This window comes from Perognathus longimembris, chromosome 14 (assembly GCF_023159225.1).
Source record: "Perognathus longimembris pacificus isolate PPM17 chromosome 14, ASM2315922v1, whole genome shotgun sequence".
Classification (NCBI taxonomy): domain Eukaryota; kingdom Metazoa; phylum Chordata; class Mammalia; order Rodentia; family Heteromyidae; genus Perognathus; species Perognathus longimembris.
Genome location: NC_063174.1, coordinates 48,629,757 through 48,701,845, shown reverse-complemented (window position 1 = coordinate 48,701,845; position 72,089 = coordinate 48,629,757). Strand labels below are relative to the sequence as shown.

Here is a 72,089-nt window from a genome sequence, read left to right as displayed (position 1 = left end):
CTCACAGTCACCCAGTAAGATAAGTAATTGAGAAATATGTTGTCAAAGTCACAAAAGTTGGTTGTTTCAATTGTGTGGAAAGTTTCAACGAATTTTGAGTTTTATCTGGGACAAACACCCTACATGAGAATATGGGAGAAGTTTTGAATAGCTTTCACTATTTAGAACATGAAGGAAGAACAATGAAGACTGGCATGGTGATCTGAAAGAATAACCTTGTGCTCTCTCTTCTTGTCTTGCTCTTTGTCCTTTGTCATCTGGCTTTTTGATTGTTCTTGCCCAGCTTGCTTGTTGTAAAGAGCCTAGAGCTCAAAGTAACTCATGTAAACTCCTAAAGATAAATGTACACTTTGCAGGAAAAACAGGAAAATGATTTGTGACTCTGGCTTTCTTTAGATATTTCTTTTTTACTGAGGTTGGGGGTATAATGATGAATTGAATGTCATTTGTACCAAAATGCACACCTAAGAAATCAGGTCAACGGTATTTAAATGTTAAAAGCATTCCCACGATTACTGCTCATCTGGCCTAAATTTAAGTGCCTGGAGCAAGGGAACATTTACACAGCAAGATCCCTGGCTATAGCTCTGAATTTGTCAGTTTATTTCTATTTGTACTAAAGAGTTTCGATAAACAGAATCTGAAAATTGAAACTAATGCAAATGTAGTTTTTAAAGAAATAGTAATATAGCCAATGAACATACTTGAAAAGATGCATGCAAGGTAATTTCACATAGAATCCTTCACATTGTATTAGTAATAAGCACCAATAAAAATATGAAAACCTCTTTGAATGGATACTGTGTATATCGGTTCTAACCTGCAATCCTAGCTACTAAATATGCAAAGATAAGGGGATGACAGAGCAAGTCAGCCCTGGAAAAGTTAGCATAAGATCATTTATGGTAAACAAACTAAAAGCAAAAGGCATGAGTATACTACTTAAATGGTAGAGAAAATGTCTAGCAAATGTGAAGCTTTGAATTTAATGCCCAGTACTACAAACTAAGAAATGAAAAGTTACATAATTCCTAACTTTAAAAGATTATTATATTTTTAATCTTTCATATAGGTAATCTTCATTCTGCAATAAATGTGTTTAGTGTCCATGTACGATCAACCTTGCATGCACACACACACACACACACACATACACACACACACACACAGCCATGATATCAACAAATTATCATTATCATTCCATTTAGTAAAATGTCTGAAATGGAAATATCACATCATTTTCTTATTCTGAGTTTCTTCACAGGCTACTATTAGGCCTTCCAGTAAATGTGCATGCCAGACCAAAATAGAGACGTGCAAAGCCAGTTCATGACTTATTTCCAGTAAGGAGAAATCTTACCTTTTAATTTCCCAAATTACTAAGCACAAAGCTCAGTGAAGCTGGACTGAGGTTTTTGAGTTGTCTCACAAACTACAGCTCACACATGTTTTGAATTTTGCAGATAAATAATTCAAAGTTTATCAGGGCACTTTCAAAGCTAACTTACAACCTCTGACATATTCATGTTTTCATAGCACTGCAGGAGTTTCTCAAGGAAGGACATATTATTTCCCCCCATTTTATCATGAACTATCATACTTCAGAATAAAATGTAAGTAACTTGAGGCATTTCTATTATTGTTTGAGAGATCCAGTAGGATTGGGTTGACTTTACACTCTCCAGATAACTACACATGTTAAAATAATATGTAAGATAATTCTTCAACTGTCTTCCTAAAATATTATTACATTTGGACAGACTCTGCAATATCATCACCAAAGAGGGAATGATACCCCATAGGTTATATTGCAGGAAGCTAACATTCATTTAATTATTATTGATCAGTCTAAACCAGCTAAAAATAAAAAGCCAAAGGCCTAAGTAAGTTTCCAAAAGATTCTCTGAGTTTTTGAATATAGATCTCAATATCATTGTACTAATGGCTTACTGATTGTGTCCAAATTAAACAATAACTTCTGATATCACACAATTCCTTTTGACAAATAAAATGTTTAATACAATGACAAAATCATCTATTTCTGTCAATACCCTCCACTTTTATTCTTATTACATGAGGCCTGAACAGTTGCATTTAGACATCACTAACACAGAGATAACATAACCCAACCGAGAATTTGGCTTTAGAAAATAGCATGAAGCCAGATGATTTGCTAAATTTTCATTGTCCTCAATTTTATGCTTCTTGTTAGATTTTTTTTTTTTTTTTTTTTTTTTTTTTGGCCAGTCCTGGGCCTTGGACTCCGGGCCTGAGCACTGTCCCTGGCTTCTTCCCGCTCAAGGCTAGCACTCCGCCACTTGAGCCACAGCGCCGCTTCTGACCGTTTTCTGTATATGTGGTGCTGGGGAATCGAACCTAGGGCCTCGTGTATCCGAGGCAGGCACTCTTGCCACTAGGCTATATCCCCAGCCCCTCTTGTTAGATTTTTGCAAAATAGCAGAAGAAAAATAGTTTCGATTCTAGAAAGAACAAAGCTTGGATTCAGGTAATGTCAAGAAATTCAGAAATTAGTACCCTAATGTATAGGTGGAATTGGTACCTCCTTGGGAGAATGTTAATTATTTGGTAAAAATGTTCAGTGTAATACAACATATGGAAAATTTGTGGTCAATAGAGTTCTCAGAGATTTTACAGTGTCTATCTTTCATTAGTGTTTCCACTCTCCTCTCACAGTTTGAAAAGACTATCGATTAATAAAATGCTCTTTAAAAAAGTATCTTCATCATTTCAACCTTCACCTATTGATTGTTTCTTACAAGTCCTACCCTTCACTTAGGAAAGCTGAGTTTGGAGTACTAGGTTTTTGTGTCTTATGGCTCTGTCACATCTACTTTAGTGTTTTCCACCTTTTTTCTTCTGTTAAAGCGTCAATCGATGACCTGCTGAGAGCATCCTGTAAATATGATATTTCTGGAGGTATGTTACATTGTACCCAGAAACATTATTTTACCTTGAATACTTCATTTGGGTTAATTGGTGGGTACAGCACTGAAATCATTTGCCTTGCACATTTTGAGAACTTGATATTTGCTTTAGGGTGTTGAGATTAACTAAGGAAAAAAGAAATATCATTTCACTGATTTTAAGAAATTTAAGTACCTAACTCCTATGTACTCAATTTTTAATATTGTTGAAAAACTTTATCATCAAGAGCAAATATACACTGAGGTAAAATATATTATGGGGTATGAGCTGATGCATGCTAGTATTCATAATTTTATTTATTTATTTTCAATTTTTGTTTGTCTTGGGCTTGAACTTTAGGACTGGGCATTGTCCTTAAGCTTCTGTGCTCAATACGTGTGCTCTACCAGTTAAGCCACACAGTTCCATTTCGTTTTTTGTTGTTGTTGCTGTTGTTTGTTTTGTTTTTGTTTGTGTGTGTGCATGTAGTGTGTTTGTGTAATTAAGATGTACTCATTACCTTATGAATGTAACTCTATCCCCTCTGTACATAACCTTGACAACAAAATTGAATAAAAACATTTTTTTAAAGTGCCCCATGGAATTTCCTGGCCAGTTGGCTTCCAATAAGTATTGTCAGATCTCAGTTTCTTGAGTAGTTAGGATTACAGGCAGGAGCCACCAGTACTCAGCTCTTGCTTATAATTTTAACACAGTATTACCCTATGTGTGAGTTATACTCTTATTTCTAGACATATATGTTTCATAGAAAATATACTTTAAAACTTTTTGTGGGAAGATTAATTTCAGGCATGATATTCAAACTTTTCTTGTTTATATTTTCTCTGTAGAGTTTCTTCAGAGTTTCTCTGTACATGTTTATTTAGAGTTTTCTGGTTCCTTTTCTGTAGATGATGTTCTAAAATTAATTGCTGTATGATTGTGGTATGCAAGGTACAACAGCAAACACATTCCTTTCCCAACAGGTCAAATCCTATGTCACCTCTTCACCAGGTTCCATACAACATATTTTTGGGAATTAAAATCCATGGGTTTGGATGAGGAAAGTAAAAACTGCTCTAAATACCCAAGCATCTGGATCACTCCTGCAGTTCATAAGAAAACAATGTAAAGAGTGTGTAACTGAAAGGACATCCGATCTTCTGTTGCTATTGCAAACAACACAAGCTGACTGCAATGTGTTAGCATGGTCATATTCCTCAGCCTAGAAGATGAAGTACTATGATAACCTTCTCTCAATTATTTATATTTGTGGCAATTTAACCTGTATTTTTCCCACTATTAACCACAGGATCTCGACAGGTAGAAAGGAAAAAGTATTAACTTAAAACACAGACATATATTAACTTCTAAATAGGTGGTCAAATGTGGTCACCCATTGTTAGCTTCATTTTTTTAGTATTAGAAACCTCATTTATGAAATTTAACAAATCAGTTTATAAGCATAATGTCAAAATATTTATCTGTTTATCTGTTTTAATAATATGCATGCAAATACACAGCAATGTGTTATATATACAATGTTACACATATGTGTGTAAGAATACACATAGTAGTGAATATAATATATATAAATGTGTATATGCAGTTATTGCCAATATATCTCTATAAGTAACTAGAGTTGAAAACAATACTGACTAATTTCTCAGTCCGATTGGGCTCCCAAATTCAGAAATACCAGTGATTAATCAGAAAACTAGTTTTTCTTTTTCTTTCCATGAGCACCCAAAAATTTCCTCCTGCATGTTAAAATGGATTAACATGTTTAACACATTAGAAATTGTTCTAATTATAGATAATATGCCTACTCTTTACAATTAATTTGACATGAACACTTTAGGAATTATGGAAAATGTGTGGCTGTGGGTGTGTGTGTGTGTGTGTGTGTGTGTGTGTGTGTGTTTATTTTGTTTCCTAGAAGTTTATAGCAGAATGGGGAGGGAATGGAAGAATGAGAAAAATATAAATAGGTAGACAGTACAGTTAGGAAAAAGTAGCTCTACTGCCCTATTGCACAGTGATATGACAATATATACTGATAATATATTATGCATTTTGCACAGACCAAGAGTAAATAATATTTAACATCGATCCTGAAGAACTGCTAAAATGTTAAGGAGATAAACAGGTTTAACTTGACTCAGCATTATATATCATATGCATGTGCAAAATATCATATTTTACTCCACTTATATGTACAGTTTTTATGTATCAGTTAAAAAGCTAAAAGAATAAAAAATTTCATATGATATTTTTAACCAGAGATCACGACAGTTAACTATTAGTTTGAGGGCCAAATCTGTCTGTAGTTATGCGAATACAAAACTTCTCAAATTCCATAAAAATACAGAAAAGATCTTATAAATTATTCCTAATCATGCCATTATTTTTCAAACATGACTAACGCAATAGAGTAAAATGTCAAGATGAACACACCTTTCATTTTCTTAATAGAACTGAGTAGAATAAATTTTAAACAGAACAGCGACTTTTGTTCAATGGAACAAAGCAGCTTTCTTTTAACTGCTGAAGAGGCAGTTAGAAGATAGGTCTACACTCAATGAGAGTTCCATGGAAATCTGCTCCTCAAAGGCTTACATGGCCTATTCAACATGGATTTCTACCATATTCTCTACTATATCATCATATTACCCAGGAATTCTGCAGAGATTAATAAGATGTTATGGATATCTTATTATGCTGCATCAAATTCTTGGCCTAGACACTGTCCTTGAGACACTTGAGTCACGTTGCCACTTCTGTTTTTTTTTTTTTTTTTTTTTTGTTTTGTTTTCTGAGTAGTTTTTTGGAGATAAGTTTCATGGACTTCCCTGCCCAGGTTGGCTTCAAATCATTATCCTCAGATCATAGCCTCTTGAATAACGAGGCATGAGCCACTGGCATCCAAGTCACAAGGACATCTGCATAGATAATTTGCTGAAAATGTTAGACAATCAGATAGGTATTAGGTATTAGGTAGATTAATAGATGATGGATCAATGAATAGACAGATTGACATAGTCAATTTTAAGTCAGTGTAGTCATTATTAAGGACACATATTATTATTCTATTATTCAGTCTTTTGAGAATCAGATATTAGGCAGTCCTATATGTGCCATGATGAGAAATGTCTGTGGGGGAAAAATGTGAAGAGAAAAAACACTGGGAAATCCTTTAGCCCACAATTCAGGTCTGATCCTGAATATAGGAGCGAAGAATGGAAGGAAGAAGTGTTAGGACCTTAAAAGACTATACAATCTAATCAAAGCCCATCAAAATGACAAGAAGTTGCCCATCATGTCTCTTGGAAGAATTTCTCATCTCTCAACAATGTGTCTGCTGCACTCCACACACTGTCCTTGGTGGAGCAAAGCCTGACTCCTCCAAATGCAATGGTTTCAGAGTATAGCAGTCAATTCTTTACCATCCTTGGATATCTGAGAAGGGATTTTCATGGTTACTTCTGGTAGGCTAATTATAGAGTAAGGAGAAAGCTCCTGGCATTAGCCCTGTATACCTGACAATAATTATTTGCCCATGATTTTTCTGAAATTCTTCTCACATTTCTTCGCCAGTCATGAAAGGGAAGCAAGTACGTGACCCAGGAAGGAAAGTTTATAAGGTACCATCACTGGTCTATTTGTAATAAGATATATTTTAGTGAATAAACTATTTTTTATGAAGGAAGTAAAATACTGTTGTTGGAGGAGAAGAGAGCTCCTTTTATCTCTTCTTAGTGTGTTTGGCAGCACAAGCACAATTTCAGTGTAGCACTCCTGTTTGTTCTGGCTGCTTTTGGGAACCCCAATCAGTGCTGAAAATAGATTTTTCCAGACTTGATAATGCCATTCTTTCCATATTTCCTTTTCTTCTTAAACTTTTATTTTTCTGGGCAGGCTTTCCCATGCTTAAAATTGCAGTGTTCGTATTGAGTTCCTTGACATCCCACAGGTGTCAAATTTTAGATCAGCAAACAGTTCCTAAGGACCTGAGAGGCAAGATATACTGAGCTACTACATGATTTCACAAAGATTGTCTTGAATCTTATTTTTAAAAAGCTCACAAATAAAGAGGAAATGATGAAACAGTAGTTTTTAATACAAGGTGATAAGTATCAATTCAAAAGTAGTGCTTAGTAGGTTTGGACACTAAAACAGGTAATAATCCTCAGTTGAAGGAATCTCAGGCTGGCTATGACAAAACCTATTTGCATTGGGCTTTGCAAAACATAGGGTTCTTGCATAATGGCCTTAACCTGATCAGTTCTTTTCCTGCACTTCTTTGCTTCCTATCCTCAGCAAGTACCTTGAGTATTTGAATTACGTCTAGTAATCACTGTTATGAACCATTCAGGTAGAAATAAGACTAGAGGCTCAATATGATACTAAAGTAGGCCAGAGTATTTAAAAGTTTACAAAACTCCATCCACAGTCAAGCAATATATAAAAGTGACTCAAGTTGTGAGTATACTTAATTGTAGAGAAAGCACACAATTACCATATGGATTATGCTCCAAAATTTGCTCTTTATATAAATTGTTTGGGATGAATAATATTATTCTCTCACAGAAAACAAAACTATATATTACTAGGCAAGTCCATGAAAGTCTAATTAGATTATAATGTAGCTAGTATATTATATATTTATCATGAAAATCATTAAAATCATATTATTCACCAAAAATTAGAGAGATTAAATATCCAATAATGGTGGCTTAATAAAATAAATTTTGTTTGGGCTAATTAGCTGCATAATGGAATGCTAGGGAGCCATCAATGATTATTCTGCACAAGAATGTGCTCAAACCTTATGAGTTTTCTGTTTTAAAATATTAGATTAAACACAAATACAAGAAAAGGACAATATAAAAGTTACTCATTAGCATTAATATTTGAGGTTACATTGCATACCTTTTGAAAAATCTTTTTTCCTGAATACTTATTTATTGTCAAAGTGAGGTACAGAGGGTATACAGTTTCATACGTAAGGCAGTGAATACATTTCTTGAACAATTTGCTACCTCCTCCCTCATTTCCCACCCCACCCCCACTCGCCCTTTCCCTATCCTCCCATGAGTTGTTCAGTTGGTTTACACCAAACGGTTTTGTAAGTATTGCTTTTGGAGACCTTTGCTTTTTTATCCTTTGTCTCTCGATTTTTATATTCCCTTTCCTGTCCCTATTTCTAATATCAGTATATAAAGTATCCAGGATACTTAGATGGTATACAGTGATAGTGCAGGGAAAACCATAGGAAGGGGATACAAGAGGATCATCAACAAAAAAAAGCTACCGTATCACATGGCATGTTGAAAGTACAATAGTGATTTAACACTCGTTTCCATAGCATGGAGTTCTAGTGCTATATTTTAATTTAAATATCAGATATGACTTTACTTTTTAAACTTTTGATTGTGTGATAAAGCATGTTCAGATAGTAGTTTGAGAAAGGATCATCTGAAACTTAATTTGTAATTTTTTTTTTTTTTTATTTTTTGGCCGGTCCTGGGGCTTGGACTCAGGGCCTGAGCACTGTCCCTGGCTTCTTTTTGCTCAAGGTTAGCACTCTGCCACTTGAGCCACAGCGCCACTTCTGGCCATTTTCTGTATATGTGGTGCTGGGGAATTGAACCCAGGGCCTCATGTATATGAGGCAAGCACTCTTGCCACTAGGCCATATCCCCAGCCCCTTAATTTGTAATTTTTTAAAAATTCTTTTCTGAATATGAACTAATTTTGCTTGCTTATTTGATCTTTTCCTAAAATTTCAGAAGTTCTAACTTCTGTTCATTCGTGATATGGTTTCCTTGCTACTTTTCCAAGTTAGTTTATATAATAGCTTTGCCACAATTGTTTTAACATGGCTGTTCACAAACATCCTTAAAATACTTTGAATTACTTATAACACTTGGCAGCCCTTTATAATCTATAGAATTATTTATTTTATGTCCTTCAGTGTGCACTCATGAGGGTGTGAAATGTGTAGTTTGATTACTGCTCTATTCCTAGTAACCTACACAAGTGTCAGGAATGTAGATGATACACAATAAAAACTATCTTATGTAAACAAATTACTATATAATTCGAAGAACAAGCTCATTTTAAGGTATCCATGTAAAAAAGCATGATATTTTAATCCTATTTATACACATTAAAATATATCTAGAGGGCTGGGAATATGGCTTAGTGGTACAGTGCTTGCCTTGTATGCATGAAGCCCTGGGTTCGATTCCTCAACACCAAATAAAAAGAAAAGCCAGAAGTAGCACTGTGGCTCAAGCGGTAGAGTGTTAGTCTTGAGCAAAAAGAAGCCAGAGACAGTGCTCAGGCCCTGAGTCCAAGCCCCAGTACTGGCAATATATATATTTAGAAAAGTAAAACCTTTGAGATATAAAACTTTACTGATTTAGAATATATTTGTATCTATGGGAAGATTTGTTCAAATTGTATTCTAATGTGATCAACTGAGTTTCTTCAATATCTTCTAGATAGTAATTTCTAATTCTATAATAGCTTTTTAAAATCCATAATTCAAACTCACTTGCCAGGTTGTTACTAGCACAGTCTGTATATTGTGTATACTGTGTAATTTAATAATACATTTGGCTCAAAAATTGATAGTATGGTGGTGTAACTGAAAGATTCCTGGGATTCTTTCTGAAAAAGATTTACATGATGTTGGGGTTTTTAGCCTCCTGTGCTCTCCGGACCTGTGGGAGAGAAGGGAAAACACGCCCCAACCAGAGGAGCCAAGAAGAGGAAAGGGCAGACAGACTGCCCACACCCAGCCCCCCTTTGGTCAGAGGACAAACAGACAGTCTGGGAGCCAAGTCAGTGCTAAGAATCACTTTAATGGGGGAAGGGAGCCACTCTTAAATGCGTCAGAGAGCAGGGGAAGGGGAGGGGTACGTGCACCTACGTAAGGGCTGTGAAGGGACACCTGAGGTGTCCGTCAAGGGCGGAGGGCCTAGGGACCAATCCTAGGAGGCGGCCTAATTCTAAGTCACAGCCCACAGTTCACTGCCAGGCACCATTTTGGCCACACGTGGTCCCAAGGCTGGGAGGCGGGACCAGCCAGGACTTCCTTCCAGGATGAGGTGTAATGGCCACATGTGACCCCAGGGCTGGGAAAACAGGCGGGGCCAACTAATTGCCTCTTAAAGCAAGGCATCCAGGTGGGCGTGCCCCAAAACATGACTTGACAGAATCAAGTCAATAATTTAGGATAAACCAACAATTGCTTCCATTTCAATTTTGCTACAAGAGTCAAAGATGGAAAACAGAGCTCTATATTTCTTTTACCCATTCAATACGACCTCGAAATAAGTGTCCTATTTTAATCTTGATAGAGATAAGGATCCTTTGCAGATGAGGTTTGCAATGGCTCTTTAAATCTTCTTAAGATTGTGTTACCCTTAATGAATTTATTAAGATTCCTTTTGAATTAAAATCATGTATTTAATACATGATCCAGAGTAAGCTTTATGAAGTCAGAACGGCAAATTTTACCCTTGCCCAGATGGAGAACAAAAAACAAATGTTGTCTACAGTGCAAGAAAGATTGACTTGGACACTGAGGAATACATGCTTTAAATGGAAACACATATAACATATTGTTATGAATTTACAAATATAATTGACTCTGTAATAGTAATACTATCATTGTTTCTAATCATGGATTAAAAGCATAAGTGGAACAATGCATCCTATTAATTTCAAGCAATTCATATCAATAAGGGAAGAAATCACTTGTATCAAAGCTCACAATGTACTATACTTAGTGGTAAATAACTTAAGCATACAAAAGATATTTAGATTAATTTGCTCTCACGATTTGGTTTTTCCTATATTTGTATCAGTTGATTATTGTTAGCTAAATCTAGTACTCATTAGTGTAGAAAGGATCATAGAAGGGATTTAGCTCAGATTGCTTTGATTCTTGCTTGTCAACATTAGCCCCTCTCATTCCAGTTTTCCATTTATTATAATTTTCTGACACATTAGTTTTCTCCCTCTGGGTATAGTACAATGCAGCTTTTAACTCTGCATATGGGCTACAGGAAAGTACATCTTGCCAAGGGATTTCCTATTGAGCTACAAATTACTATCACAAATCATGCTTTCCATTCTATTCTTCTCCTTGTGTATAAAAAATTAGTGTGAGGATACCATTAGCAAAAGTGCCATTATAAGCACGGTGTTTTTAAAAATAAGAAATCAACCAAACAAATTTTATAACACCCAGGCATAAGTGAATACTAAAACAGTGTAGGTTATTTTACCATAAAAATAAATGATATAGAAATACTGGAGTTTAGGGGTATGTATATTTTTCTTAACTTCAGTTAGCTAAAGATACATACACATATATGTGTATGTATATACACATATATCCATATATAAATATGCATATTTAATGTATACTTGGTATATTACATATTAAGATAATATATATACATATATAATCATACTCAAATATTGATAATAAATTTAAGGCATCCAGAAAAATGTAGAGGAATAGTTAATTTGCCTACTTTGGAAATTTAATTGTTTCTTTCTAAAAAGAATTATTTTTGTTGGTATGATCAATACTATTTTTTTCTTTTAAATTGAATTGTATTCTATTAAATATTAGCCCTAAATTTCATGGAAAAATATCATTAAGAAATAAGGGTTTGCAGCACTATATGTAAATATTCTTGAAAAATGTCTGGAGTTTGATTGAATCTAGGTTTAAAGGTTGTAGCCAAGATTCTCTGTTCTAGGGGGAAAAAAATCCCTAATAGGACATCTTGTTTAGCTAGTTCCATCAAATTTATTTCTAGCACCTAATATAACCTCAGCACGTTCAAAGCTATATCATGAAGTAAATCCTGCATTTGTAGAGCAGATACACCAGTGAGACAGACAGAAGATCTCCCTGGACTGTTTGTAGAATAGGCCACATGTCAGAAGGGAGATGGGCTGTTACTGACATGTGCAAGTGATAGAGTGACAATCTCAAAGGGAAGACATCGAAATGAATGACAGTTCAATAATGAGCTAAAAGCAGACAGGATATGTGGGAACAGACCAGGCAAGAGGGAGTCACATCTTAAATCACAAGCTTATTAGATGTGCTCTACTATAGCAGAGAATTTTGGTGGGGTGTGTCAGAGACAGAGACAAAGAGGCTACATAGGAGACAAACTGGATTCCTCCATGATTGCTTGTTTACTGTCATGTTTTAATGCACAATTTCAAAACCATGCACAAAACAATACTCATTGCTTCATTGTATAGCATGACTCATATCCAGCCAACAATATGGTCTCTATTATCAGAACTTCCATTCAGCATTCCAATGTTCCAATGAAATGCATCAAATTTATATTTATAGAGATGTATACAAGAAGAGAGAAGAAGGATAAGAGATGTTACTTATCATGCTTATTCCTTTTATGCCTGAGGTAATTTTTCCTAAAAGGATGCTTCACTAATGAGATGAAAGAAACTCAAAATTGTAAAAATTATTAATTTTTACTCAGAAACCCTGAGCTTGATAAGTTGGTCAAATCACTTCCATGTTCCAGTCTTACCTGGCACTTCCTAAATCATGGCAATAAGTCTGAAATCCAGTTCAGCACAGGAGTAATTTCGTGTAATGTGTGAAAATGAATTTTACAAAGTATGAATGATTAAAAAATAATCAAGTGACTTAGACAAGGTCAGAATGAAGAAAGAAATGAAAAAAATATATACCAAACTAAAGACAGGGGTTAGTTTAGAAATCATGAAGCCTGTGGTACTTATTAGAAGAACTGAGAGAGACTAAGAGAATCAATCACCTTGTTGATGCAGTGGCTAAAGCTGAGATGTTTGGGGAATCACTCCAAAAAGACACACAAAAATAAATGTAGCATTGTGTTCTAGGTCACAGAAGAGTCACCACAGAGAGCACAGCATGCACCAAAAGCTGGCTTGAACTTCTCAAATTTACATCATAATCGAAATGTTTATGTAGAACAGCCAGTGTGCATTGAATGCATATTAATATAATTTTGTTCAATGATTTATGTATTCACTACTGTTTTTAAAACTACAGGATGGTATGAGATGTTTGGAAAGTAATAAACAGTAAGGCACCGAATTACTATGCAGAAGAGATAGTTTAAAAATAGTAAAAGAAGGTTGGGTTTTATGGCTTAATTACCTTTGAATTTAAAATTTTGAGTTGTTTTGTTTTCAATTTGATTGGAGTTTATAAAACTCTCATTTATGGAAAAGAGCTGTTAAAAACTAAGATGATTTTTGCTGTGGAGTTGGGTTTCATTTCTATCTTAAATTGTGTGATTTGGGGAAAAGGGAAGAGAAAACATCGTTATATTGTACTTGTCTATGCATTGGCTTCCAAACTCAGTGGTAATAGTAGTTGGGGTTTCCTTTCAAATTTGAGTTGACTTATCCAGGGTAATTTGTGCCCCTAAAAATATTGTCATCTTGTGCTTGTCTGACAAATTTATTAGATATACTCAGAGAGTCCTTTGGGGTAAACTTTTCCAGGTTGGAAAAAGGTGAAGGAAATGAAAAAGAAGAGAGGAAGATAAAAAAGGGAAAGGACAAGAAAGGAAGAGGCAGGGAGGGAAGAAAAGAAGATGGAGAGGGAGGGAAGATGTAGGCATAATGCATTCTGATGCATTTCTAAATAAATGCCTTCTGACATATGAAAGAAAGAAAATGTCAAGCCAATTTAGAAACTAAAATTAGAGACAATAATGAAAATAAAGGGTAAGTCAATTGGCTCTGGAAATAATGGGAATTGGGGTTTAATATGAATTTCTGGTAGATGACATATTCATAGACTGTAACTGTAAATTGCTGTGGTTTTATGATTTTTTTCTATTTTTGATCATTCATGGGCTTGAACTTGGGACCTGAGTGCTGTTCCTGAACTCTTTTGCTATTGTGCTACCACTATTACTACTTTGAGCAATAGCACTACTTCTGGTATTTTTGGTGATTAATTGGAGATAAGAATTTCATGGTGACTTTCCTGCCTGGGATGGTCTTGAACTTAGTTCCTCAGAAATCAGACTCCCGAGTAGCTAGCATTACAGGTATAAGCCACCAGTGCCTACCCTATGTTTCTTTTATTGACTGCAGGTTGTTTCAGAATGGTTTTTGTTAGTATTACATATTACTATTATTGACTTAACAAATACCATATAATTGCCAGTCATGGAACTAGAAATACATTTACTTTTCTTTTGGACAGAAGGAAAGGGATACTAAAATCTTAATGTACTGCTTATGCCTATTCAAAATGAATTTTTTTTTTTTTTTGGCCAGTCCTGGGGCTAGGACTCAGGGCCTGAGCACTGTCCCTGGCTTCTTTTTGCTCAAGGCTAGCTAGCACTCTGCCACTTGAGTCACAGTGCCACTTCTGGCCATTTTCTGTATATGTGGTGCTGGGGAATGAAACCCAGGGCTTCATGTATATGAAGCAGGCACTCTTGCCACTAGGCCATATCCCCAGCCCCCAAAATGAATTATTTTAATGAACTTTTAAGGGAAGAATTATGGCTCTCCAGGGGTCTATATCAATATTGTTCTATGCTAACATGGTGGTTGCCACTTCTTTCATGTTAATATCAATTTAAATTCTTTCTAGTTACTTCTTCAATGATAATACTTTTTAATCTTTACTAAAAATGTGATGAAAAGGGGATTGCAGATACATGGAGAAGGTAATGAGTACACTTGCTTTTAAACACTGTTACCCCCATCCCAATATAATTATTCTTTAAACAAGGTAAACGAAAATACTTTCTTGTGATGCTGTGATTTCTTTGTCAAACATACCTTCATTTTCTTAAATATTTTCTAAATTATAAGGACATATCTCTGCAGTGAGACTAACGTGAAAATCTGAAGACGTTCAATAACAACTTCATGTAGAGCTCCTTCTTTAATGTGTCATTTATTTGTGTCTAGGTATCTTCTTTAAGAGTATTTCTCTGCTTTCTTTAAGTTGGGTCCCCCCAAAATATATTTGTGAGATGAATATGTTTAGTCTAAAGTTCAATATACTACATTTTCTATATATTAGATATAAAAAAAGAAAACCAAACCATTTTTACTGTGTGAATATAGCTGCAAAAATGTATTGATTATGATAAGTATGTACATTAACCATGGTTAAAAGTAACTGAAAAGATTGGCAAATATTTTTATACATAAAAATTCAAGGAGTACACCAAATTTTGGCCAAAAGATAGAATAGCTTTAAGTATGACTTTCATGTGGCCAACTTAATGCAAGATTTCTTTTTCTTTCAATAATCATTTGGAACTAAAAATATATAAGAAATCTACAAAAAATATTTCATTTGTGGCTTTGTGGTTTATGTATGTATGGGTTTGTGTATGTGTGTCCTTGAATTTACTGCAATTGAAAGTAATACTTATAAAAATTCAGAAATGCACAACCCAAGGGCAGCTATGCTCTGGCAATCAAAAGGATCATCAAGGATACCTCCATAAAAGGTATTCACTGCCTTACATTTGAAACCGTAATCCCTTTGTACATCACTTTGACAATAAATAAATTAATTAATTTTTAAAAGAATATCTTCATGTCTTTCCATCTCCTTACAAATAGGGCAATGTCTTTCTTTCTTATGGAGGCATTGAACTCCATATACCACATCATCAGATCCATTCATGTCCTGAGGGGCATCTGTGTTGGCTTCGTATCTTTGCTAAGGTCAATAATTCTGCAATGAACATGGTTATGCTGGTAGCTTTAGTATGGCACTGTTTGTGGTCATTTCCAAGGAAAAGTAGGTTGTATGGTTTCATTCATTTGTAAAACCTAGAATATGTCTATGATATTCTTAACAGACAATCTCAATAACCCAATTGCCTTAGTGCATAGGACCATATATAATAAAGCATATCAACCTGGATTCCAAGAATTGGAAACAAGAATTCCTCATTATGTACCGTGAATGGTTATTTTACTTGATTTTCTCTAAGCTTTCTATACCTTGTGTCATGTATATAAGTTTATTCAATCTGTGGAAGGGAAAGGAAATCACAGAAACAGCAGGACAAAGGGCTAACCAATGCAGCACTGACACTATGTTGGATATGAAACTTACAACTTGGGGGTACAGGGCCGTGGGTGAATAGGGAGTGGTAAGTGGGAGAAAATGAGAAATGAGGTAACAGTGTCTATAAAAATGTACTTATTATCTTATTTATGTAAGTGTTACCCCTGGCTCATCACCTTTTCAATGAAGATTAAAAAGAAAACGAAAAAGAAAATGAGAGAGAGAGAGAGAGAGAGAGAGAGAGAGAGAGAGAGAGAGAGAGAAAACATTCATTTCAACATATTTGTAAAACTTCTCTGGCTTAGGAGATTCAACTAACCCTTTCAATGTTGCCCTTTTTATAGCTTAAGGAGTTAAGATAGATATAGTGAAATGACTTTTGCCTCGTTAGATTAAAAAGTCATTTCTATGACTCAGAAACTCATTTCTTGCTGCAAGGAGATGCATATAATTAAAATGATAGAAATTATAATAGTTATCATAGTATTGACTCTGGGAATTATACAATGCTGCCTAGCCCCATGAACCTTTCAACTCTAGAAAAATAAGTGCAAACCATAGATAGAAACCACTCAAGCCCAAGATCACAGAATTGCAGTATAAAATGTGATATATCTCTTCATACCTCCAATCTTCCCCACAGTTGTTATTCAGAACAAAAGATTTTATAGAACATTTAAGAATTTATTAAGAACTTAAAGAGTTATGCTAAGGTTTGGGTAAAAAATATATAATAGCCAAAATAAACCCTGTCTTATAAGTAATTGTTTCGATATACACCCATGAGGACTATCCACTGATGAAATAGCCTATGATCTGCATGTGTCTCCCTAATTTTCTTTGCTAAAAAAGCTTTCCCCAGAATGGTAGTGCTGAGATTGTGCACTGCCCTTGAAAAAAATGAATGGGTTTATGAACCACCCAGATGGTTTACTTGAAACCAATTGTAAACGGGAGGACGTTTAATGCCCAAGTCTTTCTGACTTCTTCTATCATCATGAAATCTCATCTATATTATTTTGGTGCCATATACTGTGAGATTATCACTAGAACTGGTCATACTAGATTTGACACTAACCTTCTGATTCTCCAGAACTTTGAGCTAAATAAAATATTTCTTAAATTTTATTTATTTATTTATTTTTCATGTTAGTCTTCCCCAAGAAAGAATGAGTCTATCTGTGAAGCATCAATATCTAAGTGTATGTAAAATCTGAATCACCAGATTTTTGGAACTGAGAATGGTTCAAATGAAAACATAGTTACTTTTCATAAAGCAATATCCAAATAATTAGCACGCTCTTTGTATCCTTTTCTCACATTGGTTTACATAGAATTATAGCATTTTTTGAGGAAGAGGGCTAGTAAAGTGGATTCTGCTTACTTGTTAGTCACTGTGTGCTGTGATAAATCCAGGAGAAAATCAACTTAATGGGGCAGATGTTTATTTTGGCTCATGGCTTCAGAGGTTTTAGTGCACAGTTGGTTGGCTGCACATTGTAGCCTTGTGACAAGACAGACTGTCATAGTACAAGGCTGACATGGAGGAAGGCTGCTCATTTCTTGGGAGCCCAGGAATACAAAAAGAGATAGGGGTAGGATAAGGCCATATAATTATGAAGTGAGATCCCAGTAATCTAATCATTTCCCCAAAGCACTACTGCTGAACATAACATTGAAGGTCAAGACGTAAACTTGTGGTTTTGGGAGAGGCACATTTCATATGCAAACAGAAATAATATTAGGAATTATTTTAGAAAGCTATGATGAGACTATATCATAGCTTTCTAAAAATATACAAAACATAATTATACCTCCAATGAGTGGCTTATTTTTAAATAAATGGTTTAAAAATAGAAATTAACTTCCATTTATTAATGGAGTCTTAACCAATATTCAGTTCCTCTTGGAAAGATCTGCAGTAATAAAAATAATCTTTATTATTAATATTATTATTATTATTTGAAAATTCTAAAAACAGAGGGAGTTACAGTTACATAAGTCAGGCAGAGAGTACATTTTTTTTTTTTTTAGTGTCATTCCTTCCCTCTCTGTCTCTTGGATTTTTCTCTCCCAAACCACCCTTCAAATTGTATAGTTCATTTTCAACATACTGTTCAGTGAGTGCCATTGCTGATTTGTTTACCCTTATCCTTGACAATCCTGGAGGAGGCTGCTTTTCCAGGATTAAATAGTAAATGTGTTAGGTTTCTTAGCAACTTTTTCAGCAATATCAGCAGATGACGGTTTTCGATATTCCAAATTCACAAGTAAGGTTATTTCATGGTTAGAAATATTCTAACCATTGTTCTTAAATAGTTAAAGCCCATGTTTTCTAAAGAATTCATACTAGACAGTCAGTTATTATTGAATTAACTAAAAGGGAAGTAGCTACACCAGGCACTGGTGGCTCCTGTCTGTGATTCTAGTTATTTAGAGGTCTGAGATATGAGTATCACTGTTGGAAGCCAGCTCACACAAAGAAGTCTGTAAAATCTTATCTCCAATTAACCACCAAAACGTTGACCATGGACACATGGCTCAAGTGACAGAGCACTAACCTTGAGCAAAATAATTAAATGAGAGAGCATGTAGCCCTGTGTTCAAGCCTTAGTACTTGTGCATGCATAAATATTCACATACTAAAGAAAAGAAAAGTTAGCTAATTATTTAAAAATGTTATTATTTACTTATTTATTTATTTGCTATTGTTGTTTCAAAATATACTCTCTCTAGTTAGCTGAAGCTGGCTTAGAAGTGGTATGTTCCTGCTGCAGCGTCCTTTGTGCTGGAATTGTGGGTATGTGCCACCATATCACAAAGGGACACCATAGTCAACTATTTTTTTTTCTTTATACGGTTCCCAATTCTGGATATTTTGCAACACCAAGAGATAATGAACTAGGAAAATATGTCTGGCAGCTATGGCCTCCCTGATTGTGGGTATATAATTTCTACAAACCTTGATTAGGGAAACTGTACATCTTCTATATGCTTGATTCCTTACGAAAAAGGCTATATTTTTCAGAAGATGGTGGGAGAATAATCTTATTTCATTTTTATGTGCCTTCTGCTCTAGTAATTTCCAGACTCCTTTATTGTGAATGCAAGTGGAAAATTTCAAGCAGTAATTCCTGGTTGGCAACCACTATGAATGTTCTGCATTTATTTGACATACATTTTTCCCCTTTCTTTTAATGTTAATGAGTCTATAAATACATTAAATTAGCTCTGTCTTATTATTTTAATACTTGTATATGTAGCCATTGCTGGAGTTATTCATTTAGTGTACTTCGAGAATAATAAATATAAACTTCTAAACTTTGGCCAAAAACTCTCCACCCTCAAAAATTCTCCATAACCACAATCACACATTACACTACATGATGAAAGTTAAATCTTGATTTTCTTCTGCTCATGTCTACCTTTCCCGATAATAATTTCCTTTCCAGAATTCCATAACAAAAGCGCTGACTGTTTCTCAGAGAACTAAAAAGTTTATTTTCTATACCTGACACAGGATTGTAATCCTAACTACTTAAGAGAGGGAGGAAGATTGATCACAACTTGAGGACAAGACTGAACAAACAGATATATATATATACATATATATGTATATATGTGTGTGTATATATGTATATATATTATACACACACATATATACATGTATATATCCATTAGATCCTAGGTGCTGCATAAAAGTATACTATTACTTGTATCCCTGCTAAAAAGCTTTAAAATCTCCAAAGAGAATTGGATCCTGTCTTTTCATTGTCTCTACCATAGACAATATTTATTCAGCAAATGGAGTTAGCTTAAGAGTTCTATCCTATTCTACTACTTAAATCCAAGTCTAAAGTTTTACATCTTGTATAGACTACCTTTATTCGATGTAACTTATATTTAATTAAGGATTATATTTCCAGAAATAACGTTGGGAACAAGTGGCAACTATTCCAGAGGCCTATCCAAACAGCATAAATTTGAAATATAAGAGAAAGAAAGAACACCCCACTACCCTCTAAAAAGAGTCTGTCTATACTGAACTCCTTAATGTTCCTACCAGATAACTAAAAAATGTGGTGAATCTAACTAAAGAATTTTTGTGTGGCTATCTGAAATTTAAGAAATAATTGCTGTGCTAAGATTTATCTCTCCTTCAATTGACTTAATAGAAGGCTGCATTTTGGTATGCACAGTTTTTTAAGTAAAAAATAATATGTAGGCACATTGCCCTCTGATTTGACTAGGAAAGTAACCCTCACATATAATCCATCACAGCCAGACCATGTGTACCAACATGTTCTAATGGACAGTTGAATAAAACTACTATTTCCTGGACAAGATAGACCATTTCTTAATAGGCTTCCCAGAAACAAACAAACAAAAAAGTTTCAAAAAGTCCAACAATATACTGGTATCTCTTTAAGGGAAGATAACAAATGACTCAATAGCATGGAGTACTAGGATTTCTATTCATGAAGTCACTTATCAGTGTGCTTCGCCTACATATTTGTTCCAGGAGCAGAAAGTCTTCCTGGGTGGGTAGAATGAATGCCAATTAGGTTGGAGATTAGCAGATGCCCTAAAATCTATCCTAATGGGTTTGTGTTAAATGACAAGATCACGAAATGAAATACAAATTAGGTTTCACTAAGATAGATTGCATGAAAAAGTACTTGGCTATGCAGGGAGGTTCAACTAAAGTTCAGTGAGTTCATACTGGTGTGAAGGGAGGGGCTGCACAAAGTATCCTGTCTGCTGTAGGGGAGGCCTTGCTTAGACTCATTTTCTGGCTCCCAAACAAAGAAGGGTGTAACTTCAACAAATACAAACACAAACATGCAATGAGTAACTGACATCCTGCCTGACACAGTTCATCTGACCTGCCTACACATAGCTATATCAATGGGTTTTCTGATCAACAAGGTCAATCAATATAGGCTTACCGATTCTTTTTTTTTTAATTTTTATTTTTTTTTGTAAAGGTCATTACATAGGGGTTATGGTTACATAAGTCAAGCAGTGAGCACAGTTAGAATAGTGTCATCCCCCTTGCTCAGTCTCTCCCAGTTTTCCTCCTCTTCACTTCGGACCCCTGCAAGTTGTATAGTTCATTTCCAACAGAGTGTCTGGCTAGTTTCAGTGCTGAATTGGTTCACCCTTTGCCCCACAATATTTGTACTTCCCCTTCCCCTCCCCAAATCATATAATTTTATATACAAGACAAAGGTCACAGAAATAAAAAAAAGTAATAGTTGGGAATAAACCAAAGGAAAAAAAGAGAAGAAAGAAAAAAAGAAGGCAGGGAGGGAGGGAAGGAGGGAGGGAGGGAAGGAGGGAGGGAGGAAAGGAGGGAGGGAGGGAGGGAAGGAGGGAGGGAGGGAGGGAGGGAGGGGGAGGGAGGGAGGACGAAAGGAAGGAAGGAAGGAAGGAAGGAAGGAAGGAAGGAAGGAAGGAAGGAAGGAAGGAAGGAAGGAAGGAGAGAGACAAAGAAAGAAAGAAAGAAAGAAAGAAAGAAAGAAAGAAAGAAAGAAAGAAAGAAAGAAAGAAAGAAAGAAAGAAAGAAAGAAAGAAAGAAGCAGTGCAATAAAAAAGGCTTGCTTTCATTTCTTGGAAGTCATGTAGATAAATATAATTTTATATGATCATATATGTACATAGCCCTTGTGATCTTCTCTTAGGGATATCCTCCTTGGTTCTCACTGTGTGAATATTTAGACTGCTGTTTAATTGATGATATCCAGGTGTATTTATTTGTCTTTTATGATCTATTGGGTTAACTTGTGGATGTATAGGTACATTTTAATTATTATAAATGAAGTAAACATACAACCTATGTTTCTTTGTGTCTAGCTAACTTCTCTTAGTATACTTCTTTCTGAGTCTTTCCATTTCCTTATAAGTGAGGAAAGCCAATCTTTCTGGAGAAGACTTAGAGTTGCATTGCACGCATATGTGTGTGTATGTGTGTCTGTGTGTGTTTGTGTGTCTGTGTGTATGATATTTTCTAGATATATTTCTTGATTCCATATCTTAACTATGGTTAAAAAAAAAGCCTGGTTTTTTGTCAATTGGATAGATGCCCAGCAGTGAGATTATTGGATAATCTGGAAGCTCTATGTTTAGTCTTTAGTTTTTTCAAGAACCTCCATACTGATTTCCAAACTTGGAAATTACCTAGATAATGAATAGTTGCTTCTAATTTTAAAAGTTTTCATTCATATGCTTCTAAGCACCAAGGTAAATTGAATTGATGGCATCCTAAAGGTATATTTATGTTTTTATGTATCATACATTTGTAGCTTGGGTGACATAATGTAAAAAAGAAAGTTGAATCATCTCACATATCACACTAAAAATGTGTCATTTATATTACAATGCATATATTTAGAACATGTGACTTTTCCCTCAAGTTTTGGTGTTATTACTGAAATTAGAATGCAGTGACATTTATCAGGATGTAGACTAGTATCTGAAACTATCTGGATAAATGTGGATATCACAAAAAGTAGAAATTCTTCATATAGTCTACTTTTGTCATTCTTCTTTTAACTCTGTCACTGGTGTTATGTATATACCTTACCTTATGCATGGACCATTTACATTTCAAACAGGAAAGATGCAAGGTACAGGTAGCTTTGCTTACATGATAATTCAACTTATTGCTAATGTGATATCTCATCAATTGTGCGTCTTCAAAGAAAATATGCCAAAATATGCATGGGTATAACATTTTATTATCTTTAAGTAATTGTACAAAGAAGTTTCCCTTTAACAAAATAGATTATAAGTATCATGCATCTTTATCAACATCACTGCTTCAACATCTTGCCCATCCCTCTACTATCTATCCTTTCTCTCACTCTTTTTACTTTTGTAGGATATATATTGGATTCTTGACAGCTTTCTCTCCCTATTTGAATTGTGATAGGCACGACTATACAAGAACATTTAAATTCATTTTGTTGATTGAACCTATTAATACGTACAGCATTTCATTTGGGAGTAAATGAAATGATCAAAAATTAATTGTGAAAGTGGTTTCACAAACTCTGTAAATATTTACATAGCCATGGAATATGTCTGTATATAGGTTTCTTAAACACTGTATTTTAATGTATATTCTTTTACATATGTATATTTTGTTCTGCTTGAGTTTGAATGTGGGTCCTCATGCATACCAGTCAAGTAACTTAACCACTGAGCCATATCTTTGGCCTACTATTTTAATTAAATTCTGAGATAGTTATGGACAAGTTGTTAAGTCCAGAAAGTGGATTTTATTCCATGTAACCTTGCTGAAGGTCAGATTCACTCAGCTGTGTTATTCTCCCATGGCAGTGGCTATGTTATGAACAGAGCACTGTGATAAGACTGTGCCTTGTGACTAGTTTTACAAATATATACACATTTGATGAGTTCATTGTCTATGTATTTAGGAACTATTTAGCAAAAAGTCTGAGTTTCTTTTTAAATTTTTCTTTCAATTATAATTGAAAATACAGCAAAATGTTTTCTTTTTCATCAGCATGGAAATATTTTCAATGTGAACTATCAGAAGTTGATTTGGGGTGGGTCACTTCCTGAAGACACATATCTTTGAAAATAAATTGCATTTCTGCCACTTTAGTCCTTGCCTGAAAGTTGGCAGGGTAAGCTACCTTATCAAAGCAAACCATCCCATCCTATATTTGTGATATCAACATTCACATGCTAATTTTCTTCAGGTTTCATCCACTTATGTTCAATAAAATTTCTCATGGCCTATGGGAAAGAGTACACTATATTTAATCTATTATAAATTAGAATCTTTGCAAAGCATTATTATGGTTAAGTTTTATTTGATTGGAAAATAGATTTCATGGTAGGAATTCTGAGATGGAATAAGCCAAATGCACTTGTACTACATTTCATTTCTGTTTACAGGTTTTTATATCCTTTCTTATATATAAAGAGAAATCTTGTTGACCCCTAGCCTATATGCCAGATGTAAAAATATGCATTTAGTTTTTAATTATAAGCATGTGTTTGTTTACATTTTATCCAGTATTAGCACAATCATTTAAAGAAAATATTTATTTTTGAGAATGGATATTTTAATTGAAATAGCTAATTGCAAACTGTTTGTGGGGTTTTATCATAACCATGCAAAGGATGATTGGGGGGAGTTAAAATTCAAAAACTTTAAAATGCCTCATGCTTCATTTGATATGGGTGAGGTAAACAGACACAATCTATTTGAATCTCTTCATACTGAAGGAGAGGCATGACAATTTTCTTTCTCTGTGACTTTGCAGGAATGAATTAAAATGTATGAAATGGTTTGAGATACATAGTGAAAGGATGCTTTAGAGTGCTAATCTCCCATAAGTTTTCCTCTAAGATGGGGCTTAAATGGAAAGGAAACTTCTGGAATTGGATAGGCATTGTGGGTGGCCATGCTAAGGTTAACAGGAAGCAAAGGAAGAGTTCATATAAGGATGTGATTTAGCTCACACAAATACCATTATTTGTAGATTAGATGTGCTGTGTATGAGTATAGGCTTTCTGGATATAGCAAGCACTCAAAGAGAGATTGAAAATTAAATTTAATCATATGTCAGAGAAAATATTTTGGATAAGAGAGAAATATTCAAAACATTATTTTGTATCTCATTTAAAGTTATGTACATTAAAACAGCATTGAATTTATCTATATTCATAATTTTGGAAGTGCTCAAGTCAATTAAAAGCCAGAATGAAGTTTTGGTTTACAGTTGTAATGGCAGTTTAAAATGTTTTTCCATTTATGGTTTGTGTTCTAGAGTAATGAAGGAATGTGACACATATTATATCCTGTGTATTATAAGAAAAATTGTTCCTCACATTTTATGGCTATATAATTGAAATAATATGACTCCAAAGAGCTGGGTTAGAAATCTTTCAGATATTAATTTATGCATTATATTCTAAACTTCATCTTTACTCATTTTTAATTATACCATAATATTTTTATGTTGGGGTTTATTGGTTAAAGTAGTTTTGAAATCACTGAAGCCTTGGATATATTCAGGCAATAAGTTTCTTTTTTTTAATAATGAGCATCACTTTTTTTTTCTTATTTATTGTCAAAGTGATGTACAGAGAGGTTACAGTTTCATACATTAGGCATTGGATACATTTCTTGTACTGTTTGTTACCTCCTCCCTCATTCCCCCATCCCCCTTTCCCTCTCCCCCCATGAGTTGTTCAGTTGGTTTGCACCAAAGAATTTTGCAAGTATTGATTTGTAGTTGTTTGTCTTTTTATTCTGTGTCTCTTGATTTTGGTATTCCCTTTCACATTCCTAGTTTTAATACCAGAATATACAGTTTCCAATGTACTCAGATAAGATACAGTGATAGTGCAGGCAATAAGTTTCTTAAATGCCAAATTTGTAAAGGTTTCGTTTGGGAAAACTTCTAGAACCCTGTTAGGAATAGTTTGCTACCAGCCTTTCGATAATAGATTTCCACAGAAGCCAGCTCCTCATATTTGATATCTCAAACTCAAACTCTCCCACAGAGCATGACCCCCTCAAAAATATGAGAACTCTGAGGGGATAGGATAGTAAATTTTACCTGCTCAACAGAAATTTAAACTATGGCTTTCGTCATTTACTTAACAAATAGTTTCTCCATTCTCTTTCCTGTAAACTCCTTTCTATCAGACAATAGAGGAGGCAGATGAGATGTTACAGTTTTTCTGTGATTTCTTGCTGGTTGGCTGATGATAACATATTCTCTTTATGAAAAAATATAGTGTCACATCATTGACCTCTACATAAGTCAAAGAGCCAGTACTCACTTTGTATCTATTATGTAAGCATACCTATGCATATACCTATAATTCAGTACATGCTATTGAAGTTATATTTATTGTAAAGAAGATTTTTTCAATGTCCAAAAAATCAATTATTTAAACATTTACCATGTCTAATTTAGTAGTAGGGAAAATCTGATAATGTAAATAACCTAATGTCACAACAAATTTCAGCTACAATTATAATGATAGATAAAAAGGTGGTGAGCAAGAGAAGGTATTAAACACTCGAGGGCCTGGAAAATAAGCAAATGTATGTATGATTTGGCTTTTAAAATAGTTGTTGTTATCATTATAAAGGTGATATATGGAGGGGTTACAACAGTTATTTAAGCCTGGTAAAGAGTAAATTGTTTTTGAACGTCACTCCTTCCCTTGCTCTCTTCCCTCTCAAAAATTGTATAGTTCAGTTTCCACATAGTGTCCTGGAAATACTCTGACTGCATTTGCTTACCCTATCATATACTTTTTAATGCAAATGCCATTTACATGAGGTTTGATTGGAAATTTGTTGACTTGGTGTCTTTTCAATACCTTATAAATACAATTGGAATGAAGGGCCCCCAATGGAGAACCTGCTTCGAGTCTCAGGGTGCTGGAAGATTCTTCAAGCAATCACAATGTCAACCAACACAGACATGTCTCTCTCTTCATATGATGAAGGCCAGGACGCTAAGCTTGTGGGGAAGGCTAAAGCAGCATCATTTGTCTCTATTGGAATGGTAGGGTTTGCAGCAATTGTGGCATATGGCTTATACTAGCTAAAGATTAGAGGAAGTAAAAAATGTCCATCCAGCTCATCCACATGCAAGTGGCAGCCCAGGGATTCATCGTGGGAGCCATGACCCTTGGTATAGGCTATTCCATTTATCAGGAGTTCTGGCCAAAACCTAAACCTGAGAAGAAGAGATGCTGTGTGATTCCTGTTTGAAGAGCTTCTTCATATTGAGGTTTCTTGTTGCTGTTAGAAATAAAGGATTTGAGTGTATTCAGGAGATAACACGATATTTTTAATAATGGAATTTAAATTTTATTTTTTCATGCTTGATTTTTCTAGTGACCAATTTATTAGGTTACCCAAATGCACTCGGTAGTGTTCAAATGTCCTCCTATTCTTGTTTTTGTTTTTGTTTTGGTGAAGGTTCTGGGACTTGAACTCAGAGCTTCTTCTTATCCCTTAGCTTTTTTGTTTTTGTTTGTTTGTTTGTTCAAGGTTGGCATTCTTAAGCCACACCTCCATTTCCAGCTTTTTTGCTAGTGAATTGGGAGATTAAACCTCTCTTGGATTTTCCTGCCCTGGCTGGCTACAAATGGTAACCTTCAGGTCTCAGCCTCCTGAGTAGCTGGGGAAAAAAAATGGCTTAATGTTGACAGCTTCTGTCTGTAAGTGCTGCATCATTCTGTAGAATATGCTGCGTGCCTATGTGTGTATTAGGTATTAATCCTGGTTAGTCCAATTCATTTTACTTTAGTTCTATTGGACCAAAGCAGAAGTCCAGTTTTTAGGGTTTGCTGACTCCTGAAAAACTCTTCTTCAACTAAGTTCATGAAATATAAACTTAAAATCTTCCCAAGTGAAAATAAAACAATTGTAATGAAGGCACTTAATCCTACCATTTGTCAGTCTCCAGGTAAACAAAAATGGATGAAGCAACTGAAGATGCCAGGAGTTGCTGATACCCACTTGTCTTCTGGAGCACACCACATTCTTGGGGCTGAGTGACTTTTTTCATCTTTTCTTATGAATGATGAACATGGACTGGCAGCTGCAGGAGTGGCAGTGTGACACCTCACTTCCCACTTCTAGAGAAGACATCAGAACTGATGTAATTAATATACAACAACTGACTTCAACAGAAAACCCCGGAGGAAGTCACTTTATACAGGAAAGGACAGTATGATAATATCTTTATCTCCAGGCTGCCACTTTTTTCTCTTCTGATATGCTTAGCAGGCAGTGTCCTTTTATTAATATTATCATCATCATCATTATCGTTATCTTTATCATTATTATTATTATTCACTCTGCTTTTTCGTTTTAGTGCTGAGGATTAAGCCAATGCTTTACCACCGACTACATTTTCTACTTTTTCTACTTTTGCATAACACATGCATTATTTCAGAAACAATGCTCTGTCAAAGGGATTTGACCTGGATGGACCCAGACTGTGTCATGGAAGGGACTATCAGTGTGTGCCCCTGGCTCATGCTTTTGACACATTTGAAAGTTAAGATAGATTCATGACAATGGGTTGACACCTCAGCAGCTGCCACTCTAAATTCCACTTGGTAGCAATTTGCTCATATCAAGTGTTATTAGAGAGGTTGTAGGTAAGTCAAGGAATTCACAAAAGGAAGGGAGATCTGAGTGTTGGTTGACTCTTCCTATTTGGAATTGCTATCTACTCATCACACTGACTTTCATGGATAGTTCCAGCTGACTCATACTTTGTTGATAAGGCAAAAGAAGGTATTATCAAGTTATCTGCCATTGTAAGCCTGGGTCTAATGGGAAAGAGAAATGTCTGGAATATTTGAAATGTTAACATGTATAAAATATTTTCAATTATCTAACGTGTACAACAATTATAATGGAGACTTTGATTCTCAATGTTGTCCACTCAGAAGAGAAATTACTTCCTGTTAGAAGCTGCACACAGGAGACTCACCAACTGTAATCATAACTATTTAGGATGCTGTGATATGAGAATTGTGGCTCAAAGCTAGCCTGGGCAAGCAAGTCTAAGAGACTCTTTCACCCAGGAAGAAATATTTTGATTCATTTCATTAGAATTAGAGATAAACGTTGGTTCCTTTCACTGGACTTTTATGTTGTGCACCTACTTTTAGCATCTTTTTTTATTTAAAAATTGGAACAAAACCAGGTAAACTGAAGGGAATATGAAGTGCAAGCCAATATTATGAATATTGAAACTTAAAGGCATTTCAATGTGATATTGAGAGGAAACTGTAACAAAACATTTTAGGTTGTAGCAAAAGCCATAATTTATTATGAGAAAGAGATGAATTTCAAATAGAAGAAATAAATAGGACTTTTTTAATGTTGAGTATCTACTTAAAAAGAGAAAATTAACACATGAAATGTGAAGCTGATACAAACTTGTCTACATGATTAATTATAATAAAAAAATTCAATCATGGTACCACAGGAGAAACTGAATTATTGCTGTTCTCATTGCAGAAAGCATATCAAAACTCCTATCAAAACACGAGGCTATGAAATAGGAGGAGAGCTAAAATAGATACACAAAAGGAAATATTAAAAATCAAAATTACTGTGAAAAATCACTGTTACTAGATTTTCTGGTATTTATTAAATGTTAGCTTTGCAAGATTTATAGCTGAAAGATATGATTTCTAACTTTGTAATTTATTCATCTGTGCATGTGTATTGTGGACAGCCTTCTACTTAACTTTGTATTTATAACGTATTCTTTTACTAACAATGAGACTTCAAAATTATGAAAGTTTCAGATTTCTCTAAGGTGAATCTATCTTGGTTATAGAATCTTTCCTGGATATCCTGGCTATATATTTTCTTGCATGTAGACAACATATTTGATGTGTTCAAAATAAGGAAAAACTATTCATGTTAGTAGAATAAAAAATATTTGAATGACTGAAAACAAAGAAGTGAAAATGAGAATTGTGGGCAGAGCTTGAAAGTTAAAAGCAATCGCTTAAGTGATGGACAAATAACAGGCTTTGTAGAGCCTCCTGTCTTCATAGTTACAAACTTATTTCAAGTTCAAATGACCTGGAGGAAGAACTGAAATGATATAGGGTCAAATGAGTAGAGGAAAGAAGCAAGTCACCCAGCCAGATACTGTAAAAGACAGGTCCAAGCTTTACAAGAACTTACACTTTAGGGTTAGAGATAGCTCTCTAAGTATTTAATTGGAAGATTTTAACAGAAATATGCCTAGGGAAATTTGGAAACACAAGAGAAAAACAGAATCCCAGATTAGGATTCCTTAGAGATAAAACTTTCTGAACTGAATTTTAATACTTGGTATCATTTTCTTTAAGGTAAAATTATAACAAAATTGTAATTTATGACTTTCAAGAAAAAAATGCAATGGGAGTAAAGGGTTGAAGATCACCCTCACTAAATATAATAATATCATGTACTCAAAACTTAAATGAAATGAGAAGAAAAATAAAAGGAGCTTCTGAGTGGCAAAGCTTTTCTAAGACCTTGATCTTCTGATTCTGATACATTGTCCCTACATGGTCCATCATTTTATACAACAGAAGAAAGGAATTAAGAGAACTTGAGAAACATCAGTGTAGATTCAACAGGAATTTTTTGAAGTTCTCAAGGGAAGCAAGTAAAAAGATCTGGTGCTTATAATTTTGAATCAAAACATAGTAAGCAGAGGTTAAAGAGAGCATACTATAGCAAGGCAAGAGGCAGGGCATTTGATAACAGAAAACTATAAGCTCAAATCCATGGGATTTTAATTGACAGCATGTTTAGTTATGAGAGCAATGACATATGTCAAATATGATTTAACAGACTTTAAATCTGCACTTAATGGCAAACACATAAGCCACTTAGACCCACATTTCTGCCTTTGATTTCTCAAGAACATACAGACAAGCGTATGTTATAACATGCATAAAGATTTACGATTTACAACAGAGACAAAATGATATTACTCAGAACTCAGGTCAGATTGCAAACACAAGAGTTATGCTACGCATAAGGTAAAATGATTAGGCAGAAACAAAGTAGGATGGGCCGTGTGGTGGCTGGTCAGGCTTTTGGCCTCTGAGGTCTGCCTTCGACCTCATCAGCCTTTCTTATACATGGTCCAAAATCTCATATTGTTTCTGTTTCATCTTTTGTCACAATTTTCAACTATTCCTCTTTGATTCCTGTTTTTGCTGGTGTTGTTTATTTGGTTTTGTTTCAATTCATTCTATTTTACTCTTTGCATTGACCATGTGTTAGTTTCCACTGAGTTATATTTAAGTTTACAAAACCCATGTTGAGTCTAAACACAATGCTCTTCAATGACACTTGACATTTCATCTGCAGTGCCTTTGATTTGTAAATTTTTTATATATCTTTAGAGGTAATTTTTTTCTTCAGCTTGGGCAGCATTGTTCATCCAAAGATTAGAACTTTGTTGTAAGAAGTTTCTAGATGTATTCTACAATGATTACTACCACTATCTCTCTTTTTCAAGCAAAAACTTTGAGGAAAGACTATTGCATTCTCCGAATAAGAAGCTATTGACGTTTTCAATGTAAAATTCAACAACATGTTTCCACTCAGAAAGACTGAAATTACTACCAATTTGTGACCTAGCTTTGCCACCTTTAACTCATCAGCATTATTATGTAAATGTCCCTACAGATTGTGGCCCTGGAGTTTTCTCTTCCATGAAAACTGATTCTGGCTGTCTGGCCTCACCTGCTTCTCCAGCTATCAGTCTGGTTGTTCACCCTTTGCCTCTATTTTCTGATGGGTCCTAGACAAACGGTAACTTCTCCATGTGTTTATATTATTTTTTCTTTTTTTGGCCAGTCCTGGGCCTTGGACTCAGGGCCTGAGCACTGTCCCTGGCTTCTTCCCGCTCAAGGCTAGCACTCTGCCACTTGAGCCACAGCGCCGCTTCTGGCCGTTTTCTGTATATGTGGTGCTGGGGAATCGAACCTAGGGCCTCGTGTATCCGAGGCAGGCACTCTTGCCACTAGGCTATATCCCCAGCCCTATATTATTTTTTCTTATAAAAATATTTTATGACGATTTGCAAATGCTTTGCAAAGAAAAGCCAAATTTTGTTTTTGGTACACTTTGGAATATTTTCCTATTATTTTCTATGCAAGTCAACAAAAAAAAAAATACTGTTTTTCCCAAAATGAAAGCAAATTTTCACTCTTTGCTCCAGTTACTTTTTTTTTTAATTAAAAAAATTTTTTTTGCCAGTCCTGGGGCCTGGGCACTGGCCCTGGCTTTTTTTTGCTCAAGGCTAGCACCCTACCTCTTGATCCACAGCACCACTTCTGGCTTTTTCTGTTTATGTGGTGCTGAGGAATCAAACCCAGGCCTTCCTGCTTGCTAGGCAAGCACTCTACTTCTAAGCCACATTCCCAGCCCCCTAGGTACTTTTAAATGAGAATTTACCATTCTCAATACCACTTTCTGACACAATAATGGACTCTCTAACCACTGTTCTTTTGCTAGCTGGCAATATGTTAGCTTTTGTTGTAGAATTGTCATGAAGGAACAATAAAGGAAGAAATGATTTCTCTTCCGAAATTGGATTTATTTCTTCTTTCCTCTATGACATGGGGACCAGTGAGCACTTATATACCAATGGTAAGAATGACAGCAAAATATAGACTCCCCTGTAGCAACCTTTATTATCATTTAGACATCTCCCTACCAAATTCTACCAACGAAGCTTATCCAACCTCAGAGGCATATTTCCAAGAATTTGGGCTATATACCATCAAATATACTATATACCATACACTATAAATCATCAAATAATGCCTTAGTCAGTAATCCTTACCAGTGACCATTCAGAAAGATTCTTTCACAGAACTGCAACCATGCCTCCTATATGGTGGAATATTCAACTTTTAGGTGTGCTTCTTCCAGGTTTGTATTATCCATGGGCCAATTTTCTTCAGATCTGCTTATAGGGCCTTGGTACCTGCTGCTCTGTATTTCTTATGTCTTCTCCTACATAACTTAGTTTTTATCTCATTTAAAATACATTTATAGATGTTCCAATTATTAGGGAAGTTTCTATTAATTGACCCAATCCTGATTGATAAGAAATTCTTGCATCATTTCTTAAGCAAAGCTTTGAAATCATACAGTTTCAAATGTTCATCAATAGCATGAAATATATGAACAGCTACTTAATATATTATTATTTTAATGAGTGTTATGCCTTCAAAAATATTTTATCTACTATTTGCCAGAGTCCTCTATGGTGTTTTTTCTCATTCTGAGAATCTTACTTAATGTCTTAGAATATGAAAAGCAAGGCAAAACTCAAAATCTTTTATTTTTCAGGCTGAGATTTTTCTAGGACATAGAGAAGCCCTTCCCTTCCTTCCTTCCTTCCTAACTTCCTTCCTAACTTCCTCCCTTCCTTCCTCCCTTCCTTCCTTGATTTCTTCCTTCCTTCCTTCCTTCCTTCCTTCCTTGATTTCTTCCTTCCTTCCTTCCTTCCTTGATTCCTTCCTTCCTTCCTTTCTTTGTTTCTTTTCTTCTTTTTTGTTTGTTTCTTTCTTTATTTCTTTCTCTTTCTTTCTTTTTCTTTCTTTCTTTCTTTCTTTCTTTCTTTCTTTCTTTCTTTCTTTCTTTCTTTCTTTCTTTCTTTCTTTCTTTTCCTCTCTCTCCCCCTCTATCTAGCTCTCTCTCCTTCCTTCCTTCTTTCTGTCTGTCTTTCCTTCTGTCTTTCTTTCATTTCCCCCCCCTTTTTATCAGGCTTGAACTCAGGGCCTGGACACTGTCACTGTCCCTGAGCTTTCTTTGCTGAAGGCTAGCATCCTACCCCTTCTGAGTTTCCAGTGGTAAATTAGAGTTAAGAATCCCAAGGGGAACTTTCCTGCCCAGACTGGCTCCTAACCACATCTCAGCATCCTGAGTTGCTAGGATTACAGTACATGAACCACCAGCACCACCTAAGGAGCCACTTTTACTTTCCAAAATCTACCAAAATTTTATGACTCTATTTTTTGTTTTCTCATGCAATTTTCTGTGCTGTATCATTAGAATTAATTGAGCCAGACCCAAAGAAACATGGACTACATGGTCTCCCTTATAGGGAATAATTAGTACAGGTTTAGGCAAGTCACAGCAGAGATCACAGGAGCCCAATAGCTATACCCTTATGAACACTTAAGATGATGCTAAGTGAAATGAACTCCATGTTATGGAAACTATTGTTATATAACAGTTGTAACTACTTTCAACGTGCCATATGTAACTTTAGCCTCTATTATTGATGATATGCCTGTGTCACCTTCCTGTGGTTGTACCTATACTATCTCTGTATCTTATCTGAGTATATCGGAAACCGGGTATACTGATATTAGAACTAGGAAATTGGAAGGGAATACCAAAATCGAGAGACACAGGGCAAAAAAAGGCAAACAACTACAAAAGCATTACTTACAAACTGTTTGGTGAAAATGAACTGAACAACCGAACAACTCATGGGAGGGGGAGAGGGAAAGGGGAAGGGGGGAGGGGGGAATGAGGGACGAGGTAACCAACAGAACGAGAAATGTATCCAATGCCTAATGTATGAAACTGTAACCTCTCTGTAATTCAGTTTGATAATAAAAATATATATAAAAAGAATTAATTGAGAAAGAAATGTTCCCTGAGCTTCTGACTCTGTCTCCATTACGCTAATAAAATCTCACATCTACTTTTTCTAACAAAATATGCACAAAGATATTATTCATATACCTAAAATATGGAGACTTTTCTTCAATATGCATTGCAATATGCAACCTACTTGCATTTTGAAAGTAGGGAATATAATCTGAGAAATTTCATTAGGAGGAGAGATGAACTGATGAATTAATTAGAACCTAAAGTTATCACCTTACTCTGTTGTTATAATTTAATGCACAAACTTCAACATATAACATTAATTAGCCTTATTTATTTATGAGCAATTCAATAGTCAGAACATAAACTGCTGGCTATTGTTCAACATCCATCTCTGCCTTTTGCCTTTTGTGGTAAATTGGCTGCATGTTCTCTAGTCTTCAGGTGAAGTCTCCATCTCCATTCTTTCAGTTCAGATAATGAGCTCTCTGACTAGCAATTGGCCAATTGCTGTGAAGAAAGAAATATTACAAACGCTTCATTGTGCTCTTAAATGGAAGTGTGGCTGTTTCCATTTCCCATTGGTAGAAATGTAAATCTTATGGAAAAATCTATAACTAAATTGCTGATTTGAGCATCTTTTTTTAAAGAGGGCAATACAACACATACAGAGCCTGCATACTTCAAGTCAAGATGAAATTTTGCAATGAGAATACAAATAAAGAGTATGCATCTTTTTGAGTTCACTGTTACTTTAGCAATTAGGATTGTATCTAAAGCAATATAATGTACATGAAAACAAAATTAAATTGCTGTTGAGGTGTGTGAACATTTTAGCACCATTTAAATAACATGTTTCATAATATTTTTGAAATCACATAATTTATTATTATGACAATAACAATACATTTATTATCATAAAAATCAATCACTGTAGATGTAACATGCATTTATGCTCCATGGCAGTGTATGTTGAATATGTTTATTTTCTTCTTTGCTAAAATGCTTTTCTCCACCATGACCACAGCTCATAAGTATAATAAAACAAAATCAACCAAACAACAACAAAGCTCCATTTGAACAAAACATATTTTGTAATTATTTTACACTATGAATTTAGTATGAAATGCATATAATATTAATTTTAAATATTTGATCTTGTGTGAACAAAATACAGGTTTAGTTTTTGAGATCTTTCTCAGAGATTAAAAATCCATTGCCATCATAAGATGATAATAGAATTATGCTGATGCTGTTGTTACAGGTTTGGAGGAAAATAAATGGGCACTGGTGATCCCCTTTGCCTTATATGGAAGCTGTATAGTCTCTGCTTATCTGGGAATGGTGATCTCCTGCCTGGGGCATCTTTCTGTCCTCTGGTCATTGATACATAAAATTAATTAGTTCACTCTCCTTAATTTTAGAAACATTGTTAATTTCCCACAGCCCAGACACCAAATTCTCCATGTTTGACTTCCTGGCTCTCAACATTAGTTTCTTTCATGTCAAGCATGATTAAAGCTTGGAAGTAAATTTTTTTCAGTTTGCCTTGTCTGAAAATGCTGCTATTATAAATACATTATTTCCTTTAAGGTGGCCTCAAGTACTCCAGCATAGGTTCCTTCCTGAAATAAAAGCAACATTTTCAAGTGAATGTGTCTGTCTTCAGTGATACTTTCAACCTAATCAATGACCTCATCAAAAATTTGAGGTTGTGGATAGAGGGTCCACTACATATGTTTTACCACTTGCTTCTTTGCAAACATATCTATTTTTTTCTACTGTCATTCTTTGGATTCAAGAGACTATTTTGTATTGTTTTCCTTCTTATTTCAGAGTACTAACAAGCAAAGTAGCTGCAATTTCCCAGATTATAAGCACAGTCTTTGAAATACTGAATGTTAGTTAAAGGTATTTGTCAAGTCATTTTCATTCTCTTAATGCCTGATTTTTTTTAGTCCAGAATCATGCTGCTCTTTTCATTAACTGAAATAGATTATCATCTACCTTTCATTTAATATTGAGCAATCTTAATTACCCTCTTTCTGGAATATGTTGATATTTTAAGAATATTTTTGTATAAGAAGATGGGCTCTATATATACAAAATGTGCTGGCTACTTGAAAATAGAGAATAGAAGATTTCATAGTAGAATCAAAATATTAGGAATCATAGCTGGAATTTTTTCAGTTAGCATGTACTAGAACCTTTCCATTATAATATATTCTTTTATTCTCTGATTTGCTCCTCTGATATCCAGTAACACCTTCCTTTAAAAGGACAAAGAGATTTTTTATTTTCTTGAAAATTTTGGTGTCATATGTGATATCGACAGAACCAGGAACTGTTCATTAGTGTCTGAAGACTTTCTTGTTATAGAAAAAAAATCTAAAGTGCTGATGATTTTATTTGTTCTATTTTGAACTTACATAACTCAGTAAAATGTCTTTGTTTCCCATCTATTACTATAATGAGTCCCAGTGCTCTGTGAAGTATAACCTTAGTTTCAGTATTGTTTCTATGTGAAAACCTGATGATTTATACATGTAATTAACATACTGCAATTGCACAATTGCCTCAAACCTTGGTGGCTTTAAATAAAAATACAAGGTAAAATTATTTCTGCAAACTCTAAAAAATTCTGTTATTTCAAACATGCTTTATGTTTTTTGCCACCCAATGAGAAAGGAAACATTAAGAAATAAGAACTAAGTAATTGAAAATACAGAGATGCATTTATCTGTTTGAAGAAATTGTGACAATGGCATTTAAAGAGATTCAAGCTAGTTTTTCATTCTCTAAAATAACAAGATTTAGTTTTACAAATTTAATGCACAAAGTATTTTGATCTTCATATGGAACATTCCATAATGCCCTTGTTGTTGATATGATCCTACTAAGAAATTTCAGGAATGAAAAGAGATAAACTCAAAAAGGAAGCTATTCCAGTATGAAACTGTACAGTGATGACACCTTAAATTTATTAAAATATATGACAGGTGTTCAACTATACCAGAAATAATATTGGGTCATTACATACCAGAAATCACATGTACAATTTTTATGATTGATAAGACTGGATAGAGGATGCACGCACAACTTTCAAACATATATGTCTATGATATGGAGTAAAATAAAAAAGCAATGGGCATTGAAACTTCCACAGGCATTACAATTTTCAAGCACTGTGTGACTTATTTTTACACACCCAGAATGCTTCATTGCTGAAAATTTATCTTTGCTTGCTATTCAAATTTTTTGAAACATTTCAAACACAGAGTTCCAGGATTGACATTCAAACCAATGCCATGTAAAAATAAAGGGAAAAAATCTCATTAACCACAGAAAGAAATTAAATATGTAGGAATTAATATAAAAAACGGACAGCAAATTTTTGCATTAGTCACAGTTAACAAAAAAGCTGAATCATCAGGGATGATGTAAAAATGGGAATTACTATAGGTCTAGTTTTTGCAAGGCTGTTTGCAATTCTTGGCAGCGATGAAAGAGGTACTCCTAAGAATTCTATGTCAATACTTAACATTAGACTGAACAAGTTGCCTTGTCACTCCAGTAATCAAGAAAAGAACTTGGACTTGGTTGCGAATTAATTAACAAACACAATATGAACTAGAATTCAAAAAGGTCACTTAAAATTAAAAAAAAAACACATATTATTCATGTATCTGTTCTATATCTACACCTGCTTCTATCTATCTACTTAGATATATACCGTGATTGGACCTAAAATTCATCTAACTACTAGACTCTAAATTATTCTCTCCAATAATTTTCAGATATTTAAGATAATAACGTTTGTTGTATAAATACTGGCAGGAGCATAATTATAATGGTGCCATTGTGTATCATTAGCTTCTTGTAGATACATTTATGGTGGTGATTTATCGGCTGGTTAAATAAAGACAGGTGTTGCCCAATACCCTCTGGTGGGCTATATATGAAGAATCATTCTTTTGAAGTCTCCCAGAAAAGGGTGAGAAATGAAAGGTCAGCCAGGTAGGTCATTTGCAGACCTGTTGAAAGATGATGGAAAACCAAGTTTCCTTTTCCCCCTACCTCTGCTTCTCTCAGAGGTATTGAATGGAATGTGTGTAGCTTGATTTTGATGTCATCAGAGGGTTCAGTTTGAAACCACAGCAAAAATGATTTGAGAAAGAAATGAAAACAGTTCTTTCCATTGGAAAACTTAAAATACTAATAAAAAGAACATGTGTTATTGTTTCTGCATTATGCACATACACACACATGCACACACACACACACACACAGTGTCAAAAATCAACACTAAATTCAGGAGGTGGTAGCTGACTCCTCTAGCTACTGCTACTCACGAGGCTGAGATGTGAGAATCACAGTTTGAAGCCAGACCAGGCAGAAAAGTTTTCCAGACTCTTATCCCCAATAAGAGACTCAAAATAAGCCTAAAGTGTTGCCACTTCATGGCTTAAGTGGTGGAGCACTAGTCTTGAACACAAAAAGGCTCAGGGACAGCACCCAGGCCTTGAGTTCAAGCCCAGGACTGGCCAAAAACAAAACAAATATAAACAAACAAAAAAATGAAAATCAGCCCTAAATGTATCCATAATCCAGATATTTTGTCATATCTCCTGTTTTGGTCACTTACAGGACTAGAAAAAACGTATGTAAGGATAAGCACGATTTTGCCAAATGATAGTGTTAATAACAACTGTTTTCCCCATTTCCATGAGAAAGAATAGTGTACCTTCAAACATCAGGAAATGCATAGTGTTAACAGTGCTCTAAGTAGGCTACTTGCTCACAAAGCCTTTCATGAGCCCAACTAAAAACATGATGGAATTGCTGTTCCTACAACACATTGATACCTTGAGTTTGTAACAGAGATGACATGCATGCTTGCTCAGGTTCGGTGATTGATCTGTTTCTCTCTGACTCTTGGGGCTATTGTATGATGAGAGTCCCACAGAACGCTATAACTACATGTGGAATAACAAACTGCCTCTGACAGAGGTGGGGGGGAGGGAGAGGGAGAGGGAGAAGGAGAAGGAGAGGAGAGACACTAATTTTTTAGTGAGCTCACTCCTGAGAGTTGAATTCAGAGTGTGAGTGCTATCCCTGACCGTTTTCACTCAAGGCTAGCACTCTACCACTTGAGCCACAACTCCATTTTTATTTCCTTCATTCTTTTGGTGGTTAATTGGAAATAAGAGACTCGTGGACATTCCTGCCATGGCTGGTTTTGATCAATGACCCTCAGATCTCTGCCTCCTGAATAGCTAGGAACCCAGGCATGAATCTGTAGTAAACATTTTATGAACATTTATTTTCTGACCCACAGTGGGAAGGGAGGCAAGAAACATGTATTTTGAGAGAGAAACAAATAATATTGACCAGTACATATTTAATATTAAAATGATGTGAAGAAGTCAACTTTACAGAAGTTTAGTAGGATAATAAGGAAAAATGTGTTCAGAATAAATTCAATCTGGAATACATTCTTCAGTTCAGGATCATCAAATAGTACAAATGCATGCCAAATCGAAGCACCCAAGGGGAACAATGGCTGATACATATATAGATAGTCAAATGCACCCTGTGCTTGCTGATACAGGAAGTCAGCACAGATGAAACAGGGAACAACTTTTAAGTCAATTCCCCCTGATTGCACTGCCAACACACAGCCATTCTCTGTGCGTAGGTGCACAGAGATTGTGTGTGTGTGTGTGTGTGTGTGTGTGTGTGTGTGTGTGTGTGCGTGTAACTTTATGGAAAAATTGGCTCTACACCAGGAGTTTCTCCTGCTTCAAATATTCTCCTTTCAAACACAATCAAATTGGCATCTGTTTGGTGTTGGCGTGGTGCATCCTTTGGAAGTTCTTTTTTCAATGTGCCCAGGAGAATCACAGAGCACACACATGGCTCTCCAGACCTGAACGATTAGGATCCCTTTGATCAGTGGCTTGTGGACTCAATCCTTCTTTGAATGCAATGTCTCTGTGTGGATGTAAATTGCAAATGAACAATTGGACAGCAGGAGAATTTCTTTTGTACTGCTACTTGGACTAAGAATAGAGCAAGGCTTCTTATGTACATCGTCTTAATTATACCTAGGGGCATTCTCAAATGTATTTTATTTTGTTTCTTGCTATATTTACCTAAAGCTATAAAATTTGGTGAGACAGGTAATATATATTTTCTTCTGGTATCTATCATGGAACATCAATCTCTTGCCACTAGGCTTTTTTTTTTTGGCCAGTCCTGGGCCTTGGACTCAGGGCCTGAGCACTGTCCCTGGCTTCTTTTTGCTCAAGGCTAGCACTCTGCCACTTGAGCCACAGCACCACTTCTGGCTGTTTTCTGTATATGTGGTGCTGGGGAATTGAACCCAGGGCCTCATATATACGAGGCAAGCTCTCTTGCCACTAGGCCATATCCCCAGCCCCTTCAGCAATCTCTTACCTTGAAATTCCACTTGGTACATTCTAAAACTGAATGTATTTATGCTATCCTAGTCATGCAATTATTGTTCTTGTATTTCCTTAGATATTGAATAATCTCTTTTGAAGTGTCTTTTTATTTTCTCTCCACTGATTTTTCCATGTACAAGAGCTAGTACATTTTCAGTAGCTCAAGAAAAAAGCTATTATTTTCTCACTATAAATAAGAAATGTCAACAAGGAAATAGAAGAATTCAGCAAAAGGAAAATTAGGAAATAAACATCCATTTAGATGAAACCCCATATTGGTGACTATATCTCCTAAATCTATTTCAAAGTAAAATTATATCTGAATTTATAATTTGCATGTGCATTTTTGCTTGTGTATTCATACAATTCACGTACTTGGAATCAACCAATCAAATATGGACTGAAAGTAGTTTGAAAAGGTAATGTTATATTTTTTGTTCACATTGTTTCATATGTACTGTAAATACACAGTTTTCTGTCCTTACTCCCTATATCAGTTTGTATTACCCAAAAATTTATATGAGACTGACAGTGTAGTTAGCATTCTAAGAAAAATAGAGATGGTGTAAATTAAACTAGGGATTTAGTATGTTTTATGCAAATAGTATGCTCCTTAACTGGGGGATTTGAGCATTGGTCCATTCTGGTAGTCCCACAGGTGCTGTAAAACCTACCCATCAGAGCTACAAAAGGACAACTGTAAAACACATTCTTCCTAGTAGAATAGCTTAATGGAGAAAATGGAGGGATGGAATCACCATTTTATTAGGCTTTCTAGGTGTCAGGTCAAGTGCTTATCCTTTTGTGTACTTCCTCTTCTGCATAGGTCTCAGATTACATGTATTCTGTGTATATTTTCTTCTGTAGGTCAACAGAATAATATCTGGGAGACCACTTGGCCAGAGTGTCATACTGTTAATTGATCTTCCAGTTTGGTGAGGAATAACAATCGAAAAAACACTCCTTATTTAACACATAGTCTACTGGTGTAAATTCTCGTCTCTAACCATTTAGGTGAGCACACCGAATTGTTTCTAAGATAATAACACCCTTGGTTGTTCCATAGGCCCATTCCAAATAACAGTCTCACAACCCTTTGCATTACATGGAACAATTTTAGATAGCTATATCAGGTGGGAAGAATCCTTTGTGTTTGTAAAATTTCTCTTGGAAACACTTGTTTTCACAAGAGCTGTTTTTAACTTAGGAATGGTGAGATCAGAGCCTCTGCAAAAACTTAGAGAACACTTTCAACATTTCTCTAAAGTCAAAATTGTCCCTAATACAAGAATTCTAGAACTTTTTGTGTTCCCAATCCTATCTTCTTTCTACCTATACTTTATTGGCTATAACTGGAAGATGAATGTATATCTTACTCTTAATATCTTAGCATTTGGAAAACCCCTTCCCAGGATACTTTAATATTAAATATGACTTTAAAGGGACAATTTTCTTGCCAGATATAGTTTGTTTTACTAATAATATAAAACTGGGAAAATCAATTATCTGAGTTGAAACAATAGCATTACATTTCATACTGGAATGACTGAGGTCTGGAAAGCAAATAAATCCAAAGTAATGCTATCCTTAGAAAGCTACTCGTTGCCATGAACGTTTCACTCAGCTGGAAAATGAAAGACCTGTGTAGTATAAAACTCACCTACTTTTCTAAAGGCAGCAAGTAGCTTTAATGCATGCTTGTAACTCAGTAAGTATTAGGTTTTCAGGTCTTTTCCAGAAGATGTCTAAAGTTGTCACTATTTCTAATTAAACATTCCAAAATATTAAATGAGAGATTCTTTTGAAAGAAAGCTATTTTGTGTGTGTATCAAGTGTAGGAGAGAGACTGAAAAGGGGAATGAGAAGACAGAAAGGAGAATGACAGAGAGTAGACAGCGGAGAGTCACTTGGTGAGATACTGAGAGGAGAGAATGTGAGCAAGAGAGAGCAGATGAGCTTTCCTCACTTTTGTTCTTCGATCATCCCAAGGCAGTTATTTCAGCCTTATCCTATTTCTCCTGCCTGAGGTCATGTGGTTTCACAGTACAGGGAATGGCATGTCTGCTTCATCACAAGTGACATTACCACATCCTCCAAGTTTGAAATTAGTGCAGCTAAAAATATGGCGAGAAAATAATCACATCCAGATGGCCTTTGGCGAATCTTCCCCAGGATGGTACAATCTTGTGGTTGCTTCCTTGCTGTTTCCTCTTGAACATGCTACGGTTGGTTTGTGGACTTGAATGCAGTCTCCCATGAGTTCCCCAGGAAAAAGACGTATCACATATTTTTCTAGTGTGTGGAAGATTGCTAATTAGAGTTTTTCATCACTGTATCAGGCTGCTAAACATTTCTTGTGCCTGTAATAGTATTACAATTAACCAGTCAGGGTTTATAACATTTTTATTAAATTGTACATACATGCAATGTTTCAAACGAATCTTGATACTCGTTACTGATCTGATGTTCTAAAGGGTTCTAAAATACCTTCATACTGTGAAAACACTCAAATATATGCCCACAGAGTTTCAGATATATCTTTACAACTTCAGCACCATCCATTTGATATTTCCTGGCATGGAAACACGTATGGGGGATTATCATAAATAGCAAGTATTTATGAGTATTTAGATTATTAGATACTAAAGACTTAAAGTGTAAGGATGTATTACATAGCAGGTTTGTTCATGCTCGAATTTATAAAAATACACCTAAAAAGTCTGGAATTTTCCTGACTTTTATGGTATACTTTGGAGCAATTTCCAAAAGTAGCAAATACTTCTTAGTTTTCCCCTTGTCACGTCAAGGAAAGGTAAGTTAAAAACAGCATCATTTAATCTTATTTAAAAATTCAGTTTTCATTGTTGTGCTGGTGGCTTAAGTGTGTTGCTGTTTGTAGTCTTTTCTGTAGATGCCCAAGAGTGGGGCCCATAGAAGCACAATTTGTCATTGCTAAAATATGGAACCAACCAAGATACCCCTCAGGAGATGAATGGGTCAGGAAAATGTGGTACATATACGTAATGGAATTTTATGCCTCTACCAGAAAGAATGGCATTGCCCCATTCGTAAGGAAATGGAAGGACTTGGAAAAAATTCTACTAAGTGAAGTGAGCCAGACTCAAAGAAACATGGACTCTATGGTTTCCCTCATAGGGAATAATTAGCACAGGTTTAGGCTAGTCACAACAGAGGATCACAAGAGCCCAGTAGCTATGCCCTTATGAACGCATAAGATGATGCTAAGTGAAATTAACTCCATGTTATGGAAACCAGTGTTATATCACTGTTGTAATTACTTTCAACATGCCATGTGAAACCGTACCTTTTGTTGTTGATGATGATTCTCTTGTATCCCCTGCCTGTGGTTTTCCCTGTGCTATAACTGTATCTCATCTGAGTACCCTAGATACTGTATATACTGGTATTAGAACGAGAGAAGGGAAAGGAAATATCAAAATTGAGAGTAAAAAAAATGACTCCAAAAGCAATACTTACAAAACCATTTGGTGTAAACCAACTGAACAACTGATGGGGAGAGAGGGAAATGAGGGAGGAGACAACGAATTGTATAAAAAATGTACCGACTGGCTTATGGATTAAACTGTTACCCCTTTGTACATCACTTTGACAATAACTAAGTAATTATTCAGAAAAAAATTCAGTTTTCAACAAACACTGTGCATGCCTCTCTAGAACTTCTGTGTCTCCAAATACTCAATTATTTGATGCATGTTTTTACTTATGTGAACATTTTACTTGTGTCTGTTGTTTTGATAGTGACAGTTTTTTGATTGTTTCACTCTTATGCTGGTGCTTGGTATTGTACTTCCCCGGATGCTGTCTCTTAGCTTTATGTACTCAGAGCTAGCACTCTCCCACTTGAGTCACATCTCTACTTCCACCTTTTTGGTGGTTAGTGGCAGATAAAAGTCTCATAGATGCTTGATGCAGGTGGCTCAGTCCTGTAATCCTAGCTACTCAGGAGGCTGTGATCTGAGGATCCCAGTTCAAAGCCACCCCGGGGAAGGAAAGTATGCAAGTCTCCAATTAACCACCAGAAAACCAGAAATGTCACTGTGGCTCCAAGTAGAGAGCACTAGCCTTGAGCTGAAGAGCTCAGGTACTGCAGCCAGGACCAGAATTCAAGCCCCATCACTGACTAAAGAAAAAAACAAAAGTCTTATAGAATTTCCTGAATTGGCTTGGCTTTAAACTGTGGTCCTCAGATCTCAACCTCTTGAGTAGGTAGGATTACAGGCATGAGCTAGTGAAGTCTGGTGATAGTTTTTGATCCATGACTAGTGATTTGACCTAGGAATGCTATTTCAGATTTGTACCCAAATCTACTAATTTTTTCTTCATTTCATTTTCAATGCTGTAGTTGGACCACTGCCATTAGCAAAAGTCCTCTGGCTTAATGAGGGGAAAGGATTGTACAAAGTAGTAATGACTAACTCTCTGAACTAGCATAAATAAATCTTTAAATTAAAATGTGTCACTCTCTTTGATATTATTTTCCATTCTAAAGTTTGAACTGAGGGTTTTACACTCATACTTTGCTTGAATTCGAGGCTCGCACTCTCCCCATTTAAGACTTGCCTCCAGCACTAAATGTTTCCTGATAACTAGATATGGAACATTGCAGATTTTTCTGCTCAGGTAGGATTTGAAATACCCATAATCCTATGTAGCTTGGATTATGGGGGTGACTCATTGGTGCCTATAGTGCAATTACAATTTGAAGTTGTAAATATGAAGTATACATATTCTGATTTAATGCAGAATAGTTGCTAATGTTTCCATAGATCTTTTTTCCTATGATGAGTAAAATGATAGATTAAATTCAAGTGCATCTTCAACCTATATAAGCAATTAATTTTAATCTTGCCATTTCTACATTTATTAGTATACATTGTGTTCATATTAATGCTATCGTGGAGGTTATCATGGCTTAAAGAAACAATACCATGCTTCCTATACTGATTATATAATTCAATTATTCATTTATTTATTCATCAAATGAGTGTCAAAACCTACCACCCGTCAGGCAGTATTCTAGGTAATGACCAAGTTAAAGGGACTAACAAAAATATTAACTTCCATAGAACTTATTTTCACTAATAAATGGCTAACTCTTGCACTTAGATATTTGTATAATATACCATGGCTAGCCTTTAATAGCTTCTCCTTTCTGTTTGTTGTGATTAATCATTAACTCTTACCACCTAAATTTATATATTCTGAATGAGTTTGAATCACTGTACTCTACAAGGTGTTGACACACTTAACAAACTCACAACTGAAATAGAGATAAAATATTTGACTCAAAAGAAGACTTGAATTCAGGTATTTACTATCTGCTCAGTATTCTTTACCAATTGCATTTCCTTGTATAAAATATTCTCTACAGGACTGGTAAGCTTTGAACCTCATTCCCACAGATGTGCAATTTAATCACCTTAATTTACAATATCTGAAGCTAAACAACTTCATGTATTTACGTATTTGACTATGAGTTTAAGAAGGCTGTAGTCACCTGTATAATTTATAATAATGTTGCTTCAAGGAAAGTAATCAAACATTTATAAAATACCAACAATACAAAGTGCAAGTTTAAAAAAAGGTATTTTCTTCTTTCTTCATTAAAAACTCATGTTACGGAAATTCCTTCTCATTCCTTCCTTCTCAGAATTTAACTAGTAACTAACTAGTAAATGATTGCATGTATCAGCCCATAAAACTTTCACTGTTTGTCTTTCTATTCCAATTTATTAACACAAAGACGTCATGGTGTACAGAACTTTCTGTACTCCCCTTTGTGTAATTACTCCTCTATTTTTTCTATCATGTGTATGTATACTTTTGAATTTGCTAATTTCCAGCATGTGGATTGGGAATTATTTAATTTCTACTGTCTTCTATTGAGGGCAGAAATTGCCCTCAATTGTTTCTACATTTAAGCATTTCTTAATGCACAGGCAGGTGATTAAACCACTCTCTAGGACTGGAAATCAAATTGCCTAGTTGTTTCTCATTTCAGCTCCTCTGTGGTCTGGCAGTGTGTGTTTAGCTTTCCCTTCATGACCCATTTAGAGCTGTCCTGCTCTGTGGTGAATCCACATTGTCCTTTCTGCACAGGAAGTGTACATCCAAAGGCCATAGAAACTCCTCAACTTTGCTGGTGATTGTTCAGGTTGACTTCACGAGTTAACAACTGTTAATCTGGTGGAACTAAGCCTTCCTGGGGCCTGGATCAGCTCTAATCCATAAAGAATCTACTCTCAGCTCTCTTGTGACAGTGATGACTTTAGAGGGTAAAGACACAGGAAAAAGAAAACATACATCTATACACACATAGGTGTAAACACATACACATATATGTATATGTGTATGCATGCTTATATTTTATGAATATATCCATATATGTATATAATTTGTGTTTTAATTGCTCTCCTTTTATTTAACTTCCATGTTTTCCTCTAGGAGCTAGTGGTGAAATTCAATGTGAACACATTATAAAAGGGAAAAAGAAACATAAGAAACATGAAAGATCAAATGTGGATAAGGGTCTAAATAGGAAGCATCTGCCATTTGTAAAAACATTAAAAAAAAAACAAACAAGCAGGGGTAGGCTCATTTCACCATGATTTATCACCACAAAGTACTCGTAACCAAGAACACTCACAACGTGAGCATATGGGGTAGCCATCGATCACACTGGAGATCACACTGCTTTGGGTGTCCAAGAGAAGGATTGACATTCTGTCAATATACAGAAGTGCTCTAAAATGTAAACTTAGAGACAGATGTATTAGTGGATTTGAAGGAAATCCCTGATAAGGAACTCCATTAGAATGGATTGTACTTGGCATCTATGTGCTGATGACAGCTGCTTCTGGGAGTGGAGTCTCACTCTTCTCTCCCTGACCTCAGTCATCACTGCTGTTGGGCTGGCAGGAATGGTGAATCCCACTGGCAACTGTCTCAGAGTCATTGGTTTCCAGACACTACTCTGTAGCTACCATGAATTTACTGTGTAGCATTTAGGATTAAACACTGGCTGTGCAGTACTTATTGCCAAGGCCAAAGCACCTCCTCTCCCACAGAGTACTATCTAGAAATGGAGAGGTCAATGAAACACAACTACATAAAGCACAGTTGGGGTAATATAACACAGTAATATTTGTTCCACCAGCTTTGGAGAATGTAATTGTCCTCTATCTCATTCTTAGGACATGAATGCTGGTAAATCATTTTTTATGTGTTAGAAATGATATACAATACATTTCAGATGCGAAAACATTATTAAAGAGAAAAGAAACAACAAAGAATACAGATATCATGGTGCTATTTTAGGTATGTATTATCTATTATTAATTTATTTCATGCATAGAAGTTATAATAAAAACAGGAGACAAAATAGATTGGTCTTAAAAGGAAATTTATTTGTTTCACAAATCAGAAATGGAAAAAGAACAATGGGTTGTCTGCTGGTAGGAACTGGTGGATTACTTTATTATTTTATTGTAATTTTATTGTCAAGGTGATGTACAGAGGGGGTGCAGTTAGGTAGTGAGAATATTTGTTAACTCTTCCCTCATTTATTCTCACCTTCTCTCTTTCCCACCCCCCTCCAGAAGTTGTACAGTTAATTTACAACGTATTGTATTATAAGTATTGCTCTTGCATTGGTGGGTTACTTTAGGAATTTAACACTAACCTTTTGCAGGCCACTCACTAATTTTCAGGTATCAGTTAAAATTATACCAAAATGAAGTTTTCCACTTGATGCATTATTTTATGACGTATTATTTTATGCTTTTTATTCTGAGCAAAGGGCAATTTTCACATTCCTGATAGCACTGCATGTGAGTTAACAATATAAATGAATATAGTACTTGTATTTGTTTATTTAACTAGAAACAGCTATTCTATTATCATGGACTCTTCTGAAGGATGGTTAGTGAACTTTGCTACATTTCTTACAAAGATTTTTCCTATCAGTAGTTAACCACAGAGATAACAATTAACCCAGTGCATATAAATTTCACCCTGCTTTTACTCATTGTAGGGGCAAGGATTCAATACTTGAGAATTACATACAAAATAGATTTCACTGAGATGCGTGTTCGTGGGTGTTCCGTGTTCACCCATCAGTGCTCAGATATAACTATGTATGTGCAGATGTGTGTATATGTCTGTGCCTTGAATGAAAAAAGTGAAGGGTACATTGTCATCACATTTGAAGTTACAATAGCACTATGACACACAATATCAATATGAAAGAGAAAGCACAATCTAACAGAATTGATCATTGTTTCCTTTCACAATTAAAACAAAATAGTTGATCATTTTTTCCTTCCACAGTTCAAAGCGGAATACAGAAAATGAGAATTTTTTTTTTAAGTAAACACACACCATGACAAAATTTGTACTATAATAAAGGAGACTACTTCTCTATCAGTCTCCCTGGGAAGTTTGTTGCAGATCCTTTGTGGACACCAAAATTATGCATGATCGATTCCTTTTTTATAAAATGGTACAGTATTTAAACAGGTGGAAGTCTTTCACACATTCACATGCAACCTGTAAATCATCTCTAGATTACTCATAACACTTGACACAATCTAAATACTATGCATTCTCTATGGAGTGAATCTAAAGAATTTTAGTCCACACTTAGTACCAAAGTATTTAAAAAATATTTCCCATTTGTGCATGATTAAATCTGCCAATGTGTCACCAGCAAACATGAAACACCATATGTATGGAACATGTGTCTCTAAACTATTTTAGAGATACTTCCTAAAGGAAATCATAGAGGAGTTAATGCATTTTATAGTGAAGATCAGTCTCCAAATCCTTGCCTCCCCTTTCTTGTCTAACAACTGTCCTTCTCCATGTTCCCAAATATATCACTATACTAATTTGCTGGGGCTGGTGTAATATAGTACCAAGGCAGGGCTTAAGACAACAGAAATTAATTATCTCCCAATTCCAGAAGCTATCCGTCTAAAGTACTCATTATTGGTAAGGCTGCACTAATTCCGATGCTGCCAGGAAAGGATGTATGCTGTCTCTTACTGTGTTCTCAGCAGCGACTTGGGTGACAGTGTAATTCCAGGATCTACATTCACTCTCTTGAAGTTTTCTTTGCCTCTGGTTCAGTGTGTCTATGTGTCTTTACATTTATTTTCATTGTTTGTATATGTCTTAGGCTAAATACTCATCTAATATTCTTTTGTTGTTGTCATTTTGTTTTGGTCAGTTGAACTCAGGGGCTTGAACTCAGTGCCTAGGCTCTGTGCCTGAGCTCTTTTGCTCAAGGCTCATACTCTATCAATTTAAGCTACAAATCACTTCTGATTTTTTTTTGGGGGGTGGGGGGTTGATTGGAGATAAGAGTCTCATGGACTTTCCTGTCTGGGTTGGCTTCAAACTTCAATCATCAGATCTCAGCCTCCTGAGTACGTAGTGTGCCAGTGTTAGCTACTGGCACAAGCAAATGTGCAATTTCATCTACTATTTTTATCCCTTTCAAATATGTAAACTTGATATATTATGGCACATTGCAAGGTCCTTATGTTAACTTTCTTTCATTCTTTTTAACTCTCGAAAGTCCTTATTTCCAAGGAAGTTTTCAATCAGGATTTTTAGGGTTAGCACTCCAACAAATCTTTATTGGGAGTGACTGAGGAGAAACAGTTCAATCTGACATAGTACCAACCATATATTTTCCCCCCAAGACTAATATTGAACTTCTGTTTTAAACCATGTTCTGTGTATCATTTTTTTTTAACTATTTGATTGTCAAAGTAATGCATAGAGGGGTGACGGTTACATACATAAGGCAATGTGTACATTTCTTATCAAACGTTTTACCTCCTCCTTCAATTTTCTCCCACCTTCTCCCTTCCCTCTCATACACTTTTTAATGGAAGTAACATATGCATATCTTCTATACTTACTTTTCTTATAACTTTGCTTCTGACACTAGCAAAATATTCAACACAGAGATTAATAAAAATGTAAAAGGCATTTCATTTTCTACACTAATTTTTCAAATGATTATTTCAAACTTATTTTGGAAATAATAATAGAGAAACTCCCTGTAGTGTATGCCTTGTCTCATATTAAATGCTAATTTGTTAGAAAATATCAAAAAATAGCAAAATTCCTGAGGTGATAATATAAAGTAGCCTAATAAATTATCCTGACAACATCCCCACAAGCTCTTAAGGAATATGGAATTCAACAAAAGAAGACACTTTGCTGTAAAAACTTTCTCTTAGAAGCAAGAACTAGCACTTTCATAAACAATACCACTTTGACTACAGGGGAATTATATGTAGTGAGACATTTTCTTTCATATTCAAAACACAATTCTGGGCAAAGCAAACTATATGCCTGGTGGAAGCATATGAGGAATATTAAAGAACAATAATCAGTAAATAGCTATGTTCTCTCTGTAATAAATAAAGTATATATACATATACATGTAAAATTTGCTTTGGAAGAAAAACAAACAAAATACACAGCACCATATTTCATATTTGCTATATATCACATGAAGTATATAAATTAAATACATTTCATATTATACCCAAATTTTATTTATTTATTTACTTCATTTTTATTTTTTTCCAGTCCTGGGGCTTGGACTCTGCCTGAGCACTTTTCCTGGCTTCTTTTTGCTCAAGGTTAGCACTCTGCCACTTGAGCCACAGCGCCACTTCTGGTCGTTTTCTGTATATGTGGTTCTGGGTAATCAAACCCAAGGCTTCATGTATATGAGGTAAGCACTCTTTGGCACTAGGCCACATCCCCAGCCCCCAAACTTTATTTTTTGTTTTCTATGTTGTTAGTGTTTAACTGAAAAAATGGGAGAATGAAAATATTGTAACTCTGATATGATTAAGGTACACGATTAAGTCATGCTTAACTTTATGGGACCCTAACTCACAATTTCCCATTACAGATTTTAACCGTTCTGTCAGTGATCATGATTTCAATAATTCCTTCCTTCCTTCCTTCTTTCTTTCCTTCCGTCTTTCCTTCCTTCCTTCCTTCCGTCTTTCCTTCCTTCTTTCCTCCTTTCCTCCCTCCCTCCCTTCCTTCCCTTCCTGTTTCCCTTTATCCCTTCTTTACTTTTGCCTTCTTTCCTCTCTTTCTTTTTCCTTTCTCTTTCTTTCTCTTCCTCTCATTCTTTCCTTTTCTTCTCTCTACTCTCTCCGCTTGCTTTCAATAAGTTGTATGCATTTTAAAAATATTAATTTGTTTACCTACTGAAAACTATTCTACTACTGCTTTTGAATTTGGGGAAAATAATTGATTGGCCATAAGAATCTGTGCAGCAAGTACTTTGTACTACTACAATAAGTGATATAGATAGTTGGGACCCTCTAAAAACTCAGCTATGAGAACCATATGATTCACACAAATTCATACACATTTCCTCAGTGACATGGTAACTTTTATTTTTTTTTTCTTATTTATTGTCAAAGTGATATACAGAGAGGTTCCAGTTTCATATGTTAGGCTTGGGTACATTTCTTCTACTGTTTGTTACCTCCCTCATTCCCCCTCCCCCTCCTCTTTCCCTCTCCCTCCATGAGTTGTTCAGTTGGTTTACACCAAACGGTTTTGCAAGTATTGCTTTTGTAGTTGTTTGTCTTTTTATCCTTTGTCTATCAATTTTGATATTCCTTTTCACTTTCCTAGTTCTAATACCAGAATATACAGTTTCCAATGTATTCAGATAAGATACAGTGATAGTGCGAGTACAACCACAGGAAGGGGATACAAGAGGATCATCAACAATAGAAGCTATGGTTTCACATGGCATGTTGGTAGTAATTACAACAGTGATATAACACTCATTTCCATAAAATGGAGTTCATTTCACGTAGTAAAATCTTATGCGTTCATAGGTGTACAGCTATTAGGGTCTTGTGATCCTCTGCTGTGACTAGCCTAAACCTGTGCTAATTATTCCCTATGAGGGAGACCATAGAGTCCATGTTTCTTTGGGTCTGGCTCACTTCACTTAGTATAATTTTTTCCAGTCCTTCCATTTTCTTATGAATGGGGCAATGCCGTTATTTCTGATAGAGGCATAAAAAATTCCAATGTGTATATGTACCACATTTTCCTGATCCATTCGTCTACTGAGGGGCATTTGGGTCCTTTATCAAGAAAACTAACAACAATAAATGTTGGAGGGAATATGGCCAAAAGGGAACCCTACTTCATTGTTGGTGGGAATGTAAACTGGTTCAGCCATTCTGGCAAGTGGTATGGAGATTCCTCAGAAGGCTAAACATAGAGCTCCCCTATGACTGGACAGCCTCACTTTGGGGCATCTACCCAATAGACCACAAACAAGAACACACTAAAGCCACCAGCACAACAATGTTCTTCACAGCACAATTTGTCATTGCTAAAATATGGAACCAACCCTGATGCCCCTCAGTAGATGAATGGATCATGGTGACTTTTAATTAGTATATTGCATGTCTTTCATTACTTGTGGCCTATTTTATACTTTTGGGGAAAAGGTGGCTTAACACAACCTAATATATGAGCCAATATAGGCTAATAAAGGATGACCTAACATAGACCATTCGGCTGTGAACACATGCATGCTTTTTTAAGGAGCCTACCAGGAATGGAAAGATGGTCCTAGAGGCAGTGAACCAAACAGCTCACTTTCAGAGGTATTTCTCCCTCATACAGAACAAGAAGACATACACACAAAAGCATGAGACTAAAAAGAAAATTTCAAGAGAATGACATGTCAGTGTCTTGCAACATTCCCTGTTTCCCATGAAGACTGAAACAAAAATCAAATGATATTTCTTTAGCTGTGCTATCTCTCTGAGTATGGCACCATGAGTAGCTAAATTAAACTTTGCATATTCATTTGGGAATACCATGCTAAATGACATAAAACTCTTAAAAGATACCTCCATTGACTTGGAAAAAATTATACTAAGTGAAGTGAGCCAGACCCAAAGAAACATGGACTCTATGGTCTCCCTTATTGGGACTAATTAGCACAGGTTTAGGCAAGTCACAACAGAGGATCACAAGAGCCCAATAGCTATACCCTTATGATCCCATAAGATGATGCTAAGTGAAATGAACTCCATTTTATGAAAATTATTGTTATATCAGAGTTGAAACTACTTTCAACATCCCATGTGTATCTGTAGTTTCTACTATTGATGATGTTCGTGTATCACCTTCTTGTGATTGTATCTACACTATCTCTGTAATCTTATCTGAGTGTATAGGAAACAGTGTGTACTGGTATTAGAATTAGGAAATTCAAAGGAAATACCAAAATTGAGAGACAAAGGGTAAAATACGAGAAACAACAACAAAAGCAATACTTGCAAAACTGTTTGGTGTAAGTGAACTGAACACCTCAGGGGGGGACAGGGGGAGGGGGGAGGGGGGTAAGAGAGACAAGGTGACAAACAGTACAAGAAATGTAACCAATGCCTAACGTGTGAAACTGTACCCTCTCTATACATCAGTTTTATAATAAAAACTTTAAAAAAAAGATACCTCCATTGCTTTATTAATCTCCTGAACAGTCAGTTATGCCAGTGACTTCATTCAAGGGAATCTTGCCATTTGCCCCTGATTTTAAACTAGTTTGCATAGTGCGTTCCTGGTAGTCATTAGTTCAGTATGCTTATTTTCTGTTTTAGACATTAGGCACAGGGGGATTTTGAACCCATCTAAAATTCCCACAGTTGTGAGGTGTTCAGAGTGATGTGAAACCAGATGCTGCTTTATCTTTACAAGCTATAACTTAATTCCACTTTTCTGAAAATAAATTTTAGCACGAGCTATGATTACCATTGAGCATGTTAGTCCAAACAAGTTACTAGTGGTGTGTGTGTGTGTGTGTGTGTGTGTGTGTGTGTGTGTGTATGTGTTTTAATAAAACATTAGACTTTTTTGTGTGTTCTTTGCCTGCTATCTGTAGATTCTCTCTTCCCCCATTTCCTAGGAGGAATTAACCTCATCAATATTTTCTCAAAGACTTTTCCTAACTTATTCATTTAAATACAATATGTGCATTTCTAATGGCAATGATTAGGGCAGTTTTTTATTTAAAAATTATATTTGTGAACATTTGATACTTGTTTTTTTTTTTCCTTTTTCTCATTCAACATTATATTTATGAGTTAGCTATCTGGATTTAGGATTGGAATCCAGCCTTTATACTCCTGATCAAGAGAGGTGAAAAGAGAGATGAAAAGGCGTGTGGAAAGGGACTCAGGAGAAGATAAACCCACAGTTGCAGCAAACAAACTTAGTGTATATTTAGAAGAGGATGATTTCCCTTGCTTTACAAAGAAGCAAAGGTGTTTCTCAAGTCTCTGGCTAGGACTGGTTGTAATACTTGACCGGTATCCTAGGCAGGGACATTCTTGAGCAAGGGTGAAACAAATGCAGCCAGAAAATGAAGAATATATGCCAAAATTGAGTTTCAGCTGGTGGAATTATTGCGGAAGCAAGCAAGGGACATCTTAAAATGAACTACAAGGAACTCTGCGAAAAATGGCATTTGTAGCTTTATTTCAAGTGGAGCCCCAATAATAAAATGAGGTCATTCAAAAGGTGGAGATGAAACATTATTTTATAACTGAAGATCTGTAAAGCCCTCTTCATATAAATTACTCAGAACTTACTCCCTTGGCTCTTAACTCCAAAGAATTTTCACAGGCATCAAGAGTAACTTATGATTGAGCACATATTCCTTGAAGATAAGCAGATTTGATAACAACAATAATTTACAACTCAGGCTTCAAAGGCATGGTAGTATAGGTTTTCTTTCTGTAAAGTATGTGTGTGTGTGGGGGGGGGGGTGTGTGTGGTGGGCTTCTGGTAGTTTGTAGCATAGTTGTTTTTAGAAGAGAAATCAGACATTTGTGAATTTCAATGGTAAGCAATGACGCTTTATGATAAAATGCGTTCTTTGTAATTTTGCTCAAAATACAATTATTATGAAAATTATTTAAGAGCCATGTCTCTTTTTCTGTTGGTCATGTGGCTTGAAATCAGGGCCTAGATGTTGTTCCTGAGCTCTTTTTGCTCAAGGCTAGCAGTGCCACTTCTGGTTTTCAGGTGGTTAATTGGAGATAAGAATTTCATGGACTTTCCTGACCTGGCTGGCTTTGAACTAGAATCCTCAGGTCTCAGCCTCCTGTGTAGCTAGGATTACAGAATTGAGCCACTGGCACCCAGTGAATCATACTTCTGAAATGCTTAAAAATCTGTTAAGGACATACAGTTGACAGAGAAAGTAATATTTTTAAGTGCCGTCTATTTTCCCAAGTTTTCTAAAATGAAGATACTTATAATCTTCAGAAAATTCTAGGTTGCAAAAATCACTTCTACCAGTTTAGGAGAGAAAGTTAAGTCAATACTTTTTTTTTGCATCTTTTCAGGTACCTGTGCAACATGCACCATTTTTATTTCATAAAACCTAAGCTATCTTTTCATATCTTTAATGAAATTAGACAAATCAAACTTCAGGCTTTAACAATGGAAGAACAGGGTTATATTAGAGAAGAACGTGCATGGGGGAAAATAAATACCCAGCTATTATTCTAGTTAACAGTTTCATTTGCTTTCAATGTAGCTGCGAGTTTGGCGAAGAAAAAAAAAATATTGAGATTCGACTTTTGTTCAATGTCAGTCTCAAACCAGCAAAGGAAGGAAGGACTTACTGAAAGAAGAAAAGAATATCTGGAACCAAGCCGGGCTCCAATAGGAGTTATTTCCAAGACATTACTTAGGTTAATTTCGTTACATTTTTCTCAGGGGTAAAATAAACAAAGTAGTAATTGCTGTGGCCTGGTGTAGCATATTTTTTTAATAAACAAGCATTTTTGCTTTTACTCTAGCATTACAGGTAATGCAACTGTTATTTTAGTCAAGCCTGGTGTTAGCTGAAGCCTGACTATGTGTGACCACTAAATCCAGAAGGCTAAAGGAAAAAGTAAAAAAAACGAACCCACCAAAATTAAAAAAAAAAAAAAAGCCCATGCAAGAGGAAGACTAAATATGATAAGGGCTTACAGATAAATTTCTTCCCAGTGATATTTGCAACTTGCTACTCTTTTATACACACTGATTTTAGTGCTTATAGTGCAACACTCAATAATGAATATGAAAATAACCCTTGACTAGGAAATTCCAAAGGGGAAAAATACATCAATTTGGGATTTTATTTTTTAAACAAGTCACTTTAAGGGCCATTTTTAATGGATAAGTTTTGATAATAAAGCAGTCTAGCCAATAAATGCTTTAGGCACAGTCCATGAACCCCTCCCTTGAGCAGGATACTAAGCCAAGTTTAGCTGAATGCCTTGGCATAAGAACTTCAGCATTTGGCACTTGAATTTCCAGACCTTTAGTTAACTGGCACTTTCCCTGTTTCGTTTACTAGGGTAGTTTGGTGAAAGTATGTCAAGAAATAAACTGCCAACTTGAGTGTGCCTAATTGTGTAATTAGGTGAACCATTACAAACTTTATGGCACTGCTGGATAAAACCAAATGCTTGCTGCTTAACAAATGCTATGAGGTGAAACCAGGGGAAGAAAAGTATCTAAAGCCAAAATGGAAGGAGCCAATTGGCAATCTGAGATATGCATAAATGCCTGACCACATTAGAAGGCCCCAAACACTGAAGACAAGATTTGAGTAAGGGAATATTTTAAATGTGACACAAAAGAGACTATAACTCTATATTTAACTTAGAGCTATACACTCACACTTTTAGTATCAAATAATATTCCTCCAAGCTTGGACAGCCATGGCTCAATTGTTACATTATAGCAACTGGTTGTCAGGTGAAGAGTTGCTGTTCTTTGAAGTACAGTGGAGTCCAAGGGGCCAAAATTCTTCCTATGTATTTAAGAATCCCAACAAATAAGCTAAAGATCAATTTTAAGTTTTCAACTTTGTCCATTCTGACACACACATGCACACAAACACATACACTCAGAAACACACACATGCTGAATTAAACATAGCAGTACAGACACAAATTTCAACATACATAGCATTAGAAATGTTAAAGTTAAATGATGTGATAGAAAGAGAACTTCATTTGGTATCAGACGATCCGGCTTATATGAACCTCGGTATTTCAATTTACTAGCTGAATCTATGTGTGCAATACCTGTGTTAATGGCTGTTTTCCTTCACAGATGAACAGGCGCAGTCGACTAGTATTTCTACAGGAACTCTACACTCGTTGATCTTTCCTCTCCTTAGATGGCTAACTTTATTCCACACTGTTCCTTCAGCCCTATAAAACTATTCCTTTTTAGGCTTAATTACATTAATATTATTAGATATCTGGTTATAAATAATGATAAACATCTGTATATTATTTTTGGTTTTATCAGCATGTATCAGTAGTACAAGGGACATTCGTCATGATAATTCTATCCATATGTACAATGTGCTTTGCCTTCTACATATCTATTATATTTATAGAGATCTCCTTTCTCCCCCTTAGGATTTCAGTGTATGGTTGTGTTTATACTATCTTTATATATGTATGCTTATATTTAACCCACTTTCTCCCCTTTACTCCCTCCCTACCCATGTATATCCCCCACTTAGTTTCTCCTTTTATCCTAATGTCTCATTGTAATTTTTGTTGTTATCATTATTTTAGGTCTAGATCCCAAACATGAGTGGAAGTTTAATATTTACATCTTTGAGGATGACTTATATAGGTCAACATAGTGATCTTGAGTTTTATAATTTTTGGTAAGTTATATTTCATTATGCTTTTTTGAATAACATTCCATGCTATATACACTTCTTAACCCATCCATTTGATTGCTGGGCACCCAGGATTGTTGTAAGGGTTTCAATAAACCCTTAAGCATGAGTGTCTCTTGTTTCTTGATCTAGAATCTTTCAGTTACATGCCCAAGAATGATATGGTAAGGCCATAAAGTAGGTCTATTTTTAGTTTTTTTAATGAGATCCATATTAATTTCCCTATTAATTTTTCCACATTATATTTTTAAATTTATTTGTTTCTTTATTGTCAAAGTGATATACAGAGGGGTTAATGTTTCACACATAAGGCAGTGCATACATTAGTTATCCAACTTGTTACCCTCCTCCATCATTTTTCTTCCTGCCTTCTACCCTCCCCATTCCACCCCCCTATGAGTTGTACTGTTAGTTTACAGCATATATATTTTTATAAGTATTGCTGTTACATTGGTTTGTCTTTTTATCCTTTGTTCCTTGATTTTGATATTCTCCTTCCCTTCCCTCGTTCCAATACACATATGTACAATATCCAGGGCACCAAAATCATTTACAGTGACATGAGGGGTAAAACCATGGGAAAGAAAGACAAAAGAAAAAGGCATAATTTCACATGGTATGTTGAAAATAACAACAACAATGATAAACCACTTGTTTCCATAACTTGGAATTCATTTTGGTTAGCATCATCTTATGTGTTCATATGTACATAGTTATTGAGCTATTGCCATCTTTTACTAGGAATATCGTAGCTATGTACTAATTATTCCCAGTGAGGGAAACCATAGAGTCCATGTTTCTTTGTGCTTAGCTCACTTAACTTAGTATAATTTTTTCCAAGTCCTTACATTTCCTTATGAATGTGGCAAATGTCATTCTTTCTGATAGAGACATAGAATTCCATTGTGTATTCATATTATATTTTACATTGTATGAAGGTTCCTTTTTCCCACATTCTTGCCAACTTAAAAAAATCCTTACATATTTGATATCATTTATTTGTTCAGTAAGATTCATTTTGAAATGCCCATGTATGTAAACAATGTATTTTTCTCAAATTCAATCTCTCCATCACTTTATTCTCCTTCCCTCCTACCCAGACCAGGCTCAACAGTCTTTATTGTTCTTTTTCCACACATGCATACAACGTATGTTGACCACATTTATATCCTTTCATACTCTGCTTTGCCTTTGCCCTTGGACTAGTACCCACATACCATACAGAGCTTATTTTACATTCATGTCCTTCACTATTTTTCAGTGCATGATAATTGTTCAGAAGAATTTCACTGTCACATTTTACAGATGTATTTTAGATAATTTGCCATTCTATCTGGGGTGAGATGTGATTTGAACGTCATTTTTAGTTGCTGTTTTAATGGATAAGGATATGGAATATTTTAAAATTATTTCTTATCATCTGTGCTTTAAATTGTATGTCTAGTACTGTTACTATTTATCAATTGGATTATTTCCTCCTTAGCTATAAGTAACATGAACTTGGATCTATTTTGAATTGATTTTATTCATGGTCAGACGAGTATAGTTTAAATCTACCTGTGAACATCCAGTTTCATAACACTATAAAATGCAAAGACTTCTCTTTCTCTTTTATAGGTCTTGGGTGCATTTGTTGATATAAATTGGTTTTCATTGTGGGGGGGGAGAGTACTAGAGGTTCCATTGTATTCCATTCATCAAATTGTTGGTTTTTAAATAAATACCAGGCTGCTTTGATTGCTATAGTTGTGTAGCATGGCTTGAAGTCAGGCAGTGTGATGGATTTGCTTTATTTTGCTCAAGATATCTTTTAAGTATTCCAGTCGATTGTGTTTCTATGTGACTCTTAAGATTTGATCTCTGAGGTTTTGGGTTTTTTTTTAAGACTATCATTACTAAATTATAGAGGACTCTAGGCATTCACACAGAGTGAGACCAAAGGAGGATATTCTTAGGTGAGGATCAAATAAGGGAAATAGCTATGTGCATCTGACAATAGTATGAACTGGAATGATCTCCAGAAAATGGAAAGGAGAGGTTTCATTCTCTTTTTTTACTGTCTTAGTCTTCATTTTCTGTTGTTTTGTTTCTTCTTTGGGAAGGTATGGGAGGGAACAAAAATGGTGGGACAAAGGATGAACACATGGAGCAGTGATACTAAGCACTGTGTTGAAAATAAAGTATTCAACTTGTGGTTGTGATGGGAAGGAAAAAGGAGGGAGAATAAGGAAGAGGTACTCTTTATCTGTCTTATGTAACTGTAACCCTTCTGTACCTCACCTTTGCAATAACAAGAAATAAAAAATTTGAAAAAGAATATCATTGCCTTTTTGATGGAAATTCCATTGCTTCTATAAATTAATTCTTGTAGTATGGATATGTTAATAGTATTAATTATTCCAATTCATGAAAATTGGAGCCCCTTCTATGGCTTCCTCTTTCATTTCTCTCATTATTGTTTTATGATCTTTACTATAAATGTCTTCATCTTTGTAAATTAAACTTTTTTTGTTATCATGAATGGGATTGATTTAATAATTTATTCATCATTATTTTCATTAATGGTATGTAAAATTGCTCCTGACTCTTCTAGGTTGATTTTTTTTTTTTTTTTTTTTTGGCCAGTCCTGGGCCTTGGACTCAGGGCTTGAGCATTGTCCCTGGCTTCCTTTTTGCTCAAGGCTAGCACTCTGCCACTTGAGCCACAGCGCCACTTCTGGCTGTTTTCTGTATATGTGGTGCTGGGGAATCAAACCCAGGGCCTCATGTAGAGGAGGCAAGCTCTCTTGCCACTAGGCCATATCCCCAGCCCCTGATTTTTTTAATCTTAGAACATTCTTTATCTATCCGTTCTAAGGTTGTAGATGTTTTTATACATTGTAGGTATTATTATGTAGAGCCTTTAAACATGGATAATTTGACTTCCCTTCCAGTGTAAATGCTTTTTATTTATTTTTGAAAAATCACTGCAAGGTGGGAAATGATTCAAACCCTTTTTTATTAAATTTCATTTTAATTTTTTTAGGTTAGCCATAGCCGAAGACCACAATAGCCCATATGAACACATGTTGCTAAGTAAAATGATCTCCACATTATGGAAAAAATTGGGATATCATCGTTGTAATTAGTTCCAATATGCTATGTGAAACAGTACCTTTTTTTTCTTTTTCTTTTCTTGTGTATTCTTTTCCCATGGATATACACCTGCTTTTTATTTCTTTTACTTGCCTAATTCCTCTGGATAAGACTGCCTCCAAATTAATATCCTGCTTCTCATTGATGTAACCTACTACAGTCATTGATTTGAGTGCATTGAACCATTCTTTCATCATGAGGTAGAGTTCTCATCAAAATGTGTACTGTTGTATTTTTTTTTAGTATTTAATGTAGATTCTTATATGCATTTTCAGTAGAGAAGTTGGGTACATGATTTTCTGTTATTATTATGTCTTTGCATGGCTTTGTTATCAGGATAATATTGATCCTTCTTAAAAAAATGGGTCTCTGAAAGAATTCGTTTCTCTCTCCTTTTTTTTTTTTTTAAATTAAACTAGACTGAGACCATTCATTTTTAGATTTTCAGTAGTTCACAGCAATAAAACTATCAAGTCTTGGACTTTTGTTGATCCAGCACTTTTTTTGTTTGTTTGTTTTTTTTTTTTTTTGTCAGACCTGGAGCCTGGACTCAGGGCCTGAGCACTATCCCTGGCTTCTTTTTGCTTAAGGCTAGCACTCTGCCACTTGAGCCACAGCACCATTTCTGGCCATTTTCTATATATGTGGTGCTGGGGAATTGAACCCAGGGCTTCATGTATGGGAGGCAAGCACTCTTACCACTAGAGAAATTGAGAGAATATGTGGGGGTGGGGTGGGGAGAAAACAGAATGATTGCTTGGAGGATTCACAGAGCATTGGCAGACATAACACCTCTACTACCTGATATTTCCACCTTCCTTTTTTATTGTTTAAGAGAATGTTCCTCATAATGAAAATGTTAAATTAAAAATGAAATAGAATACTAATCCCAGGATTAGGGAACTCTTTGTTGGAGACCAATAGGTACTTTTAATAAGTTCAGGTTTCAAGTGAAAATACAAATTAAATAATGAGTATCTGGGATTACTGATAGGTTGTCAATATTTCAATATATTATCAAATACCAAAGATAAGCAAATATACTAAATTTTAATAAAGTTGTGTGAGATTAGTTTTAAGCTTCATAAAGCAACGAAATTAATGTCAGTATCTCAAGGGTTGAAAGACTCATTAATTAGATGGATGGTTGGGGACTATTTGGCAAGGAAAATTGAGATGTGGAGAAGTTAACAGAAATCCAGTCTTTAATTCAAACAGCAATTACAGAAGCACCTTTTAATTTTATTCTTTTAGGTACAGCGTAAGTGAAAGAGACATATAACTGAAAGGTCAGGCTCGTTCCCTCAGTAACTGCACAATCTAGTTGGAATAGTAATGCATGTTGAGAAAAAAAACACAGAAATATTGAAAGCTAAACAAAGAGATAATAAAGACAAAACTGCAGTGTAATGCAACTTACAGCATTTGCAGAAATGCAGATATGACTTATTTTGTAAACCCCTTTTATTATATAGCGTTTGGATTACACTTTCTTATAATCTAAATCCTCTGAATTGTCATCCAGAATTGGTACTGAATTTGAAATATGTGAAGAATTTTATTCTACACAAACATGCATACATATTTCTTACACATTTAAGATAAAATAATGTAACAGAAAACATTGGGGCTTAAAGTAAGCATAAATATTTTAATCACAATTACAACACCGTGTCTAAAAGAATATATAAAATGGGTCATGACATGGCTGTGGGGGCATATGGAGAGGCCTGACATCCTAGAAGGAATAGTGATCAAATCCAATAATTTGGCAAGAGAAAACCTCTTGGACATGTAAGGTGTATATAAGGAAATATTAGGTTTACTGAGCCAGTAAATAACATGGTCTTGGGAAAAAAAAATCTGAAGCTGGATGATAGAAAAACCAAGGAGAAGCAAGGATAATCACTGAGATAATAGGATAATAATATTAGAGCGGACTAAAATTTTAGCTGGTTCAAAACACTATTGAATGGAATCTTTGAAATTCCATTTACAATTATTATTCTTGTAATCATGAATGGTTATTAATGAATAGAAAGATTGTGAACTCTCTTAAGAGTTGTTTCTATTAAATTGACCCAGAATATTTTTTGAGTGTTTGCTTTTCTGAGCTCTAAACATATTCTGGATATTAGTCCTGGTTTAATATATAGCTGGTAAAATTCTAAGGAGCCACATGTCTCAGTGTCTTTACCACAATCAGGGTTTTGTTCTTATATTACTTTTTTGACCTAACAGAAATCAGTGAGATAAACTGCTTTGTGTAAAAACTCAAGGACTTAAGATAATGTGTACTACAGTTTCATATAGCTTTGCCATTTATTATAGATGACATCTAACATTCTAGCATCATGGAAAAAATATGGTTATACATATAAAAGTGAAGTTTTTAACTCCAACACACAGCCTAATGGATGAATAGACATTTGACCTTGCCTATCTTAAAGGAGAATGGAAAAAAATGGAAGTTACACATGGACTCTCAAGGAACAAACATATCTCACAAGAATTCATGGTGGAAGAAATTAATATATGAGTAGCAAACACAAATTTTGTTGCTGGGACTGTAAGAAAAAGGCAGGTCAATTGTGGTACATGGTAAGCAAGTTCAATGTAGCGCTGAATTTAGGAAGTAAAAGCAATGAAGGACATCAAAGCAGAAAATGATGGAGAATGAACTAAGACATTATTATAGGAGTAAGAAAGGCCTGAAAATCATTGGAAGGGATTAAAAAATGTCACCCGCAGAAAGAATCAAACTACAAATGACAAAGAGGAGATAGCTGTATCTTTCAAGTTCAACTTTAGGAAAATATTAAAGTATTTATTACAAAAGGAAATTGAGAAAAGACTTCTGAAAATGGCATCCAGGATCCAAGTTTCAGATCCTGGATGGCTAAGAGTGTGGAGAGAAGAAAAATACTGATTTTTCACACACAAAGACACACACACACACACACACACAGAGTTTTAAAAAGTTGAAATGTTTATTTCAGTTCTATACATAACACTAACAATACTACCAATAATAATAATGAATACAAAGTATTCATTAGCACCCTTGTTTGATAGTACCTAGAAAGTATGCAATACAATCAAACATGGAGGTATAAGTAGGTTATAAAGAAGAATTAGTGAGACTGAGATTAAATGGCTTGTATACAATAATACATTTATTATGTGCCCTAAACCATACTGACACATGACACTCAACACTCAATCTGACCCTAATGCCCAGGCATTTTGACTTGTCTCTTATAGAATTTTATCTTATCATTTTCTTATTGACACATTTTATTGTAGTGAAGGATTTCCTCAGATACTGTACAACCGGCCTTTTTCAAAAGTATCAAATACAAAGATTCACATTCTATAGAGGACCAGGATCAACCTGAAAAAGGACAAGTAAACAATGGTCTTTTAGTCTCCCTTCGATTTCAAAATTTGGCCAAATCATAGGCAATAGGGATTTGAATCTAGCCAAGCATTGACTAGTGGTTCATGCCTGTAATCCTAGCTACTGAGGATGCTGAGATCTGAAGATTACGGTTGGAAGTCAGCCCTAGCAGAAAAGTCTGTGTGATTCTTTTTTTGTCTTATTTATTGTCAAAGTGATGTACAAAGAGGTTACAGTTTCATGTTAGGCATTGGATACATTTCTTGTACTGTTTGTTACCTCCTCCATCTGTGTGATTCTTATCTCCACATAACCACTAAGAAGCCCAAAGTAGAGCTGTGATTCTATTCGCAGAGCTCTAGCCTTGAGCAAAAAAGCTCAAGGACAGCACCCAAGCCCTGAGCTCAAGTCCAAGAGTAAGCATACAATACATAAATAAATACTCATTTTACACATGAAGTATAGTTTCATACAGTACCAGTTCATTTTGCATCAGTTAATCATATATGCCAATGGATCTGGTTAAGTAAATTAAACAAGTAAAATCACACAGACATAAATATTTTATATACTTAGACTCATTTAAACCTCCTTTCCTAGCTGCTCCTCAAAAAACTCCAAACACTTTGCACCATCTACACTGATGTATTTCTATTTTTTGAAACTTTGCTAACCTGAAATTGTTTCCATGTATTTCTTCTGTAAATCAACTATATGTCACAAGGGTTATCATCCTAAATTTGCCCTCCAAAAATTAAATACATTTTTTTCCAAATTTTAACGACAACCCTGTCTTAGTCAATTTAATTAGTATACCTGAACCCCATGATAACATTACATCACTTTCAGAATCATGGTGAAAACTAAATTATCATATCACGTGGTATAATGTTAGCATTCAATGTGTGTTCTCTGTTTGCATTAGCATAGTTATCTGTGCAGTCATTCTCAACATTGTCTGTACATTTTCTGCTTAAGTGAAATAGACTCTAATCACTAGAAAATATGGGAATAAATCATCAGGTAGATGTAGAGAAAGAGCACTAGAACTTTGTAATACTTAGCTCAGTGCTGTATGTATGCCATATGCCATAACAGCCCAGCAATTTGAAAGGTATTCATTCATCACTGACCACTTTTGAACTGCCATTGATTTTCTCACATATATATGCAAATATATATATGTATACATATATATGCTAAGTTTGGAATTCCAATGCCTGTGTATCCTACAAAACTGATTTTCCAAAATGATGTCAAGCATAAATTTTGCAATAAAGGAAATACTACAACTCTGAAAAATCTATCTTGGACAAGTTCATCAAAACATTATCAAGTGCTTCTCGATTCAAACGAGAAGACATACATCTCATCTATTTTTTCATTAATACTTAGTAATAAAAATCTTTTTGGCTCATCAATGGAAATATGAAAACCCAGTGCCATGAGTCATCTCTGAGAAGATTGCTTGTGAGTTGTTCAATAATATTAACCTCTTCTAATAGTGGGGACTATTAGTATGGAAGTAGAGACTATTAGTAGAGAATAATAGTGTGAAAATTTTGAGAAAGGAATCATCACAGCATAGCCTATTAAAAAGCACTAAAAGGTTGCTCTCTAAGTAAACATTCAATATTTAGTTACTCATATTTCTTTGAGAAATAATACTCAGTTATGTTTATCCATATATATCCTTGAAATAAATGCCACCTTGTTTGAAAATTATGGAGGATTCACAAAAAGTAATTTTCCCATTTGAGGAAAAATGAGAGCTAAGATAGACCATAGCTGGCCACCAGGGCCTCATACCTGTAGTCTTAACTTCTTAGTAGTTGGAGATCAAGAGAATTGTGGTTTGAGACTATCCCAGGCAATAGCTGGTATGATGGCATTTATCTCTCAATTTTATGCAAAATTGGCTGAGGCCAATAAAGTCATGGTTCTGGACCAAGTGATATGCTAGGAGGAAGTTGTTGATTTATGACCATCTGTGTAGATTTGAACATCATAACTTGCCACTTCTTTTCATAACTTGTCACTTCTCTTCTTGAATTTGCCTTAGGTACTTCTTAATTTTAATGTATTCAGTTTATTAGTTTAAGTTGAGGGTCTCTATCTTTGTCATTATTTCTCCCTTAAGCTTAGATTAAATATCACAAAGGTGTGCTTTTCTGGCTTTTTCTAATTAAAATGAATTAGGGTGATAGACTTTCATATTTCTCTTTGACTATCTCCCCCCCCAAGAATTCTTAAAAAACTTATAGAAAGTAGAAAAATTACCTTCAGTAGTAAAGTTCTTCATCACACATACAAAATATATAATTTAGCTGTCTGATTAAGATGTATACATTCAACTAATATTCTTACTTTATTTTCCTTCAAAAAATTGTGGCAGATTGATACAGATCTCTAAGATCCAGCTAATGATTTGTAATGGTATAAGTTGCTCAGTAGATTTTAAATTGCACAATGTACTAGAGTCTAGAAGAAAAAGTCTCAACTCTCTGAATCATAATTCCAGTCATAGACAGTTCATCAAGTTAGTCTACAGACCAAATCCCATTTGCCACTAAATTTGTTACAGGGAGTGAAAAAAAGATTGCCTTCTATATACTAAAATGATTTAAAAAATAAAAGGAGAACATTACTTACGATATGTAACAATTATAAGACTTTCAGACTTCAGTGCCCACAAGTAAAGTTTGGGACAATATAGCATTTCTTCTTTATCTATATAATATCCGTAGCTATTTTTGTGCCCGAGAAGCAGCGAGGAATCAAATAGGTCAATGTAGGTCAATGTAGGTCAATGTCAAGTAGGTCATATGAGCACTATGAGTAAGATATTACTCTGTTGCACTATAAAGAGGGTTGCAGACATTGATGTAAACAGCACCAAGTTTGAAGTAAATTCAGGAATTTTTAGGTCTATTCCTCCATGTGTCACTTAGTCAATATGCAGGTTAAAGTTTTAATCATGGTGAAATTCAGAACTCTCCTTCATACATCTGAATTGTTGAGAGACTAGATGCTGAAGTCCATGGTAGACTACAAAATAGTGGAAAATGAGAGATAACATTTTTCATTAGATATATATTTCTCTGTGGGCCAAGCTATTAAGCCAATGCTTCGGTAAAGGTATTCCATATAATAGATATTTTCATTTTGTTGAACTATTTGGTTACAAAGAACAGATATGAACAGTGAAGTCTGACAGATTACCAGTTTCAATCAGTATTTTAGGTAGCAAAATTGCTACTTTCTTATTTTGGCAATGGAGCAGCCATCAATTTGTGGGATGAAATGCATATAAAGGTTTGCCTTCATTTTTTTGCTTCAGGTGTGATGACAGATTAAAAAAATGAGAGCATGTAGCAAGGTTATATTGGCCTATTTTAGCACATTCACAGAAATGTATCTGAATGTGTGTGTGTGTGTGTGTGTGTGTGTGTGTGTGTGTGTGTGTGTGTGTGTATGGAAAATAAGAACATCAATGGGGCCCACCTGTCCTTGGCACCACTAAAATTTCTCAGATCAGTAAAACTATCTGTTTGAAAGTGATCCAGTTGGGGATAAATCACAGGAAGATTCACTTTTCAGAAGAAAGCTAAGGGAAGGTCTGCATATCTGTAAGAGTGTATTGAACTCTGTGTGAATACAATTGAAGGAAGCTCCAGGAAACCTGGATACTAATGCCTGGGGGAACCCACTGGCAAGAGGCAGCCAGCCAGCCCAGGCTTTCTTTGCACAATCAGGGCCTTTCCTGTGACATTCCACTTTCCCGAATGATGCCACTTTGGTCAAGGAGCCAAGTTCCGAACTGAAGAGTGTTGAACTACTCAGAACAAAGCAAAATACCTGGGCCATGCCTGTTTTGATAGCCTGGCTGGCTCCTACTGTGGCTTGTGTACAGAGAGGATGTCAACTGCAATTCCTTTGCCTTGAGCCCTGGGAGGATGATAAAGATAGAAAAAGGGAGATAGGACCAAAACCTGCTGGGTCGACTCAAGGCCAAATTACAGGGTTAAAGTCTAATCCATGGGTTAGAAGTGACCCCTAGTGGGGTCTAAAATTTTCCTATGTTTAGTTAAGTAAACTTTTACAATGTACCCATCCATAGGTGAAGACAGAATAAAAGGAAAAGAAAAGAAAGAAAAATAAAGCAATAAAGAAAAATGAATCTAGAAATCCCACACAGAGAGTAATATATATATATATATATATGAAACAAGAGAGAAAGAAAGTAACTTAAATCTGCACTATCTGGGGAATAATATATTTATTTCCTTGGTGATGCTGCTATCACTTGAGGTTATTCCCTGGATTATATTATTGGATCACTGTCTAGTTTCAACTTTCATGTATGTCTATCTGTGTATGTCCATCTACTCATATTGCATAGAAATGCTTTGTAATGAACTCATTTTAACATAGAAACTGTTGTAACTCAGAAATGGTGGGACAAAGGATGAACTAATTCAGGAGTGATACTCACTAGACACTAAATTGGAAATGAACTCTACAATTTAAGGGGAACAGGGGGTCCATCGGGGAAAAATGGGAGAAAATGAGGGAGGGAATGATTTAAGAAAGAAACATACTCAGTACTTGACTTACGTAATTGTAACATCTCTGTACATCACCTTTACAATATTTTTAATTACACTATAAAAAAAGAAACTATTACAGCTCCAGTATCCTTATTTCCAAAGTAAGTTACATTTTGCAAAACTGAGAGGATTTTATCATGTGATTTTTGGGAAACACAATTCTGCTTATAATATTAAGGTTGCTTTCAACCATTGTAAATAATTAAACATTAGAAAAACAGATTTCAACTGGCTCATTACAGTAATGACAACTACTTAGGAGGTTGAGACCTACTGAATAAAGTTCAAAGCCAGCCCAGGCTGAAAAGTTTGGAAATGCCTTATTTCTAATTAACCAGCAAAATGCCAAATCTAAAAGGGTGGAATCATATTGTAGCACCAGACCTTGAGTGAAAAATTTAAGGAAGAGCATGATTAAGTTAAGCCTCACTACTGACAAAAAAGTAAACCTTGTGAAGTAGCATTTATTGAGGAAGGTTGTATCCAAACACATTTACCACTTAATAAATCATACTTTAAATCCAACTAGTTTTCTGCTAGACAAAACTGTCTTTATATTATGCAAGACATTTCAGCCCTGTGACTTCTCTATATCTCCACCTTTATCAGACACTTCGCTTACATTCTAGACTCCAACCAACGAACAAAAATAATTTCTAAGTAAAAGGCAGGGTAGTGTTGAATTATTTGCCTCTACATAAATATATAAAGGTAACCAATATTTCTAGGACTGATAATAAGTCCAAGGATGAAGTTCCAATGTGAAATTGGCTATTAGGAAAGATTCAGAAAGTAGCTTGCAAACTAATACATAACTTGGAAATCTGAGGAATGAATAAAAAATGTGATGTTCCCTTTGATGGTGTTTTGACCTGTGAAGAAATACATTTTCAGCAATCTTTCAAAAGTACCAAGGATGAAGTTATGAGAGGCCTTTAGTCTTATCTCATTGCAGTCACTTTGGAAATGTACTTGTGTTTGAACACCAGGTATTATTGTATTTGTATAGGTCTCTCCATCGAAGCGCTCACTGCACACCTTATGAAGGCTGCTGCTGGCTGCACTTTGTTATATGACTATATCTCTTCTGCTTGTGTTTGCTAAAAGCCTTTTCAACACTTAATGTGCATTTATATCTAAAATCGCCTCCTACATTCAGGTGGAAGCAGCTGAATGTAATCCTGCAGGAGGCTGTTTGCAAAAGTTTAACCTGTATCACAAACATGTTTTATCAGGCTTAGTACACAGTGTAGTACCCAGAAAGCTTTCAGCCATTTGTCTCTGTAGGATCCTGGGAGATTTGAATAAGCTATCACTGGGTCACAAAACCACAAAGAATACACCTCAGAGGGATTTGTAGATGTGCTTCAAAACCCTCAAGGTGCAAATAAATGTGGTCCACTAAGAGGAGATAACCTCACAAGGCCTATGGAAAATTTTGTCAGTAGAGAAGGTCAGGATTGGCTGTTTGAGAACTTGCTCACCCTGAGTGCCTTGAGTCCCGAGAGGCAAATATGTGAATGAAGAAAAGCATTGACAGCAGGAAGGAAATCCCAGTGAGGCTGTTTTCTAACTCTGGCATGGAAACCGAGACATATGTTAACTCCAGATACTCCAGAACATTGATCTCATTTGTGAGTTGAGAGTCTGAAGCAGATCAAGGTTTCTGAGAGTTCCTGCTGTTGTCAAAAAGTGCATTGTCCCTTTGGTTGTCCGAAAAGTATAAAAACTGAAAATATATTTTCTTATTGGATTAAAAATATTCATTGATATATTTATTGAGTGATAAGTCATATCTTTTGATTGCATTTTAATAAAAATTCATATTGCTGAATCAGACACTGTGCATGAAAACCGGTATAAAAAATATTGCATATGGACTCTTAAATATTCTGGCAAGGACACTGGCATATTCTTACATGTATATTAAAAATAATGCAATATTGGACACTATGGCTTCTAGAGGCAGATAAAGTTCTCTTGAAATATATTTTTTAATGATTACTTCTCTAGAGCTTGAAGTTTCTGTTTATTTACATGCTTTGAGTTAGAGTAGTGAGAATACAAATCTTCCTTATCAATGTGATTTCAGATCTTGTGTTGCACTATTCTTATTTTTCTAATAATATTATTATAAACCCCATACTACTGAGGACTAGTCTTATGTTAGGATATAGGAGGTTACTTTTGAGGTAAAATGAGTAAAATTATGGTCAATCCATTGTATACTATGCATCCATTAGCACAGTACAGAAAACTGAGGACTAACACTTTGAAAGGTCAGTGCTTTAAAGGAAATCCATTAGCCCATCTCTTCTGTCTACTGTTTAAATGATAACACTATTTCCACAGAAAATTATTTGTTCTTCAAGAGAAAAAAATCAATTATTTTTATTAATCAACATAATTCAGAGTCATATTTTGCATCAAGGTTGCTGG

The 72,089-nt window shown here is 35.2% G+C and overlaps 1 pseudogene; it reads left to right on the top strand.

Annotated features, from left to right (window-relative positions):
• Positions 1-26,445: 26,445 nt before the first annotated feature.
• On the top strand, positions 26,446-26,813 carry LOC125363038 (annotated as a pseudogene).
• Positions 26,814-72,089: the final 45,276 nt, after the last annotated feature.